The sequence below is a fragment of the Phoenix dactylifera genome, chromosome 8 (genome assembly GCF_009389715.1).
Source record: "Phoenix dactylifera cultivar Barhee BC4 chromosome 8, palm_55x_up_171113_PBpolish2nd_filt_p, whole genome shotgun sequence".
In the NCBI taxonomy this organism is placed as follows: Eukaryota; Viridiplantae; Streptophyta; class Magnoliopsida; order Arecales; family Arecaceae; genus Phoenix; species Phoenix dactylifera.
Genome location: NC_052399.1, coordinates 19,496,245 through 19,547,666, shown reverse-complemented (window position 1 = coordinate 19,547,666; position 51,422 = coordinate 19,496,245). Strand labels below are relative to the sequence as shown.

The window sequence follows — 51,422 nt, the reverse complement described above, 5'->3', positions numbered from 1 at the left end:
AGACCACCCCTTGGTTCGGGACATAGGGATGATGTGTGGGGTTGGGGTGGCCATTTAGGCCAAGCATGTATTTCGAGAAGCCAATGGAGCAGCCGACTGGGTGGCTGTCTTTGCGGCTCATCATTCAGGATACACCCTGTGGGTGGGGGAGGGGGAGCTGCCTCTGGCTCTTCGTGAGTTAGTATTTTTTGACTTTATTGGGTGTATTCGTACACGTTTTGTATGAAAACCCGTTTTTAGCAAATAAAAAAAAAAAAAAAAAGCGTGGCCGAGCCCTTGGATAACGAAGACTTGGTCCCTAAGGAAGCAGTAGTAGTGCCGTAGTGGGCTTCTCCCGTGAAAAGGTCCTACGAAAAGACGAAGAGACATGGGACCAGAGGGTCTAACGTTGCAGCCCCATGCATATGAAAGGAAACGGAGCTCGCCTCCCGCTTGGACCGACAGACCCTTTATAGCTGCATCATGTGCCGCCTGCCAGCCTCCTCCACAAGATGTCCAAGGAAATAAGAATCCATTTTTCCCCCTTTTTTTCACTCGATCTTCAAAAAAATGTTGATGTAATCCTCGTGGCCACGTTATGCAATAAGGTGGGTCAAGTAAAGCCAAAACTTGGAAGTGTTCCAAGCACCAGTGTTACTTTTCAAAAGATAAAGCGAAAAGGCGGTACGTACGCTTGTCGACGCAACTGTGAAACCAAGGCATTCAAATCAACCAATACCGAAGGAAGATCCATGTACCTGGACTGCTTCACTACTTGGGTGACAGCTCCGGCGATACCACATTATTGCGACTGGAATGCAAGGTCATGCAGGACATTTGCGACTTGCTGCTTTGAGGGGTCAACTTTTAGGTCGCGCTTTATTATTGATCGTGCAAAAGATCCCATATTTTGCATGATCAACTTTAGCCAATCAACGCACTGTAGCTACCTAACGGTGATAAAGCTATTGTGAGAGAGAGAGAGAGAGAGAGGGCAGGAGTAACTTTGATTGCCTGGTTAAACCCCTCAACCTTCTATGTTAATTCCTAAAATGTTCCCTAGGTGGCTAAAACCTTAGGGCTCGTTTGGTTCGCAGAAAAAGGAGGAGGAAAAATGTGGTCGACGGAAAAGTAATAAGACGTCTCTTGTTTGGTTGGAGTTTTCAAAGGAAAGAGACGGAAAAGTTGTATTCCTATGGGAATATGATTCCTACATTTCATGAAAAAATCTTTCTCATGAGAAACATGTGAAAGTTACTTTCCCATGAGGCGAGAATTACTCCATTTTTATTTTTTTTCCAAAAAGGCTCTTCAGCATTAAATAATCATTAAAGAGGTATTAAAGACCTAATTTTTATTAAGGACATAATAGAAATTTTACATAACTTTCCCAGAAAAGTGGATGGTCAACCAAACATAAGTACTTTGTAAATTTGTCACTTTCCCATGGTCAACCAAACATGCCAAAAGTACTTTTCTAGGCATCCTCTTCCCAGAAATCATATTCCCAGGAGGAAAAATGCTTTCCGCGAACTAAACGAGCCCTTAGTCTCTTTCTTACTTTGGCTAGGGTTGGTCTGCCATCCCCTCTCTCTCAATCCTGGCTGTTCTCTTTACCTCATTGGAGCTAGTTTGCTTGTCGTGAGCTACACCTTGAGGCTCGACTTAGGTTTCCAACTATTTACTTGTTATGTTCTCTATATCAGCCACTTGTAGCGGTGGTCGATGACTTAATTTCTGATTCAAAAGATCCCGAGGTTCTCCAATCTTTATGATTTTCAATTAATAATATTAGAACTATGTTGATTATTGAGTTTGGATTTTGTATTTAATTAATTGACCACTCGTATTTCAGAGTTTGGATTTTACTTTTGTATTGAAGGCCCAGATTTAGGTTTTGGGGCAGGGTGAACGGATGGTTATGGACAACTACAGAATCCGGAACATGGATTGGGTGCCCAAATTTACACTACTGCAACGATTTATTGCAAGCCGGCCTGACTCCGGTCAGATGGGTCTAGTCCGTTTATGATCCGTGAGCAGGGACCGGTTACCATTGGCTGGATTGGATACCGCAATCTGGGGTAATGATTGCCGGATCATAAAGAACCCGGCCCCCCTATCACCGACTTCCGCAAGTGCGACCGTTAATAAAGAATAAAGATCTCCGATCAAGGTTGTTCAAAAAGCCGTCCCCCCTTCCCTCCCCTCCCTTCTCCTTCCACACCGACTTCCCCACTCCCCTCAGAGGGAGAGAACCCCACCACTCTTCCCTTCCGTCCTCCCCCTTCTTCCTTCCTTCTTCCTTCCATCTAGCAATAAAAAGAAAGAAAAGGCGAGGAGCAAGAAAAGCAAAAGCAAAAAGAACTCGCCAATCACCCAAAAAAAAGAAACCCCTTTCTCCCGGAAAAGAAGAAGATAGCGAGAGATATAGCCCCCGAGAAGGCATGGGGATCGGAGGCAGAAGTACCCACGACTCTTCGCCGCTTAATGCCAGAGTTAAGATCGTTCGAGAATGTCGGAGATCGTCCCCGAAGGCCCTTCCCACCGGCCGATCCGGCCCTCCTCCACGCCGCCCTTGTGGCAGCCGTCGAGGGACCCCGACTGCGTACCGGAGCCCTTCGACAGCGAGAAGCTGCCTCCCACTCTACTGCTCGATATCCGGCCCTTCCTTCGCGTTGCCAACCAGATTGAAAGGGAGTCTCCTCGCGTTGCCTATCTCTGTAAGAAATTTGGGGTTTTTTTTCATGAATCCTCTTCGATTCTTTCTTGTTTCTTGCTCTTGTACTGTAACGCTCGTCTCTGTTTCTTGATAGTTGTTTTGATTTGCTTGCCTGTATTTGTTTCTCGATTCTTGTTTTGAGGCTTCTTTTTGCCTCAATCTTGGTTTCCTTGTGCCGTTCAGAGTTTCTATCTAGCTGTATCTGCTTCTTGATTCTTGTTTTGAATTTCTTGGTGTTTTGGCCCGTTTAATCTGCTGTCTGATGTGGAAACATGAATTTCTTTCTCTTTCTTGGGCTGTTTTATATCACCAGTTGCCTCTTATGTGTTTCTTGATTCTTATTTGATCTTTTGGTGGTCTCAATCTCCATTTCTTTCTGTTCTGCTATTGCTCTGTTTTTCCCGACCTGTTTTTGTTTCTTGAAGTCTTGATACGAGTTTCTTTTTATTCTTGGTCTTCTTAACTGCTGCTGATTTCTTTCTCTTTTTTTTTGTGTCTGTTTGCATTGCCTTTATCTGTTTCTCGATTTATATTTTTTGGAGGTAAATGTTTCTTGATTCTTGTTTTGAGCTTCTCGGTCTTCTTGCTCTCACTCTCAATTTATTTCTGCTTTCTTTTGCTGGACTGTGTTTCTCTCTTCCTGTATCTGTTACTTGGCTCTTATTTGCAGTTTCTTCGTAGTTCTAGGCATCTTAGCTGATGAATACTTGGAAATTTCGGTTTCTTGGGTGCTCTAACAGTATTCAAACATCATGATCAGGGGAAGAAAAATAAAATTCACGAACAGATGTGCGTTATAGGACTGATGATGATTGTGGCAAAAATCATGAAATTTTTTTTAAATCGTCCAATTTTGCTAGGATTAAGATTGTGCTGTACATCTTGAAGGAGTCGGATCATATTGGAGTGTGAATCACAACATTTTTTATACTTTTAAACAGTGAAGGCACAGATAAACATATTCATAAGAAATTGATAGCTAATCATTATTAAAATGAGGAGTCATCAAATGGAAAATAACCAAAATATTATGTAATTTATTATGGTATTACCTAACCAGAGGTTTATTTTCTCTTTTCTTTTCCTTAAAATTTGTGAAGTTTTGTTCCCTTTTTATATTCATAATAACATAATCTTCATGAACAGGTCGTTTCCATGCTTTTGAAAAGGCACACTTGATGGATCCTCATTCAAATGGACGAGGTGTTCGGCAATTAAAAACTTCTCTTCTTCAGCGTCTTGAAAAGGTTCTTGTATTGTTATGATGTTTTTTTGGAAGATGCTAAATACATTCGATGTGTCTAATCTTACTTCCCTTTAGGATTGAAACACTTGTATTGTTGTAAACTGGCCTGTAGCTTAGGTATTGCAAACTATTGCAACCCTCCTCTACACAGGAGTACATTTTTGGTCTAATTGGTGGTGCTGTCTCCCTGGTATTTGACATGGTTAATCTATGAGGTGGTGTTCCATTGTTGTTCTTAAACAAGGGAAAAAGGTACCTCTATAATTGTTGCCAGCGAAAGTATCACGCTCACAAACATGTAGAGCATGAAAGTCCATCTGGTTTTGTTAAACTGAAAGCCAAATTGCAGCATCATATTTAGTAAAATTTCTCAGGAATTACTTCGCATAATGGTACAGGGAGAGAGAGAGTTATGCCTCCGTAATACTAGAAGTAGCTTATCAGAATGAAAATCAAACAACTCGCTAATGTCACAAATAGGACTAAACCATTATAATCAGAATGAAGTAGCTTATCCAATTTTGCATCCAGCTTAGACTAAACCTGTTAGAGGAATATTTTGAGCCTGTGGATAGATGTATATATATAACGACATGACACCATCTCTATGTTGACCACATTATAGGAGTATACAGTTTGGAAATGCAAGCCCTCCTAGTTAGATGTCTCGAGGACTGGTCCTTCTGCAACCATGTAACTCTTGTATTGAAAAAACTAGTTAGATCACCATGACCTTGCCACATCGCCACATGTTTCAAGTGCAGGATGTTTTAACTTAATAAGATGAAAGATTCTAAGTAAAACAGAAATATCCAATCCAATTTAAACATGCCTTTTGCTTGCTTCAGTTAAGGAATAACGTGTTAGTTAAGGAATTCTTCTGCCTTTTGCTTGCTTCTCCTGATATATGTTTTACCAAATATCTCTGCCCAAGCCTTCATGGACATCTGGGAATACAATAGTGTTTTTTTTAAATATTGTGTATCCTTTTCTTTTTTGATGTTTTTCATAAACCTGAATCATGTTTTTTATGCCTCATTGTCTTATATTATAGGACGAGAAAGCCACTATGCAGAAGGGAAAACATGATGCTCGAGAGCTGAAATCATTCCTGCACAGGTATGAAGTATGAACTACATGCATATGCCATAATGATCAGAGAGTAGTATTACTTATTCTCTACCTAATGCATAGTAGTTCTATTCTATTAGGATCCTAGCTTTTTTCATTTCCTTAACTTTTTTTTCTCAGTTTTTTTAATTGATTTGTTTACAGAATGAAAAAGATGAATCAACATGAAATTGCATCTGTTCTATCTGAAGTTTTGAAGGCTGTTCTATCTGGAGCTCGTCCTGAGGTCATCTATAACTTTTTTATTCGTTTGTAGACTAAAATAAACATTCTTGGAGCTGCATTACAGACCAATAAGTACCTGAAAATTTTTCTTCTTATTAATGAAGGTTCCATTATTTTTCCAGGCTGGTGAAGAAACTGAAGAAAAGTCAAGTTTATATAGTCCATATAATATTCTTCCACTTGATTCTAGAGGTGGTCAGCAAGCAATTATGCTTCTTCCAGAGGTTGAATATACCACACTGTCTAAACTCTTCAAATCAGTATTTTCTTTCTTTGGTTTTTCTATCACAAACTTATTCTAATAAAAGTTGGATTAGTTTTGCATTCTTCAAAATTACTTATTGCCTTGATTGTTAAGTAGAATTACTATCTATCCACAATCTTCCGTCCAAAGCACTTCCCTATGACACTGATATTTTCACTTTACGACATCTTTGGTTAACATAATTATTTGTAAAATAATGATCCACAGATCAAAGCTGCAGTTTCTGCTGTCCGTAACATACGAGGTCTTCCCTTAGCAAGTAATCATCAGGAAACAGGTGCCTATGCAGATATACTAGAATGGCTTCAGTGCTGGTTTGGGTTTCAGGTAGACAATTAAAAGTTATGTCTTCAGTCTATACGACCCCTACACGTTACAATTTTAATGCTAGCAGCTATGGTGGGCATGTAGGACACGGTTGTTGCTTAGGTCTTCATTATCTATACTGTCCTTAAATGTTGATAGTGTAATGGAGTTGATGAAGTTATTTTTTCTTTTTAGAAAGGAAATGTGGCTAATCAGCGGGAGCATCTAATTTTGTTGCTTGCTAACATACATGCTAGATTGAATCCAAAGCCTGCATCCATGATGAAGGTATCACCTATTGGATTTTTATCTGCCAAGCTCAAATATTATTTCTTGTGGAATCTGAAAATAACTAGAAAACACTTCCTGTTTCAGCTTGATGATAGAGTTGTGAATAAACTTATGCTGCAAATATTTAAAAATTACTTGAACTGGTGCAAATTTTTGGGCAGAGAAAGCAACATTAGGTAAAATTTTGAACCGCCTACCTCGCACTTGTCCATTAGCTTGAGATGATGAGGATCATTAATATATAGCTAATTCTATTAGTTTTAACTCATTCAAGTTATTATTTCGATCACTTTACTTTCTCTAGCTTATTGCATTTGTTTGCCTTGCAGGTTACCATCTGTGAAGCAGGAAGTACAACAGTATAAAATATTGTATATTGCTCTTTATCTTCTTATTTGGGGGGAGGCTTCAAACTTGCGGCTAATGCCAGAGTGTCTATGTTACATATTTCATCATGTAATATGCATTCTATCTCCTTATTTGCATGATACAACTCTTTTAAGCCGGACATGATCATCTCTTTTGATATTATTATTCCTGTTTTGTGATGAAAAATGTGAAACTATTAGGTTTGGAATCTATTGAGATAAGTTTCACATAATTTTAATTTATCTAGGAAAAATGTGAAACTTCAAATTCTGCCCTATATCCTTTAATGTCATCATCTATTACCAATATATGCTGCTTTTTCCTCCATTCATCAAGCAGAATTCAGCCATAGGAAACATATTCTAGTAAACTTCAAAATGATTGAAAACTGCAGAATCTAAGGGAGAAGGGATAATATAATAGAAATAATTGAACTTAATCATTTACATTAAACCATGAATTTTTGTTGCCCCCATTAAGTTTAGACATATTAAAAATCATACCATTAAATGGAAAATACCCTGTATAAGGCAATTGTTGGCTTAACCTTTTTTCTAATAATCTCCCTTGCGATCTACTGAAAAAAAAACTACATACCCAATTATGTGCCAGACAACCTAGGGTCTTAGGAGGGGCAAACTGGAGACAACCTAACTTTTGACATTTATTTTATACAAAGTGTCTGCCCCAGGACTTGAACCTATGCCATTGCATTTTTCAGCCCAAGCTTTTATCATTGCACCAAGCCATGGCCCCTTAAATCTCCCTTGCAATTCAAGGGGTCTAATTCCTTCACAAACTGGGTGGTCCCTTTGGAGCAAAGAGGTACCGAAGAAGGAAGCATTGTGGATCTTGATCGAAATTGTGATAATAATATCTGGCTATTCATAGCAGGCAAAGTAACGATGGTGAACTTGTTGTGAAAAACTTGCTAATTTATAAGTAATGATAGTTGAGAAGAACATTTCTTCAACTTTGACATCATACACGTCAATATTGGTGTTTTTTTTTGCTTTTTTGCAGTGCCATTTTCTTGATGGTTCTAATATTGTCTTGACCATAGGTTCAGTCTCATGAATAATTGTTATTGGAAGAATTTTAAAATGCATGCGGCTTTAAGTAGGAGAATATCGAACATGACTGTGGTTCCATGATGGAATAGTGTTTAAATATGTTATCTGGACAAAGGGATTATACTCTTAATATTCCATTTGGCTTTAAGTTAAAATTCGGCTATACAATGCAAAGAAGCAAAAAGACCAGGACTCAATCCTCAGTTGCATATCATTGATGATCTTATATCACCAAGACTATATGGAGGTTATGAATCAAGCTTGAGTATCATTGACCGGCCAAATTTATTTATTTAATCTTATTGATGTCTAACTGTAGAAAATCCATGCATCAACATGGCTTTGCTGTCATCTGATTTTGCACCTGTGCAATATCTGATATATTTAAAATATACGTAGGAGCTCTTGTAATCTAAACTTACCACAAGTAACAATCCTGATAATTACAAATATTTCAACAACTGTACTGTTAATGCCATGATTTCTAGAATTGTCACAGGCTACACAAGTAATAATGCTATATATTAACATAGCTGTAATCATCCATCCTCATTTCAACTATTTGGGGTTGGTTTTGTGGAGCCTCCACTGCTAATAATTTTTATTAAAACTACCTTTTGTGTTATTGCAAGTTTGCCAAATCCTTTCTTATAACTTTCATCCACATGCTACCTTAGGTCCTCACCTTATGTTTTCCTTCAACCTTGGTTCAAGTACCTCTTCTTTATAGAGCCTTGTTAAATGCTGCTGTACATATCCATACCAGTTCAATTGGTTCATTGTCGCTCTGTCCATATTTTCTATAGCTTTTATTAGTCTGATATATTCATTTTCAATATCTCCCTTCTAGTTTAACCATATATCTACTCTCAACATTCTCATTTTCCTACATTCATTGTGTTCTCATGGATCTTTTGGTCGCTGAAGCCATATAAAACTATTGTTTTTTCCCCCTCTTTATAGACCTTTTTCATGGTTTCCAATAAACGTTGATGGTTGATCACATGACAAAATGACACCATAGAAGTACCTCTCCACTTAACAACCCATCTCTATTTATACTATATGTTTTCATCTATTTCTCTGTTCTTTTGTACAAGAGATCTTGAATAATGAAATTGAACACCGTGTGATATCTTCTGTCCATCAATCTTGATTGGAGCATCATACTCATTTTCTTTTTCTCTCAACTTGTATTACATATACTTCGTTTTCATTTTGCTGATATTCGTATTGTTTTCAAGGGCTTTCCTCATTAATCCAATCTAGCATCTAACCTTGTTTCATCTCATATATTAACATTATATTGTTGATCAACGGTAGTAGTATATTGTAACAGCTACAATTGAAGTCTTGAAGTTTACAGAGGTCTTATAGGGGAAATTCTGCTGGCTGGCCCTCTGGCAAAAAACTCTATGTAACATAATTTCTTTCAATTAGATGGGCTGCTGAATGAAAAAAAATATTTTGCGATTATTATGTGTATGTCAACAACTTAAAGACATCCACCATGGTGCCACTGAATTTGTAGCAAGTATGATGCATGATCTCTGATTTCTCCATGTTTCCTCTGATAAAATTAATAAAGATTGATGATTAGAGGTCTGCTGACTATGAGACAAAAGTGTGCATCATAGGACTTGATGTGAGCTTGACTATCTGGAATTTGAATACTATCTGATGTGATGTGGTATGGCCAATTAATAGCATCTCGCTTTATCATTTTTTATTACAATTCCTTGTTAACGTGAGATGCTCATCTATTGGAAAATATTCACTTTAATATGTTTGGCATCTCTCTTGGGTCTGAACCATGCAACAGTTTATTGCTGCATGCCTTCATAATCACATTCTGCATGTCATTTGCTATTCTTAGGGAAATCCCAGGTTCATGCTATTTTTGTGCGTTATATGTTAAGCTTCTACTCAATCATCAAATTTACAGTTGTTTTGACAGATGGTGCATCATTATTCTTTATCATGAATGGAAAGAAGCAATACATTGTATCTTGTCATAGACCAATGTGGATTGTGCAACTATGCTTTGAGTTTATGGATGTGGACTATGCAGCTATGCTTTGAGTTTATGTGTATATAATAACTTCTTGCATTGTTATGGAAATCTTTAAGCCCTTACCTTTTCGGGTCAGTCCAGGAGCTGAGATATATGTTATCAAATCCATTTTCTTGATACTTTCTCGTTTCTAAATGTTATGCAAAATGTATTTTACTATGTAATCATGGTGCCTGCCAGGAGGTGCCAGTGCTTCCATTTGAATGCCTTCTTTTTAAACAAACGAGACTAGTCTGTTACCCTTGTTTGTGTCAAATGTTTTGGTTTCTTGTGTTTGTATACCTAATTGTAATCATTTTGTTTTGTGATAGGAAGCTACGGTAGAAATTATTTTGGTCACAAAATGAAATGGATAATAAAAATCAAGTAAATAGATAGGGTAGGATACATAATAGGTCAAGAAATTGTATTAAGTTGATTTTCCATCTTGATTGCGTGCTGGCTGTTAATGCAAATTAATGCTGCTGAAATTACATGGTACTGAATGTAAATACCAAAATTAGTGTCACTTGAAAAATAAGCTGGTCTTTTTTCTCTTTAATATATTTTTGGTACTGAATACTTGGACAATTAACTGTTTTTTTTTCCATTTTTGTGTTTCTTAGTCCTTTTCACTCTTTATTTTCCTTTGATGTGATTAAACTCTTGCATCAGATGGCATATGAGGTATATGGAGTGTTATCTGGTGCTGTTAGCGTGAACACTGGAGAAAAGGTTGTACCTGCATATGGAGGAGAATGTGAATCTTTTCTTAAGAATGTTGTTACTCCAATATACAGGGTCATATATGAGGTTCTGTATCACTTCTGAATCTCTATTAGTGTTGCATATTTGTAAATCCTCAAATATTCTTATTTTGGTTTTGCTAATGAAGGAAGCTCAAAAGAACCAAAATGGGATTGCTGACCATTCTGCATGGAGAAATTATGATGATCTTAATGAGTATTTCTGGTTGGCAGTGTCTATCTATTATTTTAGCTCTCACGTACCTCTAATAATGTGAAGTTATATTACTTGACTGCATCATTTGAATATTCTACAACCTGTGCAGGTCGGTTGATTGTTTCAAGCTTGGTTGGCCTATGCGTCCTGACAATGACTTCTTTTGTACATTGTTTTCTACTAAAAGTGAAAAACCTAAGGTCTCTTGCAATCATATTCCCTTATTTATATCTTTTTTTTTAAAAAAAACTTTATTTTTCCATATGGATTGCTATTGTCGGCTGGTAACTTCATTAGTATATAACTATATATGGGTATAAATTTAAAGATTTGTTCTTCATCTCACCTATTTAGATGTATCGCTTGTTTTTATGTGCTAGGTTAAGGGATCCAATTGCTTTATACCATAACATTTAAAGAAATATGACAAAGCATTCAATTAGTTTTTGAAAGACCAACATTTTGGATTTTCAAGTTGTTGCTACATACGTAACATTGTGTTTCTTCATTTCTTTTCTAATTTTCATATTTTTTGGTCTCAAATAGGCTCTTCGTGCTTTCTTTATTAAGTTGATTTAGTTCAGTTTTTGAATAGATGACTTGGTGCAATATGCGTGCTCATGTCATTTTTGTCAGGTGATCTCCTAAGGGTGCACTATTCATGCTTATTGTGGGTAGCTTTGATTTACTGGAGATAATTTATCATATGTAGTCTATTAAGGAGCAGATGCAAAACCACTTTTTAGCACGAAGACCTTGACTTTCTTTTGCTACTTTCTAGGCTTGCTGTTGCTTAGAGTAATAAATCAGTGTTCTTAATATTGGTTACTTTGGCAGTCATTTCCATGCCTACATGACTGACACCACGAGAAGATGTGCTAAGCAATTCAACTGAGAGCTTTTTTGGTAGGTGGGTAATAGTTAGGTACATCTTGACCTTACTAGCTAACATCAGTTCACTATGGGTTTCATTTAACTTACCATCTCGAGGCTTGATGTTTTCTTGCTCAACACCATCCATGTTCCTGAGCCAAAAATAGCAATACTCTTTTTTGTCCTTTTATTCACTCCATGTCTGATTCATAGTGCTGTTTATTGGGTTGATGATGTCATTAGTTGGTGGTCCATCACCTGCTAACTTTATCTTACTTGTTGATTTTTCTAGTCTATTGTAAGGCTAAAAAGTCGGACATAATTCTACACTGCCGTGGGCAAGAATTAGCAGGAATTGAAAGAATGAAGATGATGATGTCTCAGCCTGAATTGGTACTCTTATGATCAAGCCTAGCCCAAGAATGTGTTTTGGTGAAACAGTTGACTGTTTCTTGTTTCTAAGTTTCATGCTGACATAATTAAACAAACTATAATACCATTGTTGGCACTTTTTCTTTCATTCAGCTTTAGCAAACCTCTCAAGGCTGACCTGGGGTTTCAGTAGGCATGCTCTGCATACGATCGTGAAACAGTATATTTCTAGAGATTCAGTTTTTCTTACTAAAAAACATCACGATTGTTCGCCAACTTCACTCGACATCATTCTTGAGTTGCTCTCCTTGACCTGCATCTTCGCTCTATTGTTTCCAATTTTAAGATGAAGCTTCCCATTAAGTAGTTATTCTGGGCATACTTTTCAGTCCTTTTGAATGTGAGAGGGGAACAACTCGGTATTCTTGTATACAAGATTTATATGCTTTGTTTATATTCTTCAATTTGTATTCATATGTCACATTGTTTTCATCGCTGCAATCACTGACTAGTGGATTAGTGCATTTCATGGTCTTTCCTACATGTTCTCCTTCTAACAGATTTGTTTTACTCTTCTTTAATTGACTTTTACTAATAACTAAGTATTTGAAACAATAGTACTTTTAGTTAAAGCATGATGTTGTAAACAAGGAAGGGAAAGAAAGGAAATGTAAAACACAGCAAAGAAAACAAACACGAGGCAGAAGAATTCCCAGCATAACAGGGAATCACTCCCTAGGTCCTCACACCTGTTTCTCATTCCTAATATGCAGAGTAAGAGAAAAGGAAATTGAAACTTTCACCCAGAAAATAAAAAATAAAGTATGTACATTATTAGTAAAACAAAATCTCTTTATTAGTGGTGTTGGGAGGAACATTTATGTAGAACCAGTAAAGCCAACCTTTTAAATAAAACTGTTAATTAGTTTTTTCAAGCAGTAATGATCTATGCAAATGAGTCCATAAAAAAATAGGTCCGACTAAAGTCATGACTGCAAGCGCATAACAAAAATAATAATCCTGACTCTAACGTGATTCCAATGCTTCAAATCAGCTTCCAATCATAAGATAAAGTTGCAATAATTCTTCTGGAGGCTTGGATGCATTCTTACATTCCTCGTTTACACCTGAAATCCATCGTAATCCCTGTTAGATCATAGGATAACTATAATTAAAATGTTACCTAAATATATTTGTTTATTTTACTGATCATGGTGTCTCCTTTAATTATTTAGTGAGCATAGAGTCTTGATTAAGAAAATAACTGTTAAACTTCATCTTCTTTATAGCAAAATCATAATCATGACATTTCCGATTTTCTTTACTAATTGCTTTTGTATTTCTAATCTTTTTTTTTCTTTTTCTTTTTTCTTTTTTTTGACATGGTGGCATGGCACGCAGGCTGCTACAAATACATGTTGTCAGCAGAAGTGGTTGGGGAAGACAAATTTTGTAGAAATTCGATCATTTTGGCACATTTTTAGAAGCTTTGATAGGATGTGGACATTTTTTGTACTTGCACTCCAGGTTTAAACCAACTGCTACCAATGCGTAGAACTTGTGCATTCACCCTTTTTCCTTAGGTGATCATTATTGATATTTAACATTTGCTATATTTTCTAGGTAATGATAATCATGGCATGGCATGACCTGGAAACACCTCTTCAGTTGCTTGATCCAATGATCTTTGAGGATATTTTGAGCATTTTTGTAACTAACGCAGTTCTGAGGCTCATACAAGGTCTGATTCAATATATTTTGCTTATTTAGTTTTCAATTTAAACAATCAACTATATTTAATTTTTTTATGTTAGTCTTTATATATTTCTGAGCAATATGAGTCTGCTAATAGGTTATCTTTTGAATCTAAATATAAAATGTGCCATGCTAGCTGAAGTTTTTCTTCTTTTAGTTGTCATATCTAAATGGTTGCATTAACATTATACATTTGACTAGGTATAACAAAACTGCGGCCAAACATCGTTACCCAGGAATAAAATTACTTTGGAGGGATATTGAGGAGTAGGGATACCCATTGCACCTTTTCCTAGCACATTACAAAACACAACCTATATAGATTATTTTAGTGCCTTAATCTTTAATGAATCTTTCATTTTTACTACATATTGTGTTTTTGATGTGACAACTGCTCTTTCTAGTTTTTTTCTTAATGAATCTTTGTTAGAATTGTTTTTATAATGAAAATATCTTTATGGAATTTGCTTCATTGCAGTGACTCTAGACATTGCTTTTGCATGGAAAGCAAGGAACACAATGAACTTTAATCAGAAACTAAGATTCCTGGTCAAGTTTTTTATTGCTGCTGCATGGGCTGTTACCCTTCCAGTTTCTTATGCCACTTCACGTGGAGATTCTCTCTGCCACACCAAACATTCTGAAAACAATCTTGACATTTTTTGTTTGTCATCATATATGATTGTCGTTGCAGTATACTTGATGACCAATGTAATTGGGATGGCATTATTTTTTGTTCCTATGGTTAGCAGCTACATTGAAACCTCAAATTGGTGGGTGTGCAACGTTCTGTCATGGTGGGCTCAAGTAAGTTTTTTTTTATCTGATTCCTGAATATATGCATAATCTTCAAGTTCAAGTACTACATTGTACGATCACAAATTAATTTCTGCATAACATATAAGAACTGGAACTAGAACAATTGATGGATTAAGATTTAAATTAGTGTGGCAGTAACAGTTTAAACTCATCAAAATAAAGCAGTCTTTTTGGCACCAACCACTATCTCCTAATCCAATCTTTAAGTCGAAAAGTTTGAATATAATTGTTTTATGTATATGTCATTATTAACAAAAGCTGCATATAAAAATAGGCGCCCAAATTGTGTCTTTTAAAGCAAACTTTTCATCAAAATGGACTGCTAAGATCCTTGACCATTATATTTGCAATTTTATAAGATACAAGGACCACTGTTGCTACACTGATATTTGCAACATCACATACACACAGATATTCATGAACGTAAAAATTATCTTGGTATGTATTGTAACCTTTTTGAAGAAAATAATATGCTTCTACATATTATTAAGGCGAGCTGTGGCAGCTCTAGAAAATGACAATGTACAACAGATTATAGATGGTATGCAACATCACAAAGTACTGTCTTGAAACTCAAATGTTTTGATATCTTAAAAGAGATCAACATAGTAAGGACATTGTTTTAGGTGTTCCTGTTTTGGTGTTTTAGTACTTAGGCCTGTACAAAGGCCCCAGAGGGGCCCAACATATTTTGCCCAATATAGCATTACCCAGCCTTATGCTTCATTGGCCCTATGTCGACCTAAAACAAACTAAATTTCCTTGCCCATTGAATAGCCTCTAGAAGAGTGATCAGAGCCGTACCGACCGTACCAACGTACCGGTGGGCGCCGGTATCGGTACGGACCGGTACCACTGGTTCGGCTTGGTTTACACATCCAAAAGCCCCAAAAAAATTTAAAACAGGTACGGTGGGCCGGTTCGGGCCAATACCGATTTTTAACACCGAACCGGACCGGTCAGAGCCGATACCGGTTCGATACTGGCTGAATCGGCCGGTACGGGCCAATTCAGTATTCCTTGAATCAGACTAATGTTCTCTAATACCAGTGGACCCTGAAGTAAGGACCACCTTCATATATTAAATTTGGCATCAATACTCAACGAACTGTCAACCCAAATCAATCTGCGATATGAAATACAATAGCCAGATTCGTTAACAAGAGCTCAAATTTTGGCAAAGTTGGTATTTGAGTGAACTACCACGTACCACCAAACCATGTCTTGACAAGCCTTAAAAATTTTGTTCCCACTGTTACGTGGATATTTAGGGCCTCTCACCAACTTCTATGCCTAATTGAATAAATAGCGGTTTCATCATGAGTCGGGAACACTTTAAGAAATGAACTTATTGTGTGTGTCATACCCCATAATTTATCCCCAAATCTAGCACATATTGATATTCTTTATAAGATTCCCTAAATTATTTAGTTTAACTCTATCAGATTGCTTCATAGTTCTACCTTAATGAAAGTGAATTTATAATCATCAGAGATCAGACAGGCGTAACTTTTTTTTTAAAAAAAATCATTCTCCACTGATATTAAAGAAAACTTCAATCTGTCCTTAAAGACAAGCATTTTGTACTATAGAGTGGCCAAGAAACAAAGCTATGTACCGACAATTAACTGATTAAAGAAAAAAGAAACAAACGAGAGCAACAAAACATTAGGTCTCTTGACTGAAACAAGAAAGTGCCTTGAAACACTTTATATGCAGTCTAGCATTCTGCAGTCTTTGTCATCTGCCATTCATTTGCATGTGTTCAAGATTAGTTCCTGCAAAGCAAAGGAACTTTTGAAAACTGTAGCTTTACTTGAAATACTTACAGATTATTTCCATCTTCTGCTTATGGTGTCTTGTTCAACTCCCAGCAGTTGAAATTTCAGTGTATGGTATACAGAAACATAAGAAATTATAATTGGCTCAATTGAGGAGCTCAAATAATTTATCTATAAATAATTTTGTGACTCATCTCTGTCTGTTCCTTAGCAAGCGGAAAACATTGGCATAATAATTTGATAAGAATTTATAAATCTGGATTAGGAATGCAATTTGTGTGGGTTGTTGATGGGATAATATGTAGAGTGAAATAATAAGTTGTGTTGTGGGTAACCTTAGAGCGTGCTGCATGGAACAATCTGAATAACACAAGATAGGCTCCTCTAATTACCTGAGGAATTGGAATGCAAAGATTTATTGGTTTTCTGATGAGTTGTTTTTTATTTTCCACTATTATACTGCTCATTTTCAGATTATAACTTTTAGCCGATGTCTATCAACTGTTCTATATCCAAGGTCTTTACTTTATTTAATATCATCCTTTCTCAGATATGACTGTGCTCTGATCTGTGATTGAGCATGTTATATCATATCTTTGTTGATTTCTCATAATGTCCAATTATGTTGTATGTTTAGATATAAAAGTTTTAGAATGTATTATTCTATTGATGGGTTCCAATAAGAGTTCTTTTGTGCAGCCTCGACTGTACATTGGACAAGGGATGCTAGAACGTCAAGTATCACTTCTAAAGTAATTTTTTGAATTGTATTTTGAAAATCATTTTATCAATAAAATGTATTGACACTCCCTTTTCTCAGGTATACAATATTCTGGGTAATTTTATTGTCAAGCAAATTTTCATTCAGCTACAACTTTGAGGTAATCAATGATGATTTCTAAAATATTCATTTTTCTTAAATGTGCATTACTTGTCTATTTCCTAGTATATGAAATCTGCAAAAGGTACAGGTTTAACTAACAAGGAATTTGGGAACATAAAGCACTAGAGACTTTTGATGCTTGCTTAACATAGATGCAATGACCAAGTAATGACCTAAAAGCATTGTATGTAAAAGAAGACATGAATGCGGAGCATTATAACTGGGTTTTTGCAATAGAGATTGATGGTTGAGAAATGTTGATTTCTTCAAACTGCCATGCAAAAACAACTAAAAGAACTAAGTTGTTTGCCAATCTCCCATGAGCATTATAGTCAGATCTTTGCAAGAACTCCTCTCTCAAGATGAACAAAAGTCACTACTAGTGTTTCATGTGGCTGACAATTATTAATTGCTGGTGCTGAAGGTGATTAAGTGACAATTTCCACTAAAGATTCAAGAACAATGTATGTGTTAGTGGAGCTGTAGGGATGGGAAATACATGAGCCACTTTGCAAGATTCTTTTCTGAGGTCTCCTGGGAAAGTTGGGAAAGATCTTATTCCATGTTACTCTGAGAACCAGTGTTTGTAGGAAAACATAGAAGTTGGGTGGGGATGGTGGTGGGTTGTTATTGTTCATCCCAGTGGTAAGCATTCCACATTAGAAGGATAAACAAGAATTCTACACTCAATATATCCGGTTCCAGCGGTAAGTGGTAAGTGGTAACCAGTGGTAAGTGTTTTAGAAAAACATAGAAGTTGGGAGGGGGTGGTGATGGGCTGTTGTTGTTTGTCCCAGCAGTATGAGTTCCACGTTAGAAGGATAAAAAAAGGATTCTACACTCAATATATAGTGCAATTTGTTTATGCATTGACACCAACATAGATTGTTTTCACTTAAGACCTAAAATTGCATGCCACAGACCTTTAATATCATGGACCCACTTTGGTTCCAGAGGCATATGTCATTAGATTCAGATACACTGGTTCCTGCATTTTAAGGGATATTTGCTTTCTTTTATTTATCTTTTTTTATTGTATGTTGACTTGCATGTAAATATTTCGGCTACTTAGTTTGTTTAGAGGACTCAAGAAGTCCAATATTACTAAAACTATCTCTACTTGGCTTCCTTGAAATGGTTAATAAAACACATACACAAAATTGCTTACATCCATATTGCAAGGGCATTCTAGGATTGATCCATGGGTGGGGGTGGCGGTGGGGGTTGGTTGGGGGGGGGGGGGGGGTGCAAAAACAAAAAAAACATAAATAATAAAAAAATCTTGCTAACAATAAAAAAATTATGTATGTTATGGTTTTTATATCTTTTTACTTTTTTATCAACAATGAAAACCAAGTCCATGTCCATACAAGATTTTAACTTACATTACTTGCACTTCTATTCCTTAATAAACATATCCTTTTATTTTACTATAAATAAGTATACATCTAATTTTTCTTTGAACTATACTTATTGTCTGCTTTAATAGTCGAAAAATTGAAAGACATTAAGTTGTTAAAATGACTGGCTTGTTGTGATTGAAAGAGACCGGAGAAGCCTGTATGAGCTCACGAATCATACTTGTGGGTGCAGTAGGGACAGGAAGTTGGTTCTATGGGTGAGGAAATCTGATCAAATCAAACAGAATGGTGCAAGACAATCGTAATATGATTATACATTGGATAAAAAGAAATTCCACTGCAAACACATTTGCCTCCATGCAAGTTAACCAATAATGATGAAGAGCAACCTGTCGTGGTGCATTGGCGTTGGGCTTCCATAGGAGAACTTTTGCTGTGACTTGTTGATTATTGAGGGGTAATTTTGAACCTATCCTCCTATCGAGTCATTATTGGATTAGAATGGATAGGGTTCTGATTTGGGAAGCTTGCAGACCACACTTCCGTATTTGATTAGAATTTTAATTTTTGATAGGATTTTTTTGGTAAACCATTTTTGATAGGATTTGATATAAATATGTTTTAAGGCTTTAGGTTTGCTATACCGGTGTTTACTGCTTACCATTGCCGAATCAAGACTCAGCACAGGAGGCGTACTAAGTCTTGGTACACCGAACTAACCCTATATTGAGCATACCAACACTATATCAGCATGGTACCAATATAGGATTTGGCTTCGAGATTGTGAACCTTACACAGCTTCCTCACTTGATAAGAGACGAAAATTGTCTTATTGATACAAGACACAATCATGCATTCAAGATTTAACTACAAGATAATCACAGCATGATTTTTGGTCATGAAAGGAGGGCATGCGTAATTTTTTGGAGGGGCTGGAAAATCAGCCTTATACTTGTATGGAGATTTTCAGAATTTTTTTTCCTTTTTTTTTTTTTTGGGGGGGGGGGGGGGGGGGCGCTTGCATCCCCTTGGATGCATCACTGCCTTACTGTTCCAGTGTTTGGGGAATTGTGAGAGCATATGACTGCCATTCACATGCTTTTAAAACTAAGCAGCTCAGAATTTTCTGTTAAATCAATTGTTAAGAATGTATGTCTTGTGAGTTTACTTCATGTTAATTTAGTTGATGTCTTTCTGCCTTACTGTTTGAATAACTCCTATCCTTAAAAACTGCTATCTGGTATTTGTTACAGATTGGCACCATAATCTTCATGGTCTAGTATTTGATGAAGATTGCAAAAGTCTAATGGATCTTAGCTTACTAGTACTTTAGTACTAAGTGCTACAAATAGGTTCTAAAACTTAATGTGTATTTGAATATTGTGTGCATGATGACCAACAATTTTGAGTCTTTGACTAATGATATCATCCCCACATCCCCCTACCCCAAAAAATGGAAAAAAAAAAAGAAAAAAAAAACGGTTCTGTGATCAGATTACCTAATAGATACCAAGTGAAGTTAGAGGCACCAGTACTAGTCACCCACTAAGATGCATGACATTCAGGGCTTATGATTATAAGCAAAAAGATTTATTTTGTTTAAATCCATATCTTGTCATGAATGTATTATTTTGAAGTATATTATGCTTTGGTAGACATACTCTTTTCCAATAAATATCTGTTTCTAATCCTTCATATCTGTCTAATGTCAACATACTTCGGGTATCTCCTCTTCTTCATTGATAATTGGAAAAGCTAAAAGTCTTAATGTTTTCATATATTTTTCCCATTTGGTAGGCGCAAACATATTTAAACTTGTGTTGTCTTTATGTAGATAAGAATTGACCTGCTAATGTGCTTAATTCCCATATTTATTGATTCTTTGGACTTATGATACATGCAGATAAAGCCACTTGTAGAACCCACAAAACAAATAATGAAAGTTAGTGTAAACGAATATGATTGGCATGAGCTATTTCCAGAAGGTGAGCTTGATATTTCAAATGTTAGAGTAATTGATAAAATATAAATCTTGTTTACAATAACCATCTACCTTTTTTTGCCTCAGTTAGAAGCAATGCTGGTGCAATTCTTGCTATATGGTCCCCAATTATTCTTGTAAGGATGCTTTAATACATACTTAAAATCAACATTAGCGGAATTGGTACTGGGCACCGTACTGGTTCTCCAATGGGATGAGTCGGTATGGGCCCGCATCCCGCCATGCTAGGCTCGTACCGACAGTAGAAGAGGCGGGGAAGAGGGAGAACGAGAGAGGAACAGAGAGAGAGCAGGGGAGGGAGGGAGGGAGGCCGGTGGAGGGGTGGAAAGGGGGAGCTGTGGTGGTTATGAAACAGGGGTTGGCCACTTTTTTAATTTTGCGATTAAGTGAAGTCAGCAAATCGCTTGCCGACTTCACTTAAAAATTGAAAAATTAAAAAAGTGGCCGACCCTTGTTTCGTTCGAAACAGGAGAACTGTCGTGGCTTCCCCTTTTCGCCCCGGCACCGGCCTCCACCACCCTCCGTCGAACTCCTTCCCTCTCCCTCTCTCCCCCGCACACTCTCTTTTCCTCTCTTTCTTCCTCCTCTGCCTCCGGCAACAGTTTTTGTTTCGGTTGCCGGAACCGTACTAGTGGGCCGCCGGTATGGCTTGGAATGGCTGGAACCATCCGATTCGGGACGGTTCCACCGATCCTGCTTAAAATTCTTGTTTTGGACACTGAATTTCTACATTTTCACAATTTCTCTATGGTCATATTTCTTGAAAAGCCTTGTAATTGAGTGCGCAATTTTCATGTTTACTACAGGTCTATTTCATGGACACACAAATATGGTATTCTATATTTTGCACAATATTTGGTGGAATTTATGGCATTGTTCATCATCTGGGCGAGGTGTGATGCCATCTTATCTGCAAATTTGCATGCTTAAATCAGATGCATATACTTTGCTTATAATTGGGATGTCCAAGTTTAATTTTGGGAATCGATTACCTTTCTTATCCAGATTCGTACGATGGGAATGGTGAGAAGTAGATTTGACTGCTTGCCCTCTGCATTTAATGTTTTTCTTGTACCTCACTCATCACAAAATGCAAACAAGAGGACTTTCAGAAGCTTCTTGCAAAACAACATTTTTAAGGTGAGCGTTGTTACTTATTTTTTATTCATTGTAAAAGAATTTGATCACTCCTTTCCCATGTTAATAACCTCTTTTTTTTTCTTTGCTTGCATCAGGATTCAAAAACTGAAAGAAATGATTTCGCTAAATTTGCTTTAGTTTGGAATCAAATCATCTTCAGTTTCCGTTTGGAGGACTTAATAAGCAACAGGTAGTTGCTAATTTTGCTTTTTAATGCAATATCTTCTGGGACTAGAAAGTTTAACAATTTAATTTCCATGCCAACAGAGAGATGGATTTGATGATCATGCCACTGTCATCAGGCTTGACTTCTGGCCTTGTGCGGTGGCCCTTGTTTCTCTTAGCTAGTAAGGTTGTTCTTTATTCTTGGAAAAATTATCAGATCTATGTGATATCATTTGGCTTTATGACTCACGTGTCCTTTTAATGCCAGTTTTCAACAGCAGTGAACATGACTAGAGATTTTGTTGGAAAATATGAGCACCTCCACCGAAAATTAAAAAAAGATAATTATATGTTCTGTGCAGTTAAGGAGTGTTATGACTCCGTAAAAAGTATCTTCAAGTTTCTTGTTGTTGGTGAACTTGAAAAAAGGTAGATGTCTTCTTTCCTTCTATACACTATTTTGTTTATAGTTGTTTCTACCTTTTCTTCTACTTTCAAAACATCAATTCTGTCGCTTGCTTTCTGTTTATCTTGAATATCATTGTAACATTATATAAGTGGTGTTCCAGGATTGTGGATACGATCTTCAATGAAATTGAAAGAAGTATCAGAAATTCAAGCCTCCTTGTGGATTTTAAGATGCATGAACTGCAAACTCTCCATGATAAATTTGTCCAACTAATTAAATTACTGGTAGTTACAATGTTATAGCTGTTCAAATTTTTATTTTTAATTTACATCTTTTTCTGTACTCATCAGTGATTTCCCTTGTTTTATTTCTCATATCTTCAACCAGTTTGAGAATGATAAAGATCATCGGGATAAAGTAGTCATATTACTTCAAGATATTGTTGAAATCTTGATCAGTGATATGATGGTAGATGGTTGCAGGTGAGATACGGAAACAAGTGCTCTTTTCTGCTCTAATTTAATGTTTGATAATAATAATAAAGCAGACTATATTTCATACAGGATATCGGATATGATTAATTGTTCTCAAATCATGAAGTGGAATGATGATGGCCCCGAACTGAAGCAACTACCTGATGCAAACAACTATCTGGTGCATTTAAGAGACCATGAATCAGAGTTGTTTGCATCAAATGCCCCAAACTCTTCCCTATGTTTCCCGCTTCCAGATGATGGCCCATTGAAGGAGCAGGTTGATATTGACGTATTATTATTTATAAAATGTTTATTTTGCCTTAATCCATTGCCTACTTCATGGCAGGTTAAACGACTATTTTTGCTGCTTTCTGTCAAAGAAACAGCTGCGGATATTCCTACTAACTTAGAGGCTCGACGACGCATCTCATTTTTTGCGACTTCTCTTTTTATGGATATGCCTATTGCTCCCAAAGTTCGCAATATGTTGTCATTTAGGTAATCAGATTTTTCAGATACAATGATCAGTTCTTTGATGTTATTATCCTTAAGCAACTAAAATTGCTAACTGTACTACACATTTCAAAGAGGAACTTTTAATTCTGGACATTACTAGCACTATTTAAATTACAAGTACCGTATCCTTTGCAAACTTTTATGGTTTAAGAAATAAAGATCTCCCATTTGTGGCTTTGTGTTTAAAGCATTGTTGAATCCTAGAATCATGAAGGATGGAAGCAAAGAGTTTAAACTAACTATATTTCACTTTTAGCTATATGCCTTTGAACCAAGGTACGCCATACCGGTATCGGTAGGCATACCGGTCACCTACCGGACCGGTTTGAACCGGTATCGAACCGGCAGTGCGCTCGCGGAAAAAATTTCATGAAACCATTTTTCACGCTAGAACCAGACCGGTCAGGGACCATACCGATTCGGTACGGGCTGAATCAGCCGGTACAGGCCGGTTCAGCATACCATGCTTTGAACACACAATTAACAAGCCTTCCTTGGATATAGACACCAGGGTATATATCTTTGCTTTGGGAGTCTGTTCTATTGTTCTCTTTTCCTATTAGTTTTATACTTTTATATGATTAAGTATCGAGATATACAACTAAATTGTTCTAATAAAAAAATGTTTGCCCCTAATAGTGTGAACAATCATCAAGTTTTCCTGTCCATGCACCGAATACATTAAAAGCTTTCTCAAATGCTACATTTTATTTGTTATATTGAATATAGGCATTACTTGAAAAGGGAAAAGAGAGTGGATTAGCAAAACTAGAATTCTGGAACTTGTGATACAAGAATATAGTTTCATGTTCCTTTTTTGAGAAAAAAATTGGACAAAGCCCAATCCTTAATTTGATAAAAGGGCATCCTAGTGCATGAGGCTTCCACCATTGCAGGATTTGGAGAGGGTCAGATATGCCCAATCATAACGAGAGGCAGTTTCCATGTTTCGAACTCGTGACACCTAAGTCACAATGGAGTAACCTTACCGTTGCACCAAGTCCACCCTCCCAATCCCTAATTTGATGATGCTTTATATTCAAAGGATATGTGCGGCATTTTAAGTTCTACTTACTAGAGAGAGAAGCTTCTTGGATGACATTTCTTGATCTAACTAACCTTTTTTTCTTTTTTGAAATTAGTGTGATGACTCCATACTTCATTGAAGAAGTTAATTTTTCAGAGGAGGAGCTTCATTCAAGTGAAGATAGGGCATCCATCTTATCTTATATGCAAAAGATATATCCAGGTAATTTTCAAGGAGAATTGGAACTAAACAATTGTTTCCTTGAAGATGGTTTTTCTTGTGGCATGATTTTCATGTTCTATTTTCAGATGAGTGGAAAAACTTCCTGGAACGTTTAGGTCCTAAGGTGACCAATGAAGAAATTCGATATTGGGCTTCTTTCCGTGGGCAAACACTAAGTCGCACAGGTGGTTCAGATCCAGCAGTTATTAATGTGAACCTAAAATGTTGACATGTTGTTCCTAGTTGTTATAGTTTCATGTTATTCAAATTCTTGTTCTAACATAAACTTCTTTCCTTCTTTGAACAAACTAGTTCGAGGAATGATGTACTATAGAAAGGCAATAAAGTTACAAGCATTTCTTGACAGGACTCGTGATAATGGTGAGTTTGACTGTAAATATATGAAGTATTTATTTGTATAAGAGGAATTCCGTTCATCACCTTTTTTATTTTCTTTATGTAAATAGCTTGGAATTTATACTTAGAACTCTTCACTTGTGATCTTTTAACATTGAAAGTGGATCCTTTCATCCTCACATGATAAAGAATGCTCAATCAGATATTGATAGAGGACTTATTGCCATGGAACGAGAATACAATAAGAAGAACAGCCAGCAATCATTGTCTGCCCAATTAGATGCACTAGCAGACATGAAATTCACATATGTTATCTCTTGTCAAATGTTTGGAGAACAAAGGTCGTCTGGTGATCCGCATGCTCAGGACATTATTGATTTGATGATAAGGTATAGCTTAATTATTTGCATAATTATTAGCATTTTCTATTTCAAATTTCTATTATTATTCATTTACAAATGCTAATGTCATAGGTATCCATCTTTACGTGTTGCCTACATTGAAGAGAGAGAAGAAATAGCAGATAATAAACCTCACAAGGTTTATTATTCAGTTTTAGTTAAAGCAGACAATAATCTGGACCAGGTAGTGCTCTTTTTTGGTTGGGGAAAAATTGTGTTTAATTTTCATCTACTAAATATACTTATTAGCTTTGTTGAAGGTTTGTTTCATGCATACTAGTAACTCTGTTGAGATATTAAGTCACTAGTAATGTATAATTATGATTGCATGTTTGCGAGAATTCTGAAATTAAATTGATGGAGAGACCACTTCCATTCATTTGAAATTAACAATCATAATAGGGGCATCTTGAGCTGTCTTGTGTAATGGCAAGAATTTATTCTTTAATGATCCTTCTTCGTTATATACTGTGACACTGTCATTGAGAATTGAAGGGAATTAATAGAGAGGCTTAGTGAACAATGAGATTACAGTCTGATTCAGATTGTTTTTAAGTTAATTCCCTATGTTGCCCGATTAATATTAAATGATCAAGTGCATTGCTCAATTTCTGCTAATGAGTCCACTTTTGCCCACTAAGCTAGCCACTGGTTCAAGAACATGGTTGCAAGAATTTCTTGAACTTTCACATTTGCTTAAACAAATATTTGCAGTCTGAAGTGGATCTGGGTAGGAATTGATATCCCAGGTTCTTTAGGAATTGAGAACTTAAATTAAATCTGTCTATCTTGATATTGAGTTTGTGCAAAGTAAAGTTTGGATCCAAACAATAATATCAAAGAAATGGGAGAGCAAGAGAATAAATAAATAAAGATAGAATGGTAGTAAACTGTTCTCTATAAAGTATTGGATGGTAATAATCTGTTCTCAATAAAGTATTGGATGTTTGAACCACAAATTCACACACCGGTCCATGTATGTAGAGATGTCATATGAGCAAAGCCACATTGATTGCTTTGGACTTGTGAGGTAGGGATATGGGGTAGAGGAGTGGCTAAATTGCCGGCCATCTTTTAGTGAGGTTTGTAGTGTGGGTAGTGGGAGGAATAAGAGGTTTCCTAGGAGTGGCAGAATAGGATAATTTGGCACAACAATGCTAGCATTGAATAGGAGTGTGAGTATGGATGACAGGGTGTAATATTCGACTTTATGCCTAATTTTGAAAGTGATAGCAATCAAGAGATAGGATGGTGGTCAGTTTAGGACACGTTTTTAGATCTCTGTGGGATGGGGTGTATCCATGGTACCGGCCAGTTTAGCACGTTTCGTATCGGTTCGGCCCCTGATCGGTACGGTATGGTACGGCGGTAGAAAACGGTTCCGGCCCCTTTGGGGCTGAAACCGACTGGTACGGAGGCGTACCGATGTGAATCGCGCGCGCTGTGGGCAGCGCAGACTGATTCAGCACTAGTACCGAACTGTACCGAACTGGTACTGAACCAGTCTGGTAGGCCACCGGTACGTCTATTGGTACCAGTTCGGTGGACCATGGGTGTATCCCGGCTATTGCATCCCATTCTTATGAGGAAATTGGAACTAGGACTAGGGCGGGATTTTGAAACGCACCTACATGGGCATTTCAATTGTCTTGCCTTTGTCTCATGTGGGACATCCACTTATTTACCGTTTTTCTATTAGATGACAAGGCTGGGGAGACTTGCGATTCGAGGAGAATGCAAGGTCTTTTGAGACTCAAAGTTTGATCCATTTGGCTTTTTTTTTTTAAATAGTGTGGCTAAAAATTAAGAGAGAGAGGAAGAGAGAAGGAAAGAAAAAAAAGAAAGCAACGAAGGAAGGAAAAACAGAAGAAGACGAAAAGGAAGGAAATGAAGGAAAGAAGGAAGAAAGAAAGAAAGAAGAGGAAAAGGAAAAGAAAAGAAGCAAGAAGAAGAAGAAAGGAAGGGAAAAAGAAAAGAAGGGAAAAAAGGGAGGAAGAAGAAAAAGAAAAGAACAAAATAAGAAAGAAAGGAAAGAAGAAAAAGAAACAAAGAAAGAAAGAAAGAGAAAGAAAAAGGAAAGAAGGGGAGAGGAACGAGCATACCTTTTGAGATCTCGATGAGGGCAGCCACTTGGATGAGATTGGATGTGACACAAGGTGTCTTGCTTTATGGAGAAACCATGAAGTAGTGGCGGCAATCATGTCGGATTGGGTTGTTTATGGGTCGGTTCAGAAAATTCTAAACCTGTACCTGACCTATTTATTAAATAAGTTAGGATTTGAAACCTGAACATGCCATGCTTATTAAGCAAGTAATCTGATCCAGCTTGTTTAATCTGTTTAATAAATAGGTCGGATTGGGTTAGGTCCAAAGTTCGTTGAACCAGTATCGAAATCCATACCGGTCGGCAATCGATACGGTTCGGTACCATTTCGAACCGGACGGAACCGTCTAGTTTCATCAATTTTCGGCTGGTTTCGGTCGGTTCCGACTACGATTTTCATTTGAGAATCGACCCAGTCAGAGACCGGGTCGGCTCGATTCAGGCTGAATCGGCTGGTTCGGCTCATTTCGGCAATCATTAGTTAGGTCCAACTATTATCTATTTAACCGTAGCTTGGTGCGGCGCTAACATGGAGAAAAGATGAAAATCCAAGCAAAGTGCAAAAATTCAAAAAAGTACTAGATGGTGTTATCGATCCTCATAAAGATCGAGTGGGGGATAGGACAATTTTGCCTCATCTTTTCCTTAGCTTCTCAATCTTGAAGTCCATGGGAAAGAAAAAGATGAAATAGAGAAGACATATCAGATTGAAGATTTTGGAACACTAATTGAAGAAAAAATTCCAAGAAAAAAGTGCAAAATTGAAAGAATACTTATTGGTGTTGTCGGTCCTTATACGGATCCGATGAGGGATAGGGTGGTTTTGGCTTATCTTTTTCTCTTGTTTATTTTGATCCTGAAGGTCCTGTACAACAACTATGGGAAAGAAGAAGAGCAAAAAATTCAAGAAAAAAGAGCAAAAAATCGAAAGTACGTGATGATGTTGTTGGGCCTCATGCAGATCTACTGGGGGATGGGGTGGTTCTCATGTTTCTCTCTAGCTTCTTCTTGATCCTAAAATTCTTGTGTGATGGCTACGAGAAAGAAGAGGAAGGGGAGAAGAGATACCAGGTTCTTTCGAGACCCTAATCAGAGTGCTAGAATACAAAGAAAGAGAGAGATACCATGTTCTTTACGGTTGGTTTGGAGCTCGGCAGCTACAACAGAAAAGGGAAAAACCCTAAGCACGAGAAGGCCTCACAAGAGAGGTTTTTAGCCCTTTTATATGATTGGCTTTTGATGCAAGTCCACAGCAAAGTCTGTTCGTTGTATATATGAAACCAGCAAATAGCAAGCCCATCCAGCTAGGCTCCGCTCTCCATGCCAAGTCCAAACAACCCACTAATTAAATAGGTTAAACGGGATAAATGGGTTAGATCATGGAATCTGAACCTGACCTATTTACTAAACAGGTCAATATGGGTCAACCTGTTTACGACCCAAACTTGTTTAGCCCAAACCCAAATATGTTTATTGTAGGTTAGATACGGATCGGATTGACGAGCTGGGTCAGAATTTGCCAACCTTACTAGGAAGCCGCCTTTACTGGTATTTGAAACTTTCGTTTGATGTAATTGCCTGATGGGGTGTTTTTTGCATGGAGGCATGAATTTGTGTGGGGTTTGGTTGTCGGGAAATATCAGGAGACATTGAAAGGGGAGCACGATTAAACCGCTTGTCTATTTTACGACACTAGATATAGCAAGGTCTTGGGTGTGGGTTTTTTTGCAATTGGCCATTAGACAATGTTCATTCAAACTTGTTAATGGGATCTTGGGTAAGTGGGGTTGTAGACAGATAAAGAGCGAGGAAGAAAGGGGTGCTTTAGTGCAACTGGTCAGGGATTTGTGGTGAAGTAGACTTGGAGTGAGGATGGCGGTTAGGAGGCACAGGGGATAGGTGAAGCAAGGGCAATCGGGGGATATGGATAGGCAGGAGATACAAGGGGTAAAAGAAGATAAGGGCTAATAGGAGTCGAGGGAAATGTTTAATGGAGATCTTACATCTCTAAACTAGAATCCAGCCATCATGATCACTATTTCTCAAGTGATTGTGGGTAGAAGAATCATGAAAGGGTCTAAGAAAATCATGGGTTTGGGTGAGAAGAGGGACATGATAGTTTTGGGGACTCTTAAATTGAGATCCCCAAATCAGATTAAACTTCATAAAACCTAAATTGCTTTGTTCTTTATAGGCTAGGAGAGTTTTTGATGCTAAAACAAGCTTGCTTCCATGGAATTTCTGAGGAAAAAGAGGTAGAGAGAAAGAAGGGGAGAGAAAAAACATAATCTGTTGACCTTTTATTTGCAAGACCATGCATTGGATATTCAAATATTTGACATCAGATACAACAAGGCCCGAGGGGAGGGGGTAGTCGGGGTTGGTCATAAGGTAGTGTTCTGTTCACATTTGTTGATGGAGAACCAGGGTGAGTGGAGTTGTGGGTGGATGGAGGTCATAGAACGCTTTAAGGCAGTTGATTGATGGTGTATGGCAAGAGAAAGAGTGATTTGGGGTGAGGTTAGGCTAGAGGGCATGGAGATGGGTGGAACGAGGGCAATGAGGGTATTTGGGAGGCGAGGGTGACAGGGAGTTAAAGAAGATAGGGGCAATGAGAGTTGAGGAAGATTGTGATAATAATGGAAGTTGATTTGATGATTACAGAGTAGAGATCTCCATCTTTAAACTACAATCGAGCCATCATGATCACTATTTCTCTGGCAATGTTGGTGGAAAAGAATGCATAGAAGAATTTTGGGAAACCATGGGTTGGGGTGAGAGAAGGGATGTGGCAGTTTTAGGATCTCTTAGACTAAGAGCCTCAAAGGAGAGCCCTTCTTTTTTTTTTGGTTGCTGAGCCCTTCTCCTTTATATACCATCCCAATCTAGACAGAAATCATGGATCAGATTCAGCTGCATAAACTTAAATTACTTTGTTCTTTATGGGCAAGAAGAGGATTCTTGGATGTGAAGGCGAGCATGCTTCCACGGAATTTATTGGGCAATAGAGACAGAGCAAGGGAGGGGGAGAAGGAACATAAGTTATTGTCCTTGTATCTATAAAACCAAGTTTTAGTCGCCCTTCAATATTTGATATTGGATATAAGTTGTTTGGTGATTGTTGGTGTTTGCTACAAGGTGAGATTCTATGTGCATCGTCAGTGGAGAACCCGATGAGGGGTGTTGTGGGTAGATAGAGGATGGGGGTTAGGGTTGCCACTTTTAATGCAGTTGCTTGATGACTTGTAGGAGCAAGGGTGAGTTGGGGTGATTTTTTTATTCTGTGGGTTATGGAAGCCTTGGATATGTATGCGAGTTTACTTCTATGGAACTTCTAGGGCAAGAGAGAGAAACAAAGGGAGAGAAGGATCATAATTTATTGACCTATCTAGAAAGCCAAGCTTTATTCACTCTTAAATATCTAAGATTGAATAAGTGAGGTCTATGGCGGGTTTCTGCTCACACATGTTAGTGGGGGCCTTAGGTAAGAGGTGTTGTAGGTAAATGGAAGGTGAGGAAGGGCGCACGGAGGGGAGGGGGTGGCGGGCAGCTTCAGTGCAGCTAGTCAGGGGTCCATGTTGAGAGCTAAAGTGATGTGATAAAAGCAAGGGAGAATGGGAGGAAGGGTAGCAAAAGGAATGGAAGGAGCGAGGGCAACATATGCAAATTTTGGAGTGGCTGATGCAGCATAGGGTGCGACCAACAAGTATTATGACTAGCTAGACTATGCCATGCTCGCAGGAGCCAGCAGACTTGTGGGTGAAAACTTCAACAAGCAAATATTTGAGTCGCACTTCAAAAATTAACATGGAACTAGAAGTAAACTGGATTGAAGATCCTTCGCTTGGTGAAGGAAACTCTCAAAAAAATTTATTAACATGTCAAAAGGCTACCCCTTACAATGCATTAGATGCGTATTTATATTTTATAGAATATGATCCCTAACCCTGATTCGGGCATTTAAACTGATAGAGAATCATACTCTTAATAGGACTCGAGAATATGAAAATATGCTAGAGTTATTGTACTATAAATATGGAATCCTGACTAAAATTCAATAGTCCCTAATCAAAAAATCCATAAGATCCTGTCGCTCGCATGCTTGCTCATGGGATGAAAATAAATCAAATATTTGCTTATTAAAGTCTTCGCTTGGGAATCCAATGGCTTCTACGATGCTTGGCATGATCTACCTAGTCATGGTGCTTGCTGGCTGCACCTTGTGTTGCATCAATGGCTCACAATGAGAGCTAAAGTGGTGTGGGAGTGAGGGTGGATTGAGGGGATTGCTTTGTTTTTTGTAGGCTCAAGGAGTCTTGGATGCAAAAGTGAGCTTGCTTTCATGAAACTTTTAGGACAAGATAGATAATGAAAGGGAAGGAAAGAACATAACTTATTGCTTTGTACAAGGTTTGATGAATCGGTACCAGAGGTCGTATGGCCAGTGATTGGTTTAGGACAACATTGGTCCATACAGTGTCGTTCCAGGATGTACCGAAAATAGGGAGAGGGAGGGGAGAGAGAGGGGAGAGGTTGTTGCCCAAGGTGACAAGCCAAGAGGGGGGGGGGTGAATTGGTTTCTTCTTAACTTTAGTGCTTTTAAAACTTTCTTAGTTAAATGCGATGAATGCTTACTTAGGTTATTAGAGTGAGTTAAACTAATGCAAGAATAGAAAGTAAAGCAAGAGAGAATGAAAGCACAAACACAATCCAAACACAACAATATATAGTGGTTCGGTGCTCTCCTTAGCACCTACGTCCACTCCCCAAGCGTACCCTTGGGAATTCACTATAATCTCGCGGATTACAGTTGGATTGTTTTCCGGGCTCACAATCCAAAAACCTTGTTGGTTTTACGGGATCACCAACGAACCTATACAACTTTGGTTTTCCGGGTTCACCAAAAACCTTGTTGGTTTTGCGGGCTCACCAACGAACCTTTACAACTTTGGTTTTCCGGGTTTACCAAAAACCTTTGTTGGTTTTGCGGGCTCACCAACGAACCTTTACAAAGTATTCAAACAAATGAAAAGAAAAGATTTAAACTCCTAAATGAGCATATAGAATAATATGAGCAATGAAGAAGAGTTAGAAAGAAATTATCGCTTTGAAGTCGCTTGGCTCTTCTTTGTCAAGGAAGCTTCACTCTTCAATGGGGGAAGGAGCTCTTGATGCCTCTTTGAATCTGCTCAATCCCTTTCTTTGATTTTTGAATGAAGCTCTTGATGAAGAAGATTAGGGCACTTTTGTATTCTTGTGTATTCTTTGATAGACCTCTCAAAAGATATTACTCTCTGATGAATAGTGCCCCTTTAAATAGCCTCCCACCTTCTTTGGTCAAGCCCCAATGGTTAGAATTCAAAAACTAGCCGTTACTGACCTTGGGAAGGACAAAAAGTACATCTGCAGAACTATCCGTTACTGTTCAGCCCGTGTTTGGGTCGGCTCAACCTGTCCTTGGGTCGACCCAACTTGGCCTTGGGTCGACTCAAACATTCCTTGGGTCGACCCTCTCAGAGAACACAGAAACATGAATTTCAACCTTCCTTCACTTGGGTCGACCCAACCATTCTTTGGGTCGACTCAAAGTTCACTTGGGTCGACTCAACTTCTTCTTGGGTCGACCCTCTCAGTAATTCCAGAGAGCCATTTTCTGTCTGTCTTTCTGTCTTCCATTTGGGTCGACCCTCTCAGGGTTTGGGTCGACTCAAAGTTCACTTGGGTCGACTCAACTTCTTCTTGGGTCGACCCTCTCAGTAATTCCAGAGAACCATTTTCTGTCTGTCTTTCTGTCTTGCCTTTGGGTCGACCCTCTCAGGGTTTGGGTCGACTCAAGCTTGGGTCGACTCAACCACTGTGTGGGTCGACCCTCTCAGTAAATCCAGAGCATTTTTCCTTTGCATTTTGAGGTTCTTTGGAGGTTGGGTCGACTCATGCCTACCTTGGGTCGACCCAACTCACTGTTCATTTGTGCTGTTTTTGCAGGAGTGTGCCAGATGATTCCTTTAAGTCCCGGGGTCGACCCAATCAACCTATAGGTCGACTCAATTCACACTTTGCTGCATTCTCAAGATTAGATCCATCCAAATGAACAAGACCATATATATATTTTCAATTAAGCATATGTACTGAGAGTAATGAACTTATAAATGAAGTATCAATTTAACTTATAGCATGCTTTGGATAATTGTTTGTTAATCATCAAAATAACACTATCATCCTCAATCTCCCCCTTTTTGATGATTACAAAATAAAGAGTATAAGCCTATTGATACTTGTCTTTAAAATCAGTTTATAAGAGGGATTAAATTTCTGAATTTCAGCTTTTCATATATACTTGTGAAATCTCCCCCTTTATCATCCAAAAGTTGCCAATTTGACTTTTTGAATGGCTCCCCCTTTCATTTATAATTCATTAGCAATGAAACTTCAAAAATTTTATGAGTTTCAGCTTATGTATCGGGGTGCGAGAGGAGCGTGCCAAATTCTGAATTTATATGTGCCAAATTCTGAAACTTGATAGAAATTTTTGATTTTGTGATTTTCATTGTTGCAAATTGCTCCCCCTTAGATATATAAGCTTTCTTATATGATTTTCAATTTGTTTGCCCATTTATTTCTCTTTTCTTTTCATAACTTCTTTACTCACTCTTTCTCACAAAAGTAATACTCTTTCTTCTCAAATGAAATACTCTTTCTTTTCTTAGAGTGAATACTTTATCTTTTCGTCTCCCCCTTTATATACTCTTTCCTTCTCTTCTCCTTTATATACTCTTTCCTCTTGTCCCTTTATATACCCTTTCCTTCATAACTTCTTTTATATACTCTTTCCTCTTCTCTTCTCCCCCTTTTTGTCATCATCAAAAACATAGATATGGGAAAAGATGCAATAACGAACAAACTTCAAACTTCATTGATCAAAATAGGAACATTTTCATATATTAATGCTCAAAACGATGAAAAGTACAATGTTCTACAATCAAGATTTAAAGGTATAAGGGAAAGACAAGATACATAAGGGAAAAAGCAAGATACATATAAGAAAAGGCAAGATACATACGAGAACTAGATTTCTAGCCTAGGCTCTAAACATAAATGCTAAAATCAGCCTAGGGAGAATCTAATGGCTGGGATCTAGTCCTCATCCGCCTAGCATAAGTGGCGAGGGGAGGTCGAGCCTGGTGAGACTGGGTCTGGCGTGGAGCACGTCGAGCTGGATGACTCTGTGCCGATATCTCTGACTCAGCAGCCTGTGGCACAGAAGGTCCATGTGTCTCTCTCTCTCTCCTGAGTGCTCCAATCTGCTGCCTCAGATCACTGATATCAGCAGACATGACATCCAAGCGGGCGTCCAATCGGCTCGTGAGCCCGTCAGTAATAGTCCTCGCCTGAGCTGACATGAGCTCTGTCATCCTGCTCCAGAAGTCATCCGTATCTGTCGGAGGAGCAGATGACGATGGTCCAGCCTCTGAGGGTGCAGTAGGATGATCCATAGGCTCCTCATCCTCACCCTCTGGTGCCTCTCCCTCTGGTGCTTCACCCTGAATGCCTGCACCAGTATGTATCCACTGCCCGTTCACTTTCTCATAACCCATGCGTATGAGTGACCGTGCAGTGTACGTGTCTGTGGGTTGCAGATTCTTGAATGCTTCCTCCTCGAGAGGTAACCCATGCTGACGGAAGATCAATGTAAGTATCATGCCATAAGGCAATGATACCCTGTTGCTGCTTATTACCTTTCTCATTTGCCTCAATATCATGGCCGGAAGATTTAGGGGAATCCCCCTAATCATGCACTCCATAACTGCAAGATCTCGTTCTGAGATGAGATCGAATCTCCCGGTCTTCGGAAATAAAATTCTATTTATCATATTAAGCAACAACCTCATCTCGGCGGAAAGAGAACTAGCTATTACCTTCTGAGAGAAATCGAAGTTCTCATTTTCCATGATCAGCTGAAGAGCTCTCATTTTGTTATCTGATCTTTCCGGAATAGCTCCCGTGCAAGGTAGGTGTAGAAGCTCACTCAAGCTCTCCTCGGATACACGGATCCGAACCCCTCTAACATCTGAAACAAGCCCTCCCATACCAGTCTTGAGGAAGGCGTAGAACTCTTGGACTAACCCGGGGTATATCACCACATCAAGAGAGCAAAGATACTCCCATCCTTGTCTTTGGATCCATTCCCAAATTCGAAATCCTTCTTGGTTGAAAAACTCCGAATGGATCCTTCTTCCGGTAGTAACCGGCCTCCCCGCAAATCTTGCAAGGAGCACTGAGGGGGAAGGAGGAGGAGGGACCTCCGCACGTGCCTCACGTGGTGGAGACATGGGAGAAGGCTCGGTAGGGCGCCTTTCCTCTTGTTGGACTCGGCTCACTCTTCCGGATCTTTTGGCTACGGCTCGTTTGGGACCCATTTCTCCAAGATCTTAAAGAAATCTACTGTTTGGAGGAGTCTAGTGGAGATTGGAGAGTGGGGACAAGGATTTTCGGAAGAAGACAAAGGGCAAACAGTGCCCTAGATGAGCTCTCGGGCCCCCTTTTAACAGTGGGGTCCCGACGTTGGGTCGACTCAAGAATTTTCTTGGGTCGACTCAACGTTGGGTCGACCCTTGTTCTGGGTTGGGTCGACCCAAGTGCAGAACTTGGTTTTCTCTCCCTTTTTGCTTCTAAAAAGTTTTCCTCGCTTTTAATCCTTATAAGCTCCTTATGGGACATTGATACATGAGTAAGAAATTTATAGACAACAAATTTGACTCATGTTTCATGGGATTTTTGAAGTTAGAAGAATGTATCATGAGACTACTAACTTCCTTTCATATTCATTCAATAAAAGGATCACATATACCTAATTTCCTTCTGAGCATACAGAATCTATCTTCACTCAGTGGTTTTGTGAATATATCGGCCAATTGTTTTTCCGTGCATATATGCTCAATGCATACATTTCCATTTTGCACATGATCCCTAATGAAATGGTACCTTATTTCTATGTGTTTGGCCTTAGAGTGCTGAACTGGATTTTTAGTGAGATTGATAGCACTCGTATTGTCACACTTAATAGGAATATTTTCTAGTTTAACACCATAGTCCTCTAGTTGTTGCTTGAGCCATAATACTTGAGCACAACAACTACCAGCAGCTATGTATTCAGCTTCGGCTGTGGATAGTGCTACTGAATTCTGCTTTTTACTAAACCATGATACTAAATTGTTTCCTAAGAATTGGCATGTGCCACTTGTGCTCTTTCTATCTAATTTGCATCCGGCAAAATCTGCATCTGAGTATGTAAGCAAATCTAGACATGAGTCTCTCGAGTACCATAATCCAATGGTGGTGGTTCCTCTTAAATATCTAAGGATCCTCTTAACTGCACTTAAATGTGACTCCTTAGGATCCGATTGATATCTAGCACATATCCCTACACTAAATACAATGTCGGGTCTACTAGCCGTAAGATAGAGCAAGGATCCAATTAGTCCTCTATAGAGCTTAATATCTACACTTTTCCCTTTTTCATCCTTGTCTAGCTTATTAGTGGGATTCATTGGAGTGCCAATTCCCTTATGATTTTCATTACCAAACTTCTTCAGTATTTCCCTTGTATACTTAGTTTGATGAATGAAAATACCTTCTTTGGTTTGTTTGATTTGTAATCCTAAAAAGAAGCTTAATTCTCCCATCAAACTCATCTCAAATTCTCCATGCATTAAATCAGCAAATTCTTTGCATAGAGTATCGTTAGTGGCACCAAAGATTATGTCATCTACATATATTTGTACCACTAGTAGATTTTTGTCCATTCTTTTGAGAAATAGAGTTTTATCTACATTTCCTCTACAAAAGTCATTATCAATGAGAAACTTACTTAGTCTATCATACCAAGCCCTAGGTGCTTGCTTTAATCCATATAATGCCTTATGCAATTTAAACACATGATTTGGTAATTCATGATTTTCAAATCCTGGAGGTTGTTCTACATATACTTCCTCTTCAATAATACCATTTAAAAATGCACTCTTCACATCCATTTGATATAATTTAAAGTCCATAAAGCATGCAAATGCTAGAAGTAATCTTATAGCTTCTAATCTAGCTACAGGAGCAAATGTCTCATCATAATCTATTCCTTCTTCCTGATTGTATCCTTTAGCTACAAGTCTAGCCTTATTTCTTATAACTACTCCATTTTCATCTAATTTATTTCTAAATACCCATTTTGTTCCAATTACTGAATTATGCTTTGGTCTTTCAGTTAATGTCCATACATTACTTCTTTTAAATTGATTTAATTCCTCTTGCATGGCATTTATCCAGTTAGTATCTTTTTCAGCTTCTTCATAAGTTTTAGGTTCTAATTGTGAAACAAAAGCAAGATAATCATTTAAATTCCTAAGAGAAGATCGAGTTCTTACCCCTTGAGATGGATCACCAATAATTAAGTCTTTGGGATGTCCATGTGCATACCTCCATTCTTTTGGCACGTCTTGGGGTTGTGGTGGCACGCAATCTTCTCCCTTATCTTGATTTGGCACGTCATCTATATTCAACTTTTCAAAGTCTATAATTCCTGTATCATCATCAACAATACTTTCTTTCCTAGCAGACTCACTATCAGACTCATCAAATATAATATTGACCGACTCTTCCACTACTAAGGTTCTTTTGTTGAATACTCTGTATGCCTTGCTAGATGTGGAGTATCCTAAGAAGATACCTTCATCTGACTTGGCATCAAATTTACTTAAGTCCTCCTTGCCATTATTTAAGATAAAACATCTACATCCAAATACTTTAAAATATTTTGCAGTTGGTTTCCTATTGTTCCAAAGTTCATAAGGAGTTTTCTTAGTTATAGGTCGTATTAAGACTCGATTTAGAATATGGCAAGAAGTGTTTATAGCTTCAGCCCAAAAGTACTTTGGAAGATTTGACTCGCACAACATTGTGCGTGCCATTTCTGCCAATGTCCTATTTTTTCTTTCAACAACCCCATTTTGTTGAGGCGTTCTAGGTGCTGAAAATTGATGTGATATTCCATTTTTAGTGCAGAATTCCTCGAAGTGTTGATTTTCAAATTCCGTGCCATGATCACTTCGAATTGCTACCAATGTGAGTTTCTTTTCATTTATGATTTTATTGTATAGTTTCAAAAATTCTGAAAATGCTTCATTCTTATGTGCCAAAAATAAAACCCATGTGTACCTTGAAAAATCATCTACAATAACTAGTCCATACTTCTTCCCTCCTAGACTTGTAGTTCTAGTAGGTCCAAATAAATCCATATGTATGAGTTCAAATGGTCTAGTTGTTGAGACTACATTTTTCGATTTGAAGGATGACTTAGTTTGTTTTCCCAATGAACATGGTCCACATATTTTGTCTTTTTCAAAAGTCAATTTTGGCACATCTTTTATTAACTCCTTCTTAACTAGTTTTGATATTAATTCCATACTAGCATGTCCTAGTCTTCGATGCCAAAGCCAACTAGTTTCATTTTTCTTTTCTTCATTAGTAATTAAGCATAAACCATTTTTCTTGCCTAATTCTTGAAGATCTACTAAATAAATATTCCTTTGCCTTTGTCCTACAAGTACAATACTATTATCTTTAGGATTTGTGATTATACATACAGATGCTTCAAATGTAACTTTAAATCCTTTATCACAAAACTGACTTATGCTAAGAAGATTATGTTTCAAACCTTTAACTAATAAGACATTTTCTATAAAAACAGATGGAGCAATGAAAATTTTACCCTTTCCAATGATATACCCTTTACCATTGTCTCCATAGGTTACTACTCCACCATTCTTTGGTTCCAAGGTGACAAATTGATCTTCGTCACCAGTCATGTGTCTTGAACAGCCGCTATCTAGATACCAACGTTTTTCAACTTTGTCAGCTGCAAGACACACCTGCAATCAAAATCAAGAAGAAACTTTAGGTACCCAAACTAAGTTGGGTCCTTTAGGGTTAGTACTCCATGTTCCTTTTGGAACCCAAACTTTTTTGAATTTTATCTTTTGATTATTACTTGATTTGTTTTGACTAGACTTTCTAAAGTTACATTCATATGCTCTATGTCCTAACTTATTGCAATAATAACAAGTAATATTTTCATTTTTAGCTTTTACAAAAATATTCTTTAATAATTTTTGTTTCCTATTTGTTTTATATCCTAAACCGGCCTTATCATATACAGCTTTTTGGCTATCAAGAATCAAATTTAATTTGGTAGAACTAAGAGTAAATTTATCTACCAAAGTTTTATATTTTTCAGCATCTTCTTTTAACTTAATATTTTCAGCAATTAAGTTCTTGGTTTCATTTTCAAGTTTCCTACTTAATGTTTCGTAGTTATGAGACAGTTTTATCTTATCTTTAATGAGAGATTGATTTTCTTCTTTTAGAGCTTTGTTTTTATTAATTACTTTCTTATGTTCTTCCATGAGTTCTAAAAATGCATCATGTAATTCATCAACAGTAAAATCACAGTCAAGTTCAGAATCTACCTCATCGTCATTGGCCATATGACATATTTGGGCCGTGTCTTGATGATCTTCGTCCTCCGAACTTGATTCCTCACTCTCACTCCAATCGGCCATAAAATTCTTCTTTTTCAATTTTCTTGCCATCCACTTCAAATCTGGGCAATCTATCTTATAATGCCCGGGTTTGTTACACTCATAGCAAATGGGAGTTTCTTTCTCCTTTTCTTTGTCCTTACCCTTTTCTTTGCTTGAGTTACCTTTAATGAAGGGCTTCTTTTTATGGAATCTATTCTTACCTCTCATGAATTTTCTGAATTTTCTCCCAAGCACTGCCATCCCTTCTTCATCAATATCTTCATCATCATTTGAATCTTCCGATTCAGTTTGTTGTCTAGGGGTGGTAGTCTTTAGGGCAATAGGCTTTCTCCTCTTGACCTCATCTTCTGAATTTTGCCTCATTGTCAACTCATAGGTCATGAGTGATCCTAGAAGCTCCTCTAACTGCAGTGTGTTGAGGTCCTTTGCTTCTTGAATAGCGGTTACCTTGGCCTCCCAATTCCTTGGTAGAGACCTGAGAATTTTACGCACCAAATCAGAGTTAGAATAAGACTTTCCTAAACTCTTAAGCCCATTTATAATATCAGTAAAACGAGTAAACATATCAGTTATGGACTCAGTAGATTCCATTTTAAACAGTTCATACTTGTGTACTAATATGTTTATCTTAGACTCCTTAACTTGATTGGTCCCTTCATGTGTGACCTCAAGTCTATCCCAAATTTCTTTGGCGGTGGTGCAAGTGGATATTCTATTAAATTCATTTACATCTAAAGAGCAGTAAAGTATATTTACAGCTTTTGCATTTAACTGTGCTAATCTTCTATCATTTTCATTCCAATCCATTTCTGGTTTGGGTATGATAGTGCCCTCTATGTTAAGTGTGGGTGTGTGAGGTCCTCTAGTGATGATTTGCCATAGTTCATAATCTGAGGCTTGAATGAATATCCTCATTCTGGCTTTCCAATATGTGTAGTTTGTGCCATTAAATAGAGGAGGTCTATTTGTGGATTGTCCCTCACTCATTGCACATCCCACTTGGGTTGTCATGATCTTTAACTCTTGATTGTTAGATCAATGAGTACTATTAGAGCACCTTGCTCTGATACCACTTGTTGCCCAAGGTGACAAGCCAAGAGGGGGGGGTGAATTGATTTCTTCTTAACTTTAGTGCTTTTAAAACTTTCTTAGTTAAATGCGATGGATGCTTACTTAGGTTATTAGAGTGAGTTAAACTAATGCAAGAATAGAAAGTAAAGCAAGAGAGAATGAAAGCACAAACACAATCCAAACACAACAATATATAGTGGTTCGGTGCTCTCCTTAGCACCTACGTCCACTCCCCAAGCGTACCCTTGGAAATTCACTATAATCTCGCGGATTACAGTTGGATTGTTTTCCGGGCTCACAATCCAAAAACCTTGTTGGTTTTACGGGATCACCAACGAACCTATACAACTTTGGTTTTCCGGGTTCACCAAAAACCTTGTTGGTTTTGCGGGCTCACCAACGAACCTTTACAACTTTGGTTTTCCGGGTTTACCAAAAACCTTTGTTGGTTTTGCGGGCTCACCAACGAACCTTTACAAAGTATTCAAACAAATGAAAAGAAAAGATTTAAACTCCTAAATGAGCATATAGAACAATATGAGCAATGAAGAAGAGTTAGAAAGAAATTATCGCTTTGAAGTCGCTTGGCTCTTCTTTGTCAAGGAAGCTTCACTCTTCAATGGGGGAAGGAGCTCTTGATGCCTCTTTGAATCTGCTCAATCCCTTTCTTTGATTTTTGAATGAAGCTCTTGATGAAGAAGATTAGGGCACTTTTGTATTCTTGTGTATTCTTTGATAGACCTCTCAAAAGATATTACTCTCTGATGAATAGTGCCCCTTTAAATAGCCTCCCACCTTCTTTGGTCAAGCCCCAATGGTTAGAATTCAAAAACTAGCCGTTACTGACCTTGGGAAGGACAAAAAGTACATCTGCAGAACTATCCGTTACTGTTCAGCCCGTGTTTGGGTCGGCTCAACCTGTCCTTGGGTCGACCCAACTTGGCCTTGGGTCGACTCAAACATTCCTTGGGTCGACCCTCTCAGAGAACACAGAAACATGAATTTCAACCTTCCTTCACTTGGGTCGACCCAACCATTCTTTGGGTCGACTCAAAGTTCACTTGGGTCGACTCAACTTCTTCTTGGGTCGACCCTCTCAGTAATTCCAGAGAGCCATTTTCTGTCTGTCTTTCTGTCTTCCATTTGGGTCGACCCTCTCAGGGTTTGGGTCGACTCAAAGTTCACTTGGGTCGACTCAACTTCTTCTTGGGTCGACCCTCTCAGTAATTCCAGAGAACCATTTTCTGTCTGTCTTTCTGTCTTGCCTTTGGGTCGACCCTCTCAGGGTTTGGGTCGACTCAAGCTTGGGTCGACTCAACCACTGTGTGGGTCGACCCTCTCAGTAAATCCAGAGAGCATTTTTCCTTTGCATTTTGAGGTTCTTTGGAGGTTGGGTCGACTCATGCCTACCTTGGGTCGACCCAACTCACTGTTCATTTGTGCTGTTTTTGCAGGAGTGTGCCAGATGATTCCTTTAAGTCCCGGGGTCGACCCAATCAACCTATAGGTCGACTCAATTCACACTTTGCTGCATTCTCAAGATTAGATCCATCCAAATGAACAAGACCATATATATATTTTCAATTAAGCATATGTACTGAGAGTAATGAACTTATAAATGAAGTATCAATTTAACTTATAGCATGCTTTGGATAATTGTTTGTTAATCATCAAAATAACACTATCATCCTCAGAGGTAAAGGGAGATTGAGGGAGGAAGGGGATGGAACCCGATGAGGATCTCCATGGACACATCGGGAGAGAGATAGAGAGATGGAAAGGGATGGGGAAAGAGAAACCTTAGCGGGAACCCTTGGAGATGGAGGGGGAGAGAGAGGAAGGGAGAGGGGAGAGCGGGAGAGGGAGGGATAGGGGGCTTACTTGGGAGCGGGAGATATGGTATTTTGGCATTGGTCAAGGGAGCGTGAGACAAGGGCAACTGGTCAGAGAAAGCAACGAAAGCGAACAAGAGAGGGAGAGACAAGTTGCTTAGTTGAAGATTCGAATGTGAGAACGATCCTTTTTTACCCATTTTGAAGCATCGAACCATCCTGGTCAAGGATCGGCCCAGTTCAATATGTCCTAAACTGCCTGATTCGGGATGGTGCGGTGATCCCTAGTTTTATATCTCCAAACCAAATTTTGGTCACTCTCAAATATTTGAGGTCGGATGTAACAAGGTTCTAGGAAGTAGGGCTTTCAAGGTTGGCCACAGGGTGGGGTTTTGCTCGCTTATTAGTGGGGACTTCTAGCTGAGTGGTGTTGTGGATGGATGAAGAGTGAGGAAGATGGTGGTGGGGGCAAGGTGTACTTAAGTTCAGTTGGTCAGGGTCTATGGCAAGAGCAAAAGCGGCATGATAGTGAGGATAGGGCAAAGGGGATGTGTGGAGCAAGGGCAATAGATAAGGGGACATGTGAAGGTTGGGGGGGGGGGGTATGAGAAGTTAAAGAAGGCAGAGGAAGTGGGAATTATGATAAGCATTTTGGGGAGGATAAGAGTGAATTGGGTAAATGCAGGAGGAACATCTTCTCCATCTCCAAAATCAGAATGTAGCCATCATGATTGCTAGTTGTCGGGTTATTGTTGGTGGAAGAAAAGAGTATAGGAGAACTAGTGTTGGAACTAGGCCAAGTCGGGTTGGGTTTTTCTTAAGCCCATACTCGACCTTGAGGTCAGGATTTGGCTCGAAAAATTTTTCCAACATCAGGCCCAAACCTGACCTGAGCTCGAAACTAAAACCTAAATGGGCCCAACCTAACTAAGCCCAGCTGGTCCAAAAATGTAGGCCCAATGGAAGGGAGAATTCGAGAGTTATGAGATCCCCAAGAAGAGAACCGTCGAGGTTGGAGACGGATTGATGGGGCTAGAGAAAGTGGTGGGGCTGCATCAGTAGTGGAGAGGCTATTCCTTTTCTTTTAGGCAACTAGGGCACATAGAGAGAGGGGACCCTTGAGGACTAGCTTAATCCTTCGCTTTCATCGCCTTAAGTTCTAGCTCCAAGTTGGTCGGCATCGGGATTTAGTTGCCCATTCCACGGCAGTCAATCAAGATGTAGTGTAACGGCTACATCTCCCTCGCTCACATCATGTGAACTCTAGATATCATGAGGATTTGAAGTCCGAGGACTCCATTTGACAAAGACTCTCCGAGAGAGATGATCAAAAGATAGGGCATGGGTAGAGTGGGGTGAGAAGGGGGGCTACAAGCATGGGGATTGAGTTATTAGGGCTAGAAATTGAGTCGAGCCAGATCTAGCTCTAAGTCGAGCTTTAGGCCGAGCTTGGTCTACGTCTGTTTCTATATGGGCATTATAACTCGAAACTGAATTTAATATAACTCCTATTGAGTCCAAGCCTAGAACCCAACCCAAAGCTGGCCTAGCTAGATTCGCCTCAGGCTGGCTCAGGCCCATTTTCAACCCTAAGGAGAACCAAGGGTTGGGGTGAGTGGAGGGACGTGGTAGTTTAGGGCCTCGAAAGAAAGCCCTTCTACGGTATGTTGTTTGTTGTCCCAATCTAAACAAAATTATGTTTGATCGATCATATTCAACTTTTTAAAATCTAAATTTGCTTCACTTTTTATGTGTGAAGGGATCCTTGGACACAAAGCTGACCTTAATTTCATGGAATTTTTGGCAATAAACAAAAAAAGGGAGGGAGAGAAGGATCATAGATTGACCTTATATTTGCCAAGCCAAGTTTTAGTTACTCAAATATTTGAACCCCCTTTTTGGGTGTATTTATTGATATGCATGTGATGCGTCTAAACTAGATTCTCTTACTGGAATAATATAAGGACAACTTATTAATATACATCTCTTCATCTCGTATCATATGATACCTTACTAATGAGGTTTTGATTATTGTTATACCCCTCTATACCATGTTGTGTTGACATCACATTTCACTTTTTTTTTATTGGCACAACAGGATACCATATATCAGTACCATAAGGTGCCATAAATATATCGATATTGGTACCCTATTGCAAAGATACTAGTACCGAGAATTGAGATCAAAAACAAAAAAGAATCTAAAACACATGAAACATTATAAGCCAGGCAGATAACCAAGTGTTAAACATTATGAAACATTATTGTAAAGATACTTTTGTTTTGTTTTGTTGTATTTATTTTACTTTTGTTGTGTTGAGAATTTAGATATTGATGCATCCTATTATATTATTAGAGTTGGCTTGTAGGAGAATTGTGTAGAAAATACAGTTGTGTCAGATAGCCATGTGCTTGGATTAATCTTCAGGGTTGTTAAGTGAATTTCTGCGCATAACCAAGTGGGTATCCCCTATCGACATGAGATAACCCTGAGAAGCTTGAAATGGAGCTGAGTTCAACAGCATGCTTGGTTGCAAAAGCATAAAATTGGTTCTCTCAAACATGGAAAGAAGTATCCAGAAAAAGATGCTTGTATTTGATAGGCGCATATATTTTCAGTCCATAAAGTGTGAATTAGAAGGTGGTTAAGATAAATTGAGCTCAGGTTGGTATTAGTCAAATAAAGATATCAATAGACTTGCTACAGAAAACTAATAAAATCACGTTTTGTGTGAGGGTGGGATCTGTCTAGAATGGATGTAATGCCAAAAGTTGATCTAGGTTTACAAGTGAAACAAATATGACTCACCATTGACTAGAATCATCTCCTACAACTAACTGAGTATCAATATATGGGGAATGTACCACACCACTTCCATATCTTTATTCTTTTCTTGGCCTTTCAATATTAATGACTAGAAGAAAATTAATTACAAGCACTCTTAGGTTATTTCATACTACGGATAACTCCAACCATAATTTTTTTAATTTTAAATAACATCTTCTTATCCATGACTAATTATGAAACAATTATCCAGCATCTCATTTTTGTCTCTTCTTATGAAACAATTGCTTAATTATGTGCAGATGAACTCCTTTGGATACCTAATATCCTTTATGCTGCTCATAAGCTTAAGTTTCCTGGTCCTCATGACCATAACAAGAAAAGGAATGATCAAAGTTTTGCAGCTTTTTAATTCTAAATTTATTTTTTAGTGCTGATGGAATTCCTTCACTTGCTTGATTAACCTGTACACACATTTATTTTTGTACCGGTACACGTATTCTCATGTCGGCGATTCTTGGATTCTTCAACTATATTTTGCATGGATGTTTCTGTGTAGTTACAATTTTTTCAATGTCTTTGTTTGCCACTATTTTTAACCCTCTCTTCTCCAATCACATCTATGATTTTTCGGTTATCTTCGGTACAGACAATAAGTCATATGTGCCTTCACATCGAATGTCTGACAAGAAGTTGAGGCCATGCAACTACTTTTAGCTTATCAACTATTCTTGGATTCTTCAGCTATATTTTGCATAGATGTTTCTGTGAAGTTAAAGTTTTTTCAATGTCTTTGTTTGCCACTATTTTTAACCCTCTCTCTTCTCCAATCACTATTTTTGGTTGCTGAGCCCTTCTCCTTTATATACCATCCCAATCTAGACAGAAATCATGGATCAGATTCAGCTGCATAAACTTAAATTACTTTGTTCTTTATGGGCAAGAAGAGGATTCTTGGATGTGAAGGCGAGCATGCTTCCACGGAATTTATTGGGCAATAGAGACAGAGCAAGGGAGGGGGAGAAGGAACATAAGTTATTGTCCTTGTATCTATAAAACCAAGTTTTAGTCGCCCTTCAATATTTGATATTGGATATAAGTTGTTTGGTGATTGTTGGTGTTTGCTACAAGGTGAGATTCTATGTGCATCGTCAGTGGAGACCCCGATGAGGGGTGTTGTGGGTAGATAGAGGATGGGGGTTAGGGTTGCCACTTTTAATGAAGTTGCTTGATGACTTGTAGGAGCAAGGGTGAGTTGGGGTGATTTTTTTATTCTGTGGGTTATGGAAGCCTTGGATATGTATGCGAGTTTACTTCTATGGAACTTCTAGGGCAAGAGAGAAAGAAACAAAGGGAGAGAAGGATCATAATTTATTGACCTATCTAGAAAGCCAAGCTTTATTCACTCTTAAATATCTAAGATTGAATAAGTGAGGTCTATGGCGGGTTTCTGCTCACATAGAATCTCAGTGCAGCTAGTCAGGGGTCCATGTTGAGAGCTAAAGTGATGTGATAAAAGCAAGGGAGAATGGGAGGAAGGGTAGCAAAAGGAATGGAAGGAGCGAGGGCAACATATGCAAATTTTGGAGTGGCTGATGCAGCATAGGGTGCGACCAACAAGTATTATGACTAGCTAGACTATGCCATGCTCGCAGGAGCCAGCAGACTTGTGGGTGAAAACTTCAACAAGCAAATATTTGAGTCGCACTTCAAAAATTAACATGGAACTAGAAGTAAACTGGATTGAAGATCCTTCGCTTGGTGAAGGAAACTCTCAAAAAAAATTGTTAACATGTCAAAAGGCTACCCCTTACAATGCATTAGATGCGTATTTATATTTTATAGAATATGATCCCTAACCCTGATTCGGGCATTTAAACCGATAGAGAATCATACTCTTAATAGGACTCGAGAATATGAAAATATGCTAGAGTTATTGTACTATAAATATGGAATCCTGACTAAAATTCAATAGTCCCTAATCAAAAAATCCATAAGATCCTGTCGCTCGCATGCTTGCTCATGGGATGAAAATAAATCAAATATTTGCTTATTAAAGTCTTCACTTGTGAATCCAATGGCTTCTACGATGCTTGGCATGATCTACCTAGTCATGGTGCTTGCTGGCTGCACCTTGTGTTGCATCAATGGTTTTACATGGTTTCCGAAAGCTGAGACAAGGAGAGAAACGGAGCATGAAAATCCTTAAGGTGCAAATTCTTACCTTCCTAAACAAGCTGATGAAGAGAATACACAAAATTGGCATAAAGAGGAAGCAAATGTAGCATCGCTAAATGGTGGTTTTCAATACCAGTCCATTTTTTCCAAGAGAACCTTATGGATATTTTGAAAACTTTAACTTCATACTGATGTTAACTCTAATGCATGTTTGTAATTGGTTTACTGTTGACATCTACAGGAGATATTTCGTATCAAGCTTCCTGGTCCTCCAATTATTGGGGAAGGGAAGCCTGAGAACCAGAATCATGCAATCATTTTTACTCGTGGTGAAGCCCTCCAGACAATTGATATGAACCAAGTATATGCTTTATATACTTCTTTTTATTCTCTTTCACTGCCTCTCTCTTTCACCTGAACATATTTTGGTTCTTCAGGACAACTATCTGGAAGAAGCCTATAAAATGAGAAATGTTCTTCAAGAATTTCTTAAAAATCATGGAGAGCACCACCCAACCATACTTGGGCTTAGAGAACACGTATTCACGGGAAGGTTAAGCCCTCTTTCCTAGCATATTCTTTATAGATTATGCACCATAAAGACAAGGATCAATATTCACTTAGTTTAATAAAACAATCCTTCACATCTTGGTTTCCCTAAATGCAGTGTTTCATCTCTTGCTGGGTTTATGTCTTATCAAGAGGCTAGCTTTGTCACCATTGGACAGCGCTTTCTTGCGAATCCCCTCAGGTGCGGAGTACACTGAATGTTCATATTTGTGAAATTCTAAAACAGTAATGTCAATAGGTAGATACTTGCTTATTTTTTTTGCATAAGATCAACCGTGTGACATTAGCTATAAATATTCAGGGATTGCAGTTTGAAATAGCTCTGTCTGATCTACTAATACAAAACTATTTCGTATATTTTATTTAATGCATGGCATGATGTCTTTAGTAAATTTTGTTCCTCATCAAAGAACTGTTAATCCAGTCATACACTTTTGTTATATCCAGGGTACGATTTCATTATGGTCATCCAGATGTGTTTGATAGGGTATTTCACATAACTAGAGGTGGCATAAGTAAAGCATCTAAAACAATCAATTTGAGCGAGGGTGTATTCGCAGGTAGAAGTGGACAAGTTTTATTTTATGTTTTGATTACATTTATTATTACATTTTATATCATGAGTCTCTTCACAGGATATAATTCCACGCTACGTTGCGGATGTATAACTCATAATGAGTACATGCAAGTGGGCAAAGGGCGTGATGTTGGTCTTAACCAGATATCCAAGTTTGAAGCTAAAGTAGCAAATGGAAACAGTGAACAAACTCTGAGCCGTGACATTTACCGTCTTGGAAGACGTTTCAACTTTTTTCGAATGCTTTCTTGTTATTTCACCACAGTTGGATTTTACTTCAACATCCTAGTATGTAAAGAACTCTGTTGAAACTCTTCTATTAATGTTCTGTCTGCCTGCATTTATATATATTGGAATAATAAATTCAACGAGAATTCCATTTCTTTACTGTTTTTCCTTTTTGTCTTTTAAATGTGGGCTTCTTTCAATATGCCACTAAGTTTTATTTAGTATAGGAACAATTGATTGCTTAGAAAACTTGCACAAATTTTTTACAGAGTTGTAACATGCATCATTGTTTTGTTGGTTAGTTTTCTGAACCACCAGTTGCTCCATGCAGACCCTCACTTGGATATGTTTATGTTGATTACTCATGACATGGTCTATTCTTACCTGTTGGTTTAATGTTATGGGAAATTTTGCAGATATCAATACTCGGGGTTTATATTTTTCTCTATGGGCAGCTATACTTGGTTCTTAGTGGAGTGGAGAAAGCGCTACTGGCTGAGGCTCAGATGCATAACATAAAATCTTTAGAAACAGCTCTTGCATCCCAGTCTTTCCTGCAACTAGGTCTTCTCACAGGATTACCAATGGTGATGGAGCTTGCTTTGGAGAAAGGATTTCGTTTGGCCTTGAGTGATTTTATTCTCATGCAATTGCAGCTAGCATCTGTCTTTTTCACATTTTCCCTTGGAACAAAGGCCCACTATTTTGGTCGAACAATCCTTCATGGTGGTTCCAAGTACAGACCAACAGGCCGCAGATTTGTAGTTTTTCATGCAAGTTTTGCTGAAAATTATCAACTATACTCTCGCAGCCACTTCGTCAAAGGATTTGAATTGCTTTTCCTCTTGATTGTTTATAATATGTTTAGGAAATCTTATGAGAGCACTATGGTATATTTCATGGTCACATACTCCACATGGTTTATGGCTGGAACATGGCTGTGCGCTCCTTTCCTTTTTAATCCTTCTGGATTTGTCTGGCGGAAGATTGTGGAAGACTGGACAGAGTGGAACAAGTGGATGAAGAATCAGGGGGGTATAGGAGTACAGCCTGACAAGAGCTGGGAATCATGGTGGAATGCTGAACATGCTCATCTCCGGCACTCAGGGCTGAGTTCTAGAATTCTCGAAGTACTTCTCTCCCTGCGCTTCTTCATTTATCAATATGGACTAGTTTATCACCTTGACATATCTCAAGATAATAAAAATTTCACGGTGTATGTGCTCTCCTGGCTTGTTATTGTTGCCGTCTTTGTATCAGTTAAGGTATGTGCATGCACTTTCTTTTTTTTGGTACTTGTTCGACTTTGCAGAAATTGCTAAGTTACTAGTATAATCCCTTTTTTTTGTCTGATGCACATATGACTCTGCTGCAGGCTGTAAATGAGGGGCGTCGGCATCTTAGTACAAATTATCATCTTGTGTTCAGGTTTTTAAAACTGGTGCTATTTCTGGGTGTGATAGCTTGCATGATTACTCTTTCAAGGATATGCGAACTCTCGATTATGGATTTGATTGTATGCTGTCTTGCATTTCTACCCACTGGTTGGGGACTGCTGTTGGTAAGTAGAGTTTGTGCCATGTGATTACTTTTAGCTTGCGCAATGCTTTTGCTGATCAATACTCGGCTATTTCTTTTTCCAGATCGTGCAAGTTTTGAGGCCCAAGATAGAAGACTATGGAATATGGGAGCCTATCCGAGTTATTGCTCAAGCTTATGACTATGGAATGGGTTCTTTGCTTTTTGCACCTATAGCAGCATTGGCATGGATGCCTGTCGTCTCAGCCATTCAAACTCGTGTTCTTTTCCACCAGGCATTTTACCGGCAATTGCAAATTCAACCAATTCTTGCTGCAAAAAGGAAACATAGGTAAATGAAGGCTTGATGTGGTTGCAATTCATGGCCGTTCATGTCTTTCTTGTAAAGTATTCCTTGTAATTTATCTTCACGCCCTGCACTCTTTCATGAAGGTACTGTTATTATTTTGGGATTTAATTGAAATTTGATTAAGCTTAGTCTTTTTTTAACATACGTCATATTTTTAGCGAGTAAGATTGTCGTGCATGATTTTCCCTCGTCGAACACTTTCTAGTATGCTGATGGCTTGGAGCAATGTTGTCTACTGAACAATATAGATAAGAATATGCCTTCGGTCGACTTTCTGCTGAACAGTGTATAAACAAAGTTACCGTAGGCTGTTGTCTTGGGCTCTTAAGCAACGGCCTGGGTGTATAAAGGTTTAAGAATATGCCTGGATGACTCTTGCCTGGGTTGCCATAACGGGTTTGGCTTATTGTTCTATAA

The 51,422-nt window shown here is 38.1% G+C and overlaps 1 protein-coding gene across 2 annotated transcripts; it reads left to right on the top strand.

The window, feature by feature from the left end:
* The first annotated feature begins 2,180 nt into the window (after window positions 1–2,180).
* LOC103703020 (putative callose synthase 8) lies at window positions 2,181–51,149 on the top strand. 2 transcript variants are annotated; one of them, XM_008785713.4, is made up of 41 exons: window positions 2,181–2,702; window positions 3,848–3,948; window positions 5,002–5,066; window positions 5,223–5,304; window positions 5,426–5,527; window positions 5,776–5,895; window positions 6,070–6,162; window positions 6,250–6,341; window positions 6,495–6,621; window positions 10,336–10,473; window positions 10,556–10,632; window positions 10,733–10,823; window positions 13,270–13,395; window positions 13,492–13,609; window positions 14,102–14,430; window positions 16,923–16,975; window positions 17,044–17,104; window positions 20,371–20,452; window positions 20,536–20,585; window positions 21,276–21,362; window positions 21,475–21,609; window positions 21,705–21,799; window positions 21,877–21,961; window positions 22,043–22,203; window positions 22,344–22,467; window positions 22,571–22,665; window positions 22,747–22,936; window positions 23,006–23,157; window positions 24,318–24,424; window positions 24,511–24,609; window positions 24,737–24,805; window positions 24,984–25,170; window positions 25,255–25,366; window positions 47,984–48,103; window positions 48,180–48,295; window positions 48,410–48,493; window positions 48,760–48,872; window positions 48,948–49,177; window positions 49,534–50,382; window positions 50,493–50,678; window positions 50,761–51,149. In XM_008785713.4, the coding sequence occupies exons 1-41, from the start codon at window positions 2,495–2,497 to the stop codon at window positions 50,989–50,991; spliced, it is 5,742 nt and encodes a 1,913-aa protein (XP_008783935.1). In that variant the 5' UTR covers window positions 2,181–2,494; the 3' UTR covers window positions 50,992–51,149. The 2 variants fall into 2 exon arrangements, with proteins under 2 accessions (XP_008783935.1, XP_038985106.1); XM_039129178.1 differs by having other exon boundaries at window positions 21,877–21,956; window positions 22,137–22,203; window positions 50,761–51,124.
* The last annotated feature ends 273 nt before the right edge of the window (window positions 51,150–51,422 follow it).

Excerpts from the sequence above, each read along its gene's own strand:
- LOC103703020 (XM_008785713.4), top strand. The coding sequence starts at position 2,495 with ATGTCGGAGATCGTCCCCGAAGGCCCTTCCCACCGGCCGATCCGGCCC. Across the intron at positions 5,896-6,069 it reads AGTGCTGGTTTGGGTTTCAG|AAAGGAAATGTGGCTAATCA; the intron begins GTAGACAATTAA and ends TTTTCTTTTTAG. Across the intron at positions 24,610-24,736 it reads GCAAACACTAAGTCGCACAG|TTCGAGGAATGATGTACTAT; the intron begins GTGGTTCAGATC and ends TGAACAAACTAG.